Source organism: Pelophylax lessonae (genome assembly GCF_965119305.1).
Source record: "Pelophylax lessonae genome assembly, chromosome: 12".
NCBI classification, from domain to species: Eukaryota; Metazoa; Chordata; class Amphibia; order Anura; family Ranidae; genus Pelophylax; species Pelophylax lessonae.
Window position 1 is genome coordinate 213,965,223 of NC_138779.1, and position 60,948 is coordinate 214,026,170.

Below are 60,948 nucleotides of genomic sequence, written 5' to 3' on the forward strand. Positions count from 1 at the left end.
TATATATATATATATATATATATATATATAAACACACATATACATATAAATATATATGTTTTTAATGTCATGTTTTATGTTGGTCATACACTTGGAAGTTGTGTTATTGCACAACTGGAATGGCGTATAAACACATTTTCCATCATGTCCATAAACGCATTGGCGTATGGAGGGGCAACATTAGAACCCATAGCAGTCCCACTTAATTGTAGATAGTACTTTTCCTAAAATAGAAAGACATTTTCTTCCAAAACCACCAAGCATAGTTGTAATAAAAATGCGATTTGTGCAGAGCTGACATTTTTTGAGTGGATCAATAACCGATATATATATATATACACAATGTTTTAATGCCATGTTTTATGTTGGTCATACACTTGGTAGTTGTGTTATTGCAAAATAGGTTCACTGTCTGTGTTTTAAAATCATTTATCACAGAATAAAACATGATTATGTTTCCTATCAATATAGATTGTGATTGTGCTTTATAATGACTCTTGGGGGATTCCTAGGTGATGGGAGTGAGATTTATTTTGTGGGATTTATTTGCATCATACTGTGATCACTTTTGGTACATGTAGGGACCCCATTAGCTCTTCCTGAACACATTTCGGCACATACAAATCTGACCCATAATATCCCATAGTGATGAACTTACACATCCTGAGTTTCCATATGTACAGTATGTGCCAATACCATGGGAACATTGGTGGGGTGGGGGGTGATGTGGGGTTTGTATTATACAAAGCCTGGTTGTTATTGGATCCTCCTCACCTTCAATTCATAACACTTTCCATCACCCTGATAAACAACAATGTTCCCATTGCAGAATGCAAAGATATATTTTAGCAAATTCAATTGCTGCACCTAATCAATAGACCTATACAGTAAACCCCCCTCCATCGCAGGGGTTACGTTCCAGACCCACCCGTGATAAGTGAAAATCCACAAAATAGAAATTCCCTATTTAAATACACCCTAGGCATGCTTTTTTAACTTTTACGGTACTTTTAAAAGCATTTTAACCACTTAAGCCCAGGAAGATTTTACCCCCTTCCTGACCAGGGGGTATTTTGCGATTCGGCACTGCGTGACTTTAACGGACAATTGCGCGGTCGTGCGACGTTGTACCTAAACGAATTTGACTTCCTTTTTTTCCCACAAACAGAGCTTTCTTTTGGTGGTATTTGATCACCTGTGTGCGATTTTTTGATCATGCGCTATAAACAAAAAAAAACGTCAATTTTGCAAAAATAACAATATTTTTCACATTTTTTTATATGAAATTCCCCAAAAAAATGTAAAAATCTAAATTTTTTAACATTTTCGGCCAATTTGTTTTATGCTACATATGTTTGGTAAAAAAAATTGCAAAAAAGCGTATTTTGATTGGTTTGCGCAAAAGTTATCGCGTTTACTAATAAAGGGAAAGATTTTTGTCATTTTTGTTGTTTTTATTTTTTAACGCGTAATGGCGGCGATCTGCAATTTTTTTTTGTGGGACTGCGACATTGGGGCGGACAGATCGGATCCTTGACTGACATTTTTGACACTTTTGGGGTTACCAGTGACATTTCTACAGTAATCAGTGCTATACATATGCACTGTTACTATAAAATGACACTGGTAGTGAAGGGGTTAACTTTTTTTTGAGAGGGAGGGGTGGTGTGTGTCCCTAGGGGCGTGATTCTAACTGTGATTGGCTGTGGATTGAGCTGTAGGAACAGTGATCAACGGTCCTACATAGTAGAACCGTATGATCACTATTCCTGCACAGGGGAGAATGACAGGCGGCTTATTTACATTAGCCGCCTGCCTTTCTCCCGCTGTCACGGATGATCGTGAGTGCCCGGCGGACATCGGGTCCGCCAGGCACACGCGCGGGGGGGGGGGTCCGTGACCAAGCGGGAGCGCGCCTCCGGCGGCGCGCGCTCGCTTCCCGGAGCCTCACAGGCTAGTGACGTACCCATACGTCACTTTGCCTGTGAGGGGCTGACCGCCGCAGTATATGTACTTGCGGCGGTCGGCAAGTGGTTAAGGTCTTTAAACACACTTTTAAAACAATAGAAAGGCTCCTTTCACACGGGGCGGACCGTATTGCGATCCACTCCGGCACTTTTTTTTTTTTTTTACGGACATGGGTCACATTTGTGTCATCCGGTCCGTATGTCCGCATATCATCCTATCCGTTTGCTGATGATATACGGACATAATGCATGTCTATGGGATTGCGGAAGTCAGCGGATTATACCACTGACATCCAATTTTGTGTCCTTTCTGTTTTTTAAATGGAAGAAAAATGAGGTTCTGTTCCGTTCCAAAAAGCGGAACAGAACTGAAAGGACGCAAATCGGATGTCAGCGGATGGTCATCCGCTGACATCCGCAATCCCATTGACATGCGTTTTGTCCGTATATCACCCGCAAACAGATGGGATGATATATGGACATACGGAGCGCCCGTGTGAAAGGACCCAAACACATTTAAACACATAAAAGATATTGAGAGAGAGCAAGAGCAATGGAAAACACAAAAATATTATACAAACAGTATAAAAAATAGAGTATGTTCATACTCAGCAGCAAAGACTAAGACGACGACGATGATGATGATGAAGCTGTGCAGTACGATGACGATGATTAGTTGCACTGCACAGCAAATAAGAGCAGCTACTGTTCTTCTAAAGGCACCTCTTCGGCAGGCGCTTCTTCAGGTGTAGGTGGGTCATCTTCTTGTTGCTCCAGAACCTCCACTTCTACTACGTCAGTGGTCGTGGAGGTATTTGGAGTGGGTGTGGCCATCTTCTGTCTTGTGAAGAACATAGTTATGGGAAGTTGCTGGGCGTGTTTGTTCTTTTGGGCGAGAAGGGTCTTGTACCTGGATGGCTCCATCAATGCAGTTTTGGAACTGCAGTGAATGAACCATGTCAGGATCACACTCAGCTAACATCTGTTTCAGGTCATTGGCTGTACGCATGACCCTCCCAAGGCGCTCAATTGACAAGCCTTCATCTTCTTCCTCCTCCCGTTCCTCCACTTCCTCCTCACTCGCTGACTTGGTGAGTTCTGAGAGATCCTCATCGGTTAGTGGGGCTGAATGGGTTTCAATTAGGTAATCAACGTCGTCCTGGGTCATATCCTAAAAACCTTCACCTCCTAGCCGCTTTGCCAGCCTAATTGCCTTGTCCACGTCGGAATGATGAACTTCGTCAGGAGAGAACCCTTTATAATCATAAACAATTTCTGGCCAAAGCCTCTTCCAACAGGCATGCAGGGTCTCCTTCTTCATTTCCTTGAGGGCCTTTTGTGTGTTCTCCAGACAGGTTGCAATGGTGTAATTACGCCAGCAGTCCTTCAAATTAAAATTTTCATCATTGTTCATGGATTCGACAAGATTATTTAAGGAGTGGAGTGTACAGTGCCTTGAATGCTTTTGTCACACCCTGGTCCATGGGCTGAATTATAGAAGTGGTGTTGGGTGGAAGGACCTCAACTTGCACTCCTTCGTGCAATAGATCAATGGCGTGGCCTCCTGCATTATCCATCAGCAGAAGCACTTTAAACTCAAGGCCAGGTAAACCTTCACGGCTGGGATGAACCAATCATGGAACCATTCAGTTGGAGCCATTTAGTGATGCAAACCTTAGGGTTATGCATCCAATGTACTGGTAGTTGGTTCTTGATTTTATGCTTCAGTGATCTAGGGTTCTTGGCCTTATAGATCAAGGCTGGCTTGATCATAAACCCAGCAGCATTTCCACACATAACCAAGGTTACTCTGTCCTTACAAGCCTTGAATACCGGGGCTCGGGCATTCTCCTTCATGATGTAGGTCCGTTTCGGCATTCTCTTCCAAAACAAGCCGGTGTCATCCAGGGCTGACCTTAGGTGTTCAGGCACCCTGTGTGAGCTAATCTTGTGGCGCCCCCCCCATCCTCACCCCTCGCCCCTTGCCCCCTGGTCACCTAAACATACACAAAGCAGAAAAAACGATTTGAGAGCTGGAGAATCTTCTGTACCATGCCCGCAGCACTGCATCTCCTGAGGAGATGCAGGGGCTGTGGAGGGTTCTCACTTACCGTTTGGGGAGGCACCTTGCATTTAAAAATGGCTCCGCTCAGCGCCAACACGTCACCGTGCATGCACCGTCTGCCCGAGAATAGCCGAGCATGTACGGGCTTTCCTGAGCGGCGGTGGCGCATGCGCAGTGTACCTGTCGGGCCGGCCATGGACAATATTTTTTCAGGTGCCGGTGCCACGGTGCATTGATCTTCAGCCAGCCCCAGGGCAGGGGGACTTGCCCTGGCAGAGCCTGCTGTATCTGGTCCTGTGAGTAACTGATTGCGAGCTGTGATGGCCGCACGGCGCCCCTGTTGCCCATGGCGTCCTGTGCGGCCACACAGCTTGCACACCCCAAAGGCCGGCCCTGGTAAAGGAGATGTCAGAGGATGTGCGGACATGGTACAAGAGATATCAGAGGCTATGTGGGCATGGTACAAGAGATGTCAGAGGATGTGCGGAAATGGTACAGGAGACGTCAGAGGATGTGCGGAAATGGTACAGGAGATGTCAGAGGCTGTGCGGACATGGTACAGGAGATGTCAGAGGCTGTTGATAACGCTCTGTGCGAGGAGCGAAACGCGTCAAGCTATTCGTCCGAATATATACTACGCCTGACTGCATCCAGCTTCCGGATTACGGAGACACGGGGAGTGAGGACAGCCTTCTGAGTGGCGACCCGTGGGATGGTTTTCAGGCGTGTGAACCTCTGCTAAATTGTAAGTGTAACCTGTATTGTGTGCATCGAATAAAGTTTTTACATACTTCACGATGCCAGCATCTCTTTCTTTTTTGAGCATCACCTGGATGTTGTGATCTACAGTATACCTTCAAAGCTGTTGAATTGGTGGTCCAATAAGGCATTTATCTTCAAAGGATATTTTGAAAGCGTGTTATTATTTGGCTTCTGGTGAGTAGGGGACCAAGAGGGGAGCACCTACTCGTGTACAAAGAGCACCAGCACTTTTTATATATGAGCACGCAGCACTTTGGACTTATGTTTATGCACAAAGACTGTCACTGTTTTTAATCTTCTGAGCACAAGAAGAAGACAACCGTTCACATTTATTGTGTCATATTTATTTATTTATTCACGTTTGTTATACATATGGACTGGTAATTTTGATATAGGTATTACGCATATTGAGTTAAGCACTAGCACCTTAAGCACAATATTTATTTATACATATATATATATATATATATATACTTATTTGGTTCGGGGAGCAGCGCAGGTAGTTTTATATTTTACACTTTTTAAGGCACATCCCTTCCTTATACCGAGCAGCAGCTCACCCTATTTTATTCTTCTAATAATTTTAATCCTCAGCGCTAGCCTTTTACAACTTACATGGTACAGGAGATGTCAGAGGCTATGCAGACATGGTACAGGAGATGTCAGAGGATGTGTGGACATGGTACAGGAGATGTCAGAGGATGTGCGGACATGGTACAGGAGATGTCACAGGATGTGTGGACATGGTACAGGAGATATCAGAGGTTGTGCGGACATGGTACAGGAGATGTCAGAGGCTCTGCGGACATGGTACAGGAGATGTCAGAGGCTGTGCGGACATGGTACAGGAGATGTCAGGGGCTATGCAGACATGGTACAGGAAATGTCATAAGCTGTGCGGACATGATACAAGATATATCAGAGGCTGTGCGGACACGGTACAAGAGATGTCAGATGATGTGCGGACATGGTACAGGAGATGTCAGGGGCTGTGTGGACATGGTACAGGAGATGTCAGAGGCTGTGCGGACATGGTACAGGAGATGTCAGGGGCTGTGTGGACATGGTACAAGAGATGTCAGAGGCTGTGCGGACATGGTACAGGAGATGTCAGAGGCTGTGTGGACATGGTACAGGAGATGTCAGGGGCTGTGTGGACATGGTACAGGAGATGTCAGGGGCTGTGCAGACAGGGTATAGGAGATTTCAGGGACTGTGCGGACATGGTACATGAGATGTCAGGTGCTGTGCGGGCATGGTACAGGAGATGTCAGGCGCTGTGCGGGCATGGTACAGGATAGCAACACAGGACAGGTGGTCAGAAGCTTTGCATTGGATGGGACAGGAGAGCAAAACATGACAGGTGGTCAGAGGCTGAGCAATGAATGGTAGAGGACAGAAATAGGGCAGGGGATCACTGACCAGAGGCTGCAGAGGGTGGAGGGGTCCAGTCCTATTGCCCGGGCCGGCCGGCACGCACCACCATGGAGCGGAGTGGAGATACATTTAAAAATGGCGCCGCCCGGCACCATTATGTCACCCAAACTGCGCATGCGCTGTATGGCCCATGATGCCTTACGGGCTTTCCCGCATCCGCAGTTGTCATGTCAGCCGGGCCGGAAGACATTTTCTTTACGGGCGCCGCTGCCCTCAAAGCAGGCCTACCAGGAAATTTCCTGGTATCCCGGTAAGCCAGTCCGGCCCTGCCCTTGTGAGCTAATTTTTGCAGCATATACAGGCCGACACTTACTTCTGTATACTGTGTGAATGCCTAATGTACCTCTAGCCATTAAATAATAAGTTCTTTGCTGTCAGTTCAACCCTTGTGAGCTAATTTTTTTAGCCTATAAAGACCGACACTTACTTTTGTATACTGTGTGAATGCCTAATGTACCTCTAGCCATCAAATACTACGTTCTTTGCTGTCAGTTCCACCCATGTGAGCTAATTCTTGGAGCCTATACAGGCCGACACTTACTTCTGTATACTGTGAATGCCTACTGTACCTCCAGCCATCAAATACACAACGTACTTTGCTGTCAGTTAAACCCATGGGGGCTAATTTTTGGAGCCTATACAGGCCAACACTTCTGTATACTGTGAATGCCTGCTTTACCTCCAGCCATCAAATACACTACGTTCTTAGCTGTCAGTTAAACCCATGGGGGCTAATTTTTGGGGCCTATACTCGCCGATACTTACTTCTGTATCCTGTGAATGCCTAATGTACCTTCAGCCACAGAATACTACGTTCTTAGCTGTCAGGTAAACGCATGTGGGCTAATTTTTGGGGCCTTTTATGGCCAACACTTACTTCTGTATCATGTGAATGCCTAATGTACTTTCAGCCACAGAATACTATGTTCTTAGCTGTCAGGTAAACCCATGTGGGCTAATTTTTGGGGCCAATACTGGCCGACACTTACTTCTGTATCCTGTGACTGCCTAATGTACCTTCAGCCACAGAATACTACATTCTTAGCTGTCAGGTAAACGCATGTGGGCTAATTTTTGGGGCCTGGAATGGCCGACACTTACTTCTTTATCCTGTGAATGCCTAATTTTTCAGACTGGAAATGAAAATCAATGGGTCTGTAAAGGTTCTGCCAAATTGTGGAATGGATGCGGACCCATTTTACAGATGTGTGAATGGACCCTATATGTATTAGACAATGTATTTACCGGCTGCTGTCAGTTCTGGCTGATTTATGAAAAAAAAATAAAATAATTTAGGGCAACTTTTTCAATTGCAATACTTCTGTTGACATTGTCCATGTGCAGGGACTATTTGTGCACAGCTAGTACGTCTATTGTGGCTGCAAATATGACCTAAAGGTTTTTAAAGTTCGCCTCCCATTAAAGTCAATGGGGCCCGCCGCAAACTCGTGGTTTGCGGACTTTGGAGAAAATGTGCGGTTGAAGTTCGCGAACCGGCCGATGTTCGTCCATCACTACTCTACATTTGAAGCTGGCCCTCACAATGTACATGTGTGTGTGTGTATATATTTTAATATACAAACCCGATTCCAAAAAAGTTGGGACACTGTAAAAATTGGGAATAAAAACAGAATGCAATGATGTGAAAGTTTCAAATTTCAATATTTTATTCAGAATACAACATAGATGACATATCAAATGTTTAAACTGAGAAAATGTATCATTTTAAGGGAATAATAAGTTGATTTTAAATTTCATGGCATCAACACATCTCAAAAAAGTTGGGACAAGGCCATGTTTACCACTGTGTGGCATCCCCTCTTCTTTTTATAACAGTCTGCAAACATCTGGGGACTGAGGAGACAAGTTGCTCAAGTTTAGGAATAGGAATGTTGTCCCATTCTTGTCTAATACAGACTTCTAGTTGCTCAACTGTCTTAGGTCTTCTTTGTTGCATCTTCCTCTTTATGATGCACCAAATGTTTTCTATGGGTGAAAGATCTGGACTGCAGGCTGGCCATTTCAGTACCCGGAACCTTCTTCTACGCAGCCATGATGTTGTAATTGATGCAGTATGTGGTCTGGCATTGTCATGTTGGAAAATGCAAGGTCTTCCCTGAAAGAGACGACGTCTGGATGGGAGTGTATGTTGTTCAAGAACTTGGATATACCTTTCAGCATTGATGGTGCCTTTCCAGATGTGTAAGCTGCCCATGCCACACGCTCTCATGCAACCCCATACCATCAGAGATGCAGGCTTCTGAACTGAGCGCTGATAACAACTTGGGTTGTCCCTGTCCTCTTTAGTCCGGATGACATGGCGTCCCAGTTTTCCAAAAAGAACTTAAAATTTTGATTCGTCTGACCACAGAACAGTTTTCCACTTTGCCACAGACCATTTTAAATGAGCCTTGGCCCAGAGAAAACGCCTGCGCTTCTGGATCATATTTAGATTTGGCTTCTTTTTTGGCCTATAGAGTTTTAGCTGGCAACGGCGAATGGCACGGTGGATTGTGTTCACCGACAATGTTTTCTGGAAGTATTCCTGAGCCCATGTTGTGATTTCCATTACAGTAGCATTCCTGTATGTGAGGCAGTGCCATCTAAGGGCCCGAAGATCACGGGCATCCAGTATGGTTTTCCAGCCTTGACTCTTACACACAGAGATTGTTCCAGATTCTCTGAATCTTTGGATGATATTATGCACTGTAGATGATAACTTCAAACTCTTTGCAATTTTTCTCTGAGAAACTCCTTTCTGATATTGCTCCACTATTGTTCGCCGCAGCATTGGGGGAATTGGTGATCCTCTGCCCATCCTGACTTCTGAGAGACTCTTTTTTTACCCAATCATGTTGCCAATTGACTTAATAAGTTGCAAATTGGTTCTCCAGCTGTTCCTTATATGTACATTTAACTTTTCTGGCCTCTTATTGCTACCTGTCCCAACTTTTTTGGAATGTGAAGCTCTCATGAAATCCAAAATGAGCCAATATTTGGCATGACATTTCAAAATGTCTCACTTTCAACATTTGATATGTTGTCTATACTATATTGTGAATAAAATATAAGATTATGAGATTTGTAAATTAGTCCATTACTTTTTTACTCACAATTTGTACAGTGTCCCGACTTTTTTGGAATAGGATTTGTATATAGATATCTATACCAGTGATGGCAAACCTTGGCACCCCAGATGTTTCGGAACTACATTTCCCATGATATTTATGCACTCTGCAGTATAGTTGAGCATCATGGGAAATGCAGTTCTAAAACATCTGGGGTGCCAAGGTTCACCATCACTGATCTATACACTCACTGGCCACTTTAGTAGTTACACCTGTTCAATTGCTTGGTCACCCATATTGCTAATCAGCCAATAACATAGCAGTAACTCAATGCATTTAGGCATCTAGCCACTTTACGACTGCTCACTGTGCTGCTACTGCGGCACAGTGGCAGCCCTGGGTCCAGAGACGGAGGCTCGCTCCTGCTGTGTTTAGACACAGCGGGAGTCGGGCCGGAGGAGGAGAGGCGGCAATCACCGTCTCTCTTCCCCCGATCATCAGGGGAAAGTGTGAGAAGATCCGCCCGCTTGTGTAAACAAAGCAGGCGGATCTTCTCTGTGACAGACAGGGACAAATCACAGGATTCAGCATAGCTGAACCTGCAATCTCTGTGCCTTCCACAGAACCCCCTCCCCCCCCCACACAGGTCAGTAAGCATGAGGCACACATTTAACCCCTTGATCACCAACAGTGTTAACCCCCTTCCCTGCCATTGTCATTATTATAGTAACAGTGCATATTTTTAGCACTGATTACTGTAAGTAATGTCACTGGTCACCCCAAAAATGTCAGTTAGGGGTCTGATCTGCCTGCTGCAATGTCACAGTCCCGCAAAAAAATCGCAGATCACCGCCATTACTAGTAAAAAAAAAAATAAATAAAAATGACAAATCTTTCCCATAGTTAGTGAGCGCGATAACTTTTGCGCAAACCAATCAAAATATGCTTATTGCGATTTTTTTTTACCAAAAATATGTAGCAGAAAACAATTTGGCCTAAAATATTAAAAGTTTTTGATTTTTAATTTTTTTTTGGGAATGTTATACATCAGAATGTGAAAAATATAGTTTTTTTTGTTTCAAAATTGTCGCTCTTTTTTTCAAAAATTAAAAATCGCACAGATGATCAAATACCATGAAAAGAAAGCTCTGATTGTGGCAAAAAAAAGGACATAAATGTCATTTGGGTACAGCGTTGCACGACCGTGCAATTGTCTATTAAATTAACGCAGTGCCGAATCACAAAATATGGCCTGGTCAGGAAGGGAGTAAAATCTTCCGGTCTTAAAGTGTATAAAAATACGCACATTGACAATTTTTTTGTCAAAGACATGTAGATAAATACATTTTGGCCTAAATATATGTCAAAAATTGAATATATTGGATTTTTTATAACTGTCAAAGTAGAAAATGTCAATTTTTCGGAAATATTTTCGCTCATTTTTTATTAATATCGCATAAAAATAAAAAGCGCAGAGGTGATCAAATACCACCAAAAGAAAGCTCTGTTTGTGGAAAAAAGAGGACGTAAATTTTGTTTGGGTACAGCATTGCGTGACCGCGCAATTGTCAGTTAAATTCACTCAGTGCCAAGTTGAAAAAAGTGGCCTGGTCATTAAGCAGCAAAATCTTCCGATCTTAACCACTTGCCTTCTGCGCACTTAAACACCCTTCCCATCCAGACCAATTTTTAGCTTTCAGTGCTCGCACGCTTTGAATGACAATTGCGCGGTCATGCTACACTGTACCCATATAAAATTGTTATCATTTTTTTCACACAAATAGAGCTTTCTTTTGGTGGCATTTAATCATCTCTGGGTTTTTTATTTTTTATAAAAAAAAAGAAAAAAGACAGAAAATTTTGAAAAAAAAAAGTTTTTCTTATTTTTTTGCGAGTAAATTTTGAAAATAAATAAATTTTTCTCCTTCACTGATGTGCGCTGATGAGGCTGCACTGATGGGCACTGATGAGGTGGCACTGATGAGGAGGTACTAATATGCCGCACTGATGAGCACTGATAGGCGGCACTGATGAGCACTGAGAGGTGGCACTGCTGGGCACTGAGAGGTGGCACTGCTGGGCACTGAGAGGTGGCACTGACGGGCAGCACTGATGGGCACTGGCGGGCGGCACTGATGGGCACTGGCGGGCGGCACTGATGGGCACTGGCGGGCAGCACTGATGGGCACTGGCGGGTGGCACTGATGGGCACTGGCGGGTGGCACTGATGAGCACTGATGGGCAGCACTGATGAGCAGCACCATCAGTGCCCACACTCAGTGCCCATAGTGCTGCCAGTCAGTGCTCATCAGTGCCTAGATGAGCAGGCACTGATGGGCACTGACTGGCAGCACTATGGGCACTGATTGTGTGCACTGATGGGGGGCACTGATGGTGGGCACTGTGGGCATTGAAGGTGTGTTTGGTGTACCTCTGGTAATCAGGGCACTGGTGATCGGTGCCCTGATTACTTTTTTCTGTGTCCCCGGCGCTGTGCATCTCTCCCTCCTTCCTCACACGCAGGCTCTGTGTGAGGAAGGAGCGCCGGCAATGAGAGATGATCTCATATGTTTACATATGAGATCATCTCTCATTGGACGGCTTGATCACGTGGTGAATGGCCGCTGTGATTGGCCATTCACCACGATCTGTGATCGGCTGTGTCCAAGGGACACGGCTGACACAGATTCCCCCCGATGCGCGCTCGCGGGAGCGCGCGGGGGGCGTGTCACTGGGAGGCCATTTAAAAACGGCCTCCCGAAAATTCGAGTCCGCGCTGCAGCTGTATATAGGCTGTAGCGCGGACGGCAGGAGGTTAAAGTGGCTAGGCATGGTGAAGACTACTTGCTGAAGTTCAAACCGAACATCAGAATGGGAAAGAAAGGGCATTTAGGTGACTTTGAATGCGTTTTTTCACAGGCAATTTGTCCGGGAAAAAGCTAATGTTAGCACTTCAATCATCACGACATCATTGTTGATATAGTGTCAAGGATGATTGAAGCGCATTATTTCTGTTATTACATTGTTATATAAAATGAAATAGTTCAACTAAAGTGACCCGGAAGTGAGGAAGTGAGGGGAGAGAAGAGCTGGAGATGTGCATGGCGGTGGATCAAATGGGGGCTTAGACAAGTAAAAAGGGGGGGGGGGTGAGGGGGGATGCTGACTCCTAAACATTTTTTACCTTAACGCAAGGAATGCATTAGGCTTCTTTCACACGGTCCGCCTCCGTAGGCTGATCCGTGTTGCTCAGCGGGGATCGATCCGCGATCCCCGCTGAGCCGGGCGGATGACAGCTCTGTCTCCGCTCGCAGAGCGGAGAGGGAGGTGTCTCAGCACCCGCTGCCCTCTAGGGGGGATCGGATGAGAGCGGACCGCTTGTCCGCTCTCATCAGATCTGCTCCGCTCCGATTACTGAACGGATGGAAAAATAGGGTTTCCATCCGTCCAGATTTCAGCACAGGATCGGATGCGGATGGCAGCGGGTGTCAGCGGAGGTGTCTCCGCTGACACCCGCTGCCCCATAGAGCTGCATGGAGGATCCGATCAGATCCGCCTAAAAAACTGATAGGCGGATCTGATCGGACCGCCCGTGTGAAAGAGCCCTTAGGGTAAAAAATGTTGAGGCTTTACAACCACTTTACCACCGGAGGATTTTGCTGTCTTACGTCCAGGCCACTTTTTGCGATTTGGCGCTGTGCGAATTTAACTGACAATTGCGCGGTCGTGAGACGCAGTACCCAAACAAAATTTACGTCTTTTTTTTTCCCACAAACAGAGCTTTCTTTTGGTGGTATTTGATCACCTGTGCAATTTTTACTTTTTGCGCTATAAACAAAAAAAGAGCATTTATTTTGGAAAAATAACAATATTTTTAACATTTTTTATATGAAATTCCCCCCAAAAAATGTAAAAATCAAATTTTTTTTAAATTTTTGGTTAATTTATTTTCTGCTACCTATGTTTGGTAAAAAAAAAATCACAATAAGCGTATTTTGATTGGTTTGCGCAAAAGTTATTGCGTTTACTAACTAAGGGAAAAATTTCTATAATTTTTGGTGTTTTTTTTTTTAACGAGTAATGGCGGCGATCTGCGATTTTTTTTTGCAGGACTGCAACATTGCGGCGCACAGATCGGACCCTTGACTGACATTTTTGACACTTTTGGGGGTACCAGTGACATTACTGCAGTAATCAGAGCTATAAATATGCACTGTTACTGTAAAAATGACACTGGCAGGGAAGGGGTTAATTTTATTGGAGAGGGAGGGGTTAATGTATGCCTGGTGCTTACTGACGTGTGTGGGGGGAGGTGACTGAGTGACACAGGGACAGATCGCAGGTTCAGCTATGCTGAACCCTGCAATCTGTCACTGTTGGTCACATAGTCATCACTATTGTGATCACTTCTTTTTCATCACTAGCACCCGCACTTTACATAGCAGCTGCAATTTATTTATTTATTAATTTTATCAATTTAATTTAATTTATAAATCACTTTATTTATCCACACTTATATTTATTTATTTATATGAGATTCTGATATATCTCCCTGGCGCGCTAATATATACAAACTGTATATATTTATTTTCCACATAGGAGATCCGCCCGCTCTGTTTACACAAGCGGGCGGATCTCCAAACTCGATTCCCCGACGATCGGGGAAGAGCAGCGGCGATGACCGCCGCTCCTCCCCTGGCCCATCTCCAGCTGTGACTGAAAACATCGGGAGCGCCGCCTACAGGGGGAGGAGTCCAGCGACGTAGGTCTACGTCACTGAACGGAATTGATACACTTTGCCGCAGTACAGTCCCAGTGACTGGTCGGCAAGTGGTTTAAGCAGCACCACATCAACTTTATAATTTCCTATTAACAGACATGGTAAGAGACTATGGACATGATAAAAGAGACGGTCGGAGATTGCACAGAGGTGTCTGTAGGGCTGTACAAAAAGTGCCAGAGGGCCACATAAGACCCAGGGACTGCAGGATGGGCAGTATAGTTGATTGGATGATAATTTTATTAATAAAAGGTGGAGATTTTTTGGAGAAATTACCCTTTGTAGCATTTTGTTTCATGTCGGGAAATTTAATCCCGGAGACTTGTAAAGTTGGAATAGAATGGAGGATGAAATCAGAAGATCTGAACTCCCGAGGGCATACTTTGGATTAGTACAAGGATAAGGAGGAACAGCCAAATTAAATGACATTGAGACACCATGCCATCATGCCAACCTGCCTATTATAGAGCTAATTATTCGGTGCCCTGTGTTTCCTCCTTCCTTTTAAATCTGTAAATCTGATGACATAGTGATTTTATGTATGTGTCACAACAATGGAAATCTCGAATATACAAGAACTAGGAGCTAATTACTCTGCCGCACCTATCTCCTGTATGGTCACACCTCTACCCTCAGCCTATATAATCCTGAACCTGGTCCATACTTGCCACAGGACCCGCAGACTACTTCTACACCACACAGGTCAGTGTCGCATTCAGCTATATCAATATATTATTTCTGAGATAAATATTTATTTAAAGGTTTTTTTTACAGCATTGTTTGTATAATATTATGAGTTTTTAAGTTTTTATAAGTTACTTTGGTTGTGCAATGGCAAGGGTTGCTTTCAATTTCTTTAAATCTGCAGATTCTTTTTAAATATTCCCTGGTGATCCTGCCATAAAGGTCCTTGTCCAGGTACTTTTTGTATACAGGGTGATAGCGCTTTGACCCTGGCTCCCAATTGTACTCCTGCGTTGTCACCCTGTCACCTGTGCTTCTGATGAAAATGACAAGTGTGAATTCATTCTGTTCAATATAAATGTGTGAATGAGGAAAATAATGCATTATGGCCACAAGATGGCGCTGACTATGATAGGAAGTGAGTATGTTTCTTAGCTCCATCTAGTGACCATAATTAAGTATTTTCCCTAGTCACACATTTGAATTGCAGGCCACTAGATGGTGCTAACTATCAGAAGAAATAAATATGTTTCTTCGCACTGTCTAGTGACCATAATTAAGTTTTTTTCCTATTCACACATTTGAATTGCAGGCCACTAGATGGCGCTAACTATCATAAGAAATAAATATGTTTCTTCAAACCATCTAGTAGCCATATTGTAGTTACATTCAGACACTGGGTCATATTTCTAACTCCTAGAGATAGAAAGACTCGTTAATTTATTATTTCAACATTTTCCTTCGGGATTAAAAAAGTATTCTAAATCTGAGTCTGAATTTGAGAGATATACTTATTACAGCTTTGTACTTTGTTTTTTTTTTTTTTGTTTTTTTTTTTTAGTGTTAGCTTGTTAATGTCATTGGAAAAGCCAATTTAAATATTTTTTAAATCTGCAGATTTTTATTAAATGATCCTGCCATGAAAGTCCTTGTTCAGGCACTTGTATAGGGTGACAACACTCAGTCCCTGTCTCAACACTGGGCCCCTGTGTTGTCAAATGAGCGTCTGATATGGAGATGACAAATGGACATTTTTATCATACATTACACAGGCATAGTCCACTGTTGTCACCATCAGGAAACCCGTCCTAGCCATGCATCCATCACTGGAGCACATTTGAACAGGAAGTGGCTGTTAAGCAGCTGAAAGAGATCAACAGCACTGAGCTGTAAGAAAGGATGAAACAAGTCTTTGTTTTAATAAACAAAAATTGCAACTGCTAATAATGCATAGTGCTTTAGCCAATGTCAGCCAGTGACCAGAGCTTTGCCTTCGCTTCTGGAAACAAAACAGGGAGGGAGATTAAATCTATTTGTCCAGCGAATCTGCATGGAGATTGATCTGTGCAAAGTTGGCAAAATCAATTATTCTTTAGACTATTTTCTCTTCTGTTCTTTTATTATTGGCAGCAGTAAAATTCCACATTATGGCCAGTAAATGGAGCTGAGGACCATTGTAACAAGAGATACAATGTAACAATCCTAGAGAATGCCAGAGGGAATTAGAAAATAAATGTAACCAACAGTTACAATGTTTCCCTCTAGTGTTCTCTGGAGTTGTTACATTATATCTCATGTTAGGCATTGGCATTTCTGTTCTCCTCAGCTCCATCTAGTGGCCATCCAGTGGTAATTTACTACTGCTACTAATATACGAACATTTGTGTTTGACCAATTGCACAGAACCAAGGTACATGCAGATTGGCTGGATGAATAGTTCATTTTTGTTTTATAAACTGACCCCAGTGAGGGAGATTGTATTCTGAAGAAGCAGAGCTCAGTAATGACAGTCTGTTTGAAGAATGTGATCACAATCATGTTGTATTTTGTAATATACACTCACCGGCCACTTTATTACGTACACCTGTTCAATTGCTTGGTAACACAAATTGCCAATCAGCCAATCACATGGCAGCAACACAATGCATTTAGGCATCTAGATGTGGTGAAGACGACTTGCTGAAGTTTAAACCGAGCGTCAGAATGGGGAAGAAAAGGGATTTAAGTGGCTTTGAACGTGGCATGAGTGTTGGTGCCAGACGGCTGGTCTGGCACCAACAACCATGTTGGTTCCAACACGTTATTGCATCTATGCCATGAAGAATGAAGGCAGTTTTAAAGGGAAAATGGGGTCCAACCCGGTACTAGCAAAGTGTATCTAATAAAGTGGCCAGTGAGTGTAATTGTGTATATATTTCTGTGTCTCATCTGTAGTGTTTGTCCTTCCTTTGTTTCAGCAAACTGATAAACTCTCGTTAATCATGGGACCATCCTCTGCTTTTCTGCTGGCACTAATTGGTGAGTAAAAAAAAAAAAAGTATAATTGTCCGTTATCAGAGGGTATAAGTATAATAAAAGCCCCCTCCCCCAGCATTGGAGTCAGTTGATGTAATAACACCCCAGCATTGGGGTCAAGGGGTGTATTACCCCCCACCAGCATTGAGGCCAGTGGGTGTAATAACCCCCCCATCTCCTCTGGCATTGGGGGTCAGTGGGAGTAAAAACCTCCCCAAGGCTTGGCGTTACCAAGAGTAATAAAAAATACTCCTCCACCAGTATTGGGAACAATGGAGTAATAAAAGCCCTCTCCAGTATTTGGGTCAGTGAGAGCAATAATAGACCCTCTCCCCTGGCAATGGGGTCAGTAGGATTGATAAAGTCCACCCCCCCCCCCCCCTGCCAACATAGGAGTCAATGGGAGTAATAAATGGGGTATTAGGGTCAGTAAAAGTAATAATATTCTCCCCCCCTGGCAATGGGGTCAGGGGGTGTAATTAAAGGCCCCCCCTCCCCCTTTATTGGGATCAGCGTAAGGATAAAATCTCCTCCCCCATCCCCTGACATTGGAGTAAAATGGAGTAATTAAAGACCCACTCGTGTTGCCACCTGGGATCTCATGTAGACATCCATCTTCTCCGTGTCCAATCCAAACATTTACAGTTGTCACCAGAACAGGAACAGAGGGGAAATCGTTCTATGGGAACACCTGTTCTAGGGATAATGGACTTATTTTGGTCTTATTTTGGAGAGAATTGTAAATTTGGAGAATTTACAATTCCTGTTGTGTTTCCTTTATAGGAAGTGAAAGGAAAATAGAACCTTAAAGGGCTTTTAATCTTCCTTTACTCTATATAAAGTATAAAATCAATTACATTTTACTTAAAATGCGCTTTAAACTTTTTTCTTTCTTTTATTATTTACACTTACAAAAAAGGAATAAAAAAATTTATTAAATTAATAGTCACTTTTTGTTTTCCAGGTGTCTCCTTCGTATTAATATATGCTGGACCAGGTATGTATAGAAAAAAAATCTCTCTGTAGAGGGGTAGGATGGTGTAACCCAGTGGAAGGACATACCATGGGGCAGACTGTGCAGCTGTACAGGGGCCCTCTGTGACTTTGGGGGGTCATTTATACTAGATGTGGGTCAGGAGGGTGGGGGCTCACTTCTGTCTAGATGTCAACAGATGCACAGGGGATGAGTGTTCTTACTTGGCCATCAGTTAAATGGGGGTGGGGGACAAATTTTGCCTTGTACAGGGGGCCCCTTGATGTCTGCCACTGGGTGTAACATTAATGAGATACCCGCCAGGGCCACAAAACCTCACTCAGCACAGAGGCAGACCTGTGAATTCTGAGGTAGAGATCCAGCCACCAACATTTACCAAAATTCACTGGCTTAACCAAAATTTGAAATAGTAGTTTTGTGAAAGCTTGGTGCTTCAGACTGAATAATATTCACTATTAAAGAACAGAGTGAATCAGGAAAATACTGCATTATGTCCACTAGATGGAGCTGCCAATTGTAGGAAATAAATATGATCCTATGATCGCCAGCCCCATCTAGTGGCCATAATGCGATATTTTCCTGATTCGCTCAGCTCCATCTAGTGGCCATAATGCATTTTTCTTCCTGATCCACTTTTCTTCATGAATGGATAACATTTGACTAAGAGAATAATTAGCCTAATACCATTTGATTTTGCCCAGATTCACACAGAACAAATGTACATTTTTACAGGATTAGTAACTCTATAAAAAATGTTTTGATAAATTATTGCGAGTTTTTAAAAAATCTCCAGGGACAGGAATGTAGCTTTCTCTTGCAATTATATAATTCATTTTTTTGTTTGATATTTTACAAAGAATGCCCAGAAAATCAAGAATACAATTCCTGTGGAACTGCCTGCCCAGCAAACTGCAGCCATCCTGTCCCTCCTCCGTGTATTAAGATATGTAAGGAGGGATGTTTCTGCAAGGAGGGCTACCTGGCGGACGGATCAGGACGCTGTGTCAAAAAAGAGGAATGCAGACACTGAACTGGGAACAAAACATACACTGGCTGCGGGAGCGCCTGTCCTCATACATGCAGCAATTGGAATGAAATGCGTTTCTGCACCATGAAATGTGTCCGTGGCTGTTTCTGTAAGCCTGGATTTGTGTGCCTGAATGACGGTGAAAAGACCCACTGTGTCCTTCCTGGGGACTGCCCCCCAGTTAAAAAATCATTAAACTCATGCCTTGTGCAGGATTACAGGATGCTAATATATAAAAAAAAAAAAAAGCTGTGTGTGTGTGTATATATATATATATATATAAACACACATATATATAAAAATATATATGTTTTTAATGTCATGTTTTATGTTGGTCATACACTTGGAAGTTGTGTTATTGCACAACTGGAATGGCGTATAAACACATTTTCCATCATGTCCATAAAAGCATTGGCATATTGAGGGGCAACATTAGAACCCATAGCAGCCCCACTTAATTGTAGATAGTACTTTTCCTAAAATAGAAAGACATTTTCTTCCAAAACCACCAACCATAGTTGTAATAAAAATGCGATTTGTGCAGAGCTGACATTTTTTGAGTGGATCAATAACCAATATATATATACAGTATATATACACACAATGTTTTAATGCCATGTTTTATGTTGGTCATACACTTGGTAGTTGTGTTATTGCAAAATAGGTTCACTGTCTGTGTTTTAAAATCATTTATCACCGAATAAAACATGATTATGTTTCCTATCAATATAGATTGTGATTGTGCTTTATAATGACTCTTGGGGGATTCCTAGGTGATGGGAGTGAGATTTATTTTGTTTGATTTATTTGCATCATACTGTGATCACTTTTGGTACATATAGGGACCCCATTTCCTCTTCCTGAGCACATTTTTGCACATACAAATCTGACCCATAATATCCCACAGTGATGAACTTACACATCCTGAGTTTCCATATGTACAGTATGTGCCAATATCATGGGAACATTGGTGGTGGGAGAGGGGGTTGTATTATACAAAGTCTGGTTGTTATTGGATCCTCCTCACCGTCACTTTCCATCACCCTGATAAACAACAATGTTCCCATTGCAGAATGCAAAGATATATTTTAGCAAATTCAATTGCTGCACCTAATCAATAGACCTATACAGTAAACCCCCCTCCATCGCAGGGGTTACGTTCCAGACCCACCAGTGATAAGTGAAAATCCGCGAAATAGAAATACCCTATTTAAATACACTCTAGGCATGTTTTTATAACTTTTATGGTACTTTTAAAAGCATTTTAAGGTTTTTAAACACACTTAAAACAATAGAAACGCATTTAAACACATAAAAGATATTGAGAGAGAGAGCAAGAGCAATGGAAAACACAAAAATATTATACAAACAGTATAAAAAATAGAGTATGTACATACTCAGCAGCAAAGAAGATGACGATGATGATGAAGCTGTGCAGTACGATGGCGATGATTAGTTGCACTGCACAGCAAATAAGAACAGCTACTGTTCTTCTGAAGGCGCTTCTTCAAGTGTAGGTGGGTTGTCTTCTTGCTGCTCCAGAACCTCCACTTCTATGTCAGTGGTCGTGGAGGTATTTAGGATGGGGCTGTCTTTTGAAGAACATAGTTATGGGCAGATTCTGGACGTTTTTGTTCTTTTAGTAGGTTCTCGTACACCTGGATGACTCCATCAATGCTGTTTTGGAACTGCAGGGAAGGAACCATGTCAGGATCCCACTCAGCTAACATCTGTTTCAGGTCATTGACCCTCCCAAGGCGCTCAATTGACAAGCCTTCATCTTCTTCCTCCTCCCGTTCCTCAACTTCCTCCTCACTCGCTGACTTGGTGAGTTATGACAGATCCTCATCGGTTAGTGGAGCTGAATGGGTTTCAATTAGGTCATTGATGTCGTCCTGGGACATATCCTGAAAACCTTCACCTCCTAGCAACTTCGCCAGCCTAATTGCCTTGTCCACGGCCGAATGATGAACTTCGTCAGGAGAGAACCCTTTATAATCATAAAAATTTCTGGCCAAAGCCTCTTCCAACAGGCATGCAGGGTCTCCTTCTTCATTTCCTTGAGGGCCTTTTGTTTATTCTCCAGACAGTTTGCAATGGTGTAATTACGCCAGCAGTCCTTCAAATTGAAATTTTCCTCATTGTTCATGGATTCGACAAGATGATTCAAGGAGTTGCTAGTGTACAGCGCTTTGAATGCTCATATCACACCCTGGTCTATGGGCTGAATTATAGAAGTGGTGTTGGGTGGAAGGAACTCAACTTGCATTCCTTCGTACAATAGATCACTGGTGTGGTCTTCTGCATTATCCATCAGCAGAAGCACCTTAAACTCAAGGCCAGGTAAACCTTCACGGCTGGGATGAACCAATCATGGAACCATTCAGTTGTGAGGCGTTTAGTGATCCAAACCTTACGGTTATGCATCCAATGGACTGGTAGCTGGTTCTTGATTTTATACTTCGGTGCTCTGTGGATCAATAACCCAGCAGCATTTCCACACATAACCAAGGATACTCTGTCCTTACAAACCTTGAATCCAGGGGCTCGGGCTTCCTCCTCCATGATGTAGGTCCATTTCGGCATTCTCTTCCAAAACAAGCTGGTCTCATCCAGGGCTGGCCTTAGGTGTTCAGGCGCCCTGTGCGAGCTAATCTTGTGGCGGGCCCCCCCCATCCTCACCCCTCGCCCCTTGCCCCCTGGTCACCTAAACATACACAAAGAAGATAAAACTATTTGTAATAAATAAGAAAGAGTTGCAAGGGCTGTGGGCATGGTACAGGAGATGCAGGGGTTGCGGACATGGTGCAGGAGATGCAGAGGCTGCGGGCATGATGCAGGAGCTGCGGGCATGGTGCAGGAGATGCAGATACGGCAGGCATGATGCAGGAGATGCAGAGGTTGTGGACATGGTACAGAAGATGCAGGGGCTGCGGGCATGGTGCAGGAGATGCAGAGGCTGCGGGCATGATGCAGGGGCTGCAGGCATGGTGCAGGAGATGCAGGAGCTGCGGGCATGGTGCAGGAGATGCAGGGGCTGTGGGCATAGTACAGGAGATGCAGGGGCTGCGGGAATGGTGCAGGAGATACAGAGGCTGCGGGCATGATGCAGGGGCTGTGGGCATGGTGCAGGAAATGCAGGGCTGCGGGCATGGTACAGGAGATGCAGAGCTGCGGAAATGGTACATGCAGGGCTGTGGGACTGGTACAGGAGAGGCAGTGCTGTGGGCATAATACAGAAGATGCAGAGGCTGCGTGCATGGTGCAGGAGATGAAGGGGCTGCGGGCATGGTACAGGAGATGCAGGGGCTGTGGGCATGGTGCAGGAGAGGCAGAGGCTGTGGGCATGATGCAGGGGCTGCAGGAATGGTGCAGGAGATGCAGAGGCTGCGGGCATGATGCAGGGGCTGCAGGCATGATGCAGGAAATGCAGGGGCTGCAGGCATGGTGTAGGAGATGCAGGGCTGCGGGCATGGTGCATGCAGGGCTGCGGGCATGGTGCATGCAGGGCTGTGGGACTGGTACAGGAGAGGCAGTGTTGTAAGAATAATACAGAAGATGCAGAGGCTGCGGGCATGGTGCAGTAGATGAATGGGCTGCAGGCATGGTACAGGAGAGGCAGGGGCTGCAGCCATGGTGTAGGAGAGGCAGAGGCTGTGGGCATGATGCAGGGGCTGCGGGCATGATGCAGGAGATGCAGGGGCTGCAGGCAAGGTGCAGGAGAGGCAGTGCCACGAGTATAGTACAGAAGATGCCAAGGCTTCGGGCATGGCTCAGGAGATGCAGGGGCTGCGGGCATGGTACAGGAGATGCAGGGGCTGCGGGCATGGTGCTGAACTGTGGGCATGGTGCAGGAGATGCAGGGGCTGCGGGCATGGTGTAGGAGATGCAGGGCTGTGGGTATGATGCAGGGCTGTGGGTATGATGCAGGGCTGTGGGCATGGTACATGCAGAGCAAGGTGCAGGAGAGGCAGTGCCACGGGCATAGTACAGAAGATGCAGAGGCTGCGGGCATGGCTCAGGAGATGCAGGGGCTGCGGGCATGGTACAGGAGATGCAGGGGCTGTGGGCATGGTGCAAGAGATGGAGAGTCTGCAGGCATGGTGCAGGGGCTGCGGGCATGGAGCAGGAGATGAAGGGCTGCAGGCATGGTACTGGAGATGCAGGGGCTGTGGGCATGGTGCTGGAGATGCAGGGGCTGCGGGCATGGTGTAGGAGATGCAGGGCTGCGGGTATGATGCAGGGCTGTGGGCATGGTACATGCAGAGCTTCGGGCATGGTACAGGAGAGGCAGTGCTGCGGGCATAGTACAGGAGATGCAGTGCTGCAGGCATGGTACAGGAGATTCTCCTGAGAAGATGCAGGGGCTGTGGAGGGGTCTCACTTACCGTGGCGCCTAGCATTTAAAAATGGCTCTGTCCAGCGCCAACACGTCACCGCGCTCAGTAGATCAGCAGAGGGGACTTTTTACTTCTCTTCACCAGGTCTCCTTTAGGCATGTCTGTGGCAGAGACGGTGCAGCCTTTGTACCCCCTGACCCAGTCCTCCCCTGATGTGGAACACCGTACTGTACATTGTAGGGACACACATGGAACTGAGACAGAGCAAGGCGAGCAGCGAGATGCTTCTAGAACACAACAGCGGCCGAAAAAACAATACCAACGCTCTTATTGGCTGAATCGGTACGTATGACTACTGTATTCTATCGTGACGCTTGAGATTTTAAACTCATAAACAATGCTGTGGAATGCCGCGAAATGGCGAGATATACGCAATATCAAAATTAATAGGTCTAACGGAAAAAGAAAACGCGAAACAACGGGACCGTGAAACCTGAACTGCAATATAATGGGGGTTTACTGTAATCAGACATATGAAAAAATTCTTGACACGTTGCAATAGACAGCAACAATATTATTTTTCAGAAACACTCCCCCTTTGATGATTAAAAAACCATTCTTAAACTCCATACAGTAACTTTGCCTAGGCTGTGATGATGTCATCAGTCTGCCGCAGGCAGCAAGAAGAATTTACTCTCTTGCAGTGATCAGACTGTACATTGTAATTTTGTAGCAAGTCACAAGGTGAGTGCCTACGGCAGGAGCTGATCTGTGTCAGGCATTTATAAACACAGCCAAGAACTGCGCAGGCACCAGGATTACATGGCTGTGTTATCTCTGAGTCGTAATTTCAGCCCAGGAAGTAGATAGTGATCCTGGATGATGCCTCAATAAAGATGGCACCGTCCTTCTGAAGAACAAAAAAAACAAAAAAATCAGCTAAAGGCATTATAAGGGAGAGTACTGTGATCTATTGGTACATATAGACCCCGTTCCCCATTCACCCTTCTGAGAACCTTCCTCCCAGAACCACGCCCCCTGCGCCTCTGCTGCAGAATGAATCCGGTGCACTCAGTGATTGCTGTGTCTTTCGGACACAGCTGGTCACAGATTGGGGTAAATGGCAAACCACAGTGGCCCTTTACCACATGATCAATTATGTCCAATCACAGCTGATCACAATGTTAACACGCTTGCCGATTATCGGCATTCCTTTCCTCACTCTGTCACAGCGTGAGGAGAGCGGAGAGCCAGTAACTGGCAATCCTAACAGGAGACATCTACACTGATCAGTGGTGTCCTGATTATCAGTGCAGCCCCAACAGTGCTGATCAGTGCCTCCAATCAGTGCCCATCAGTGCCTCCAATCAGTGTCTATCAGTGCTGCCAATCATTGACCCCAATCAGTGCCTCCAATCAGTGCCCATCAGTGCCTTCAATCAGTGTCCATCAGTGCCTCCAATCAGTGTCTATTGGTGCCTCTGATCAGTGCCTATCAGTGCGTCCAATCAGTGTCTATCAGTGATGCCAATCAGTGCCCCCAATCAGTGCCTCCAATCAGTGCCCATCAGTGCCTTCAATCAGTGTCTATCAGTGATGCCAATCAGTGCCCCCAATCAGTGCCTCCAATCAGTGCAAACCAGTGCCCCTAATCAGTACCCATCAGTGCCTCCAATCAGTGTCTATCAGTGCTGTTAATCAGTGCATATAAGTGCCCCAATCAGTGCCCATCAGTGCTGCCAATCAGTGCCCATCAGTGCTGCCAATCAGTGCCCATCAGCACCTCAAATCAGTGCCAATCAATGTCCATCAGTGCTGCCAGTGTCCATAAGTGCTGCCAATCAGTGACCATCAGCACCTCCAATTAGTGCAAATCAATACCCATCAGTGCTGCCAGTCAGTGTCCATCAGCACTTCTAATCAGGTCCAATCAATGACCATCAGTGGTGCCAATTAGTGCCCATCAGTGCTGCCAATCAGTTGAGTTATTCACTTTAAGGTTAACACAGAGGACAAGGGAGCACTCTTTACGTCTGGAGGAAAACAGATTTCATCTCCAAATACGGAAAGGTTTCTTCACCGTAAGAGCTGTGAAAATGTGGAATAGACTCCCTCCAGAGGTGGTTCTGGCCAGCTCACTAGATTGCTTTAAAAAAAAGACCTGGATTCTTTCCTGGGTGTACATAATATAATGGGCACTAATATTTATAGGTAAAGTTGATCCAGGGAATATCAGATTGCCTCTCGGGGGATCAGGAAGATATTTTTTCCCCTGCTGTAGGAAATTGGATCATGCTTTGCTGGGGTTTTACGCCTTCCTCTGGATCAACTGCGGGTATAGGATTGTGTATATGGGATTGTATGGTTCAGTGGCAGCTGGTGCTCCATGGGCCTAGGGGGGAGGGGGGGGGGCGGGGCTTCAGACGGACCACACCATACCCCCCCCCCCGGTCGCTGGCTCACTCACCGTGAACATGTGGAGGGCAGGCAGCGGCGGCTTCTCCTAAGTCTCCTGCGTTTCCTCTCTCCTCCTCCTCCTCGGCCAATGGCATGGCTTCTCCTTTCGGCCAATCAGGAAATGGGTCTCAGGACCCGCTTCCTGATTTTCCAGAAGGAGGATTCCTGTGACAATAGCGAATATTCATTCACTATTGTCACACAACTGGGTGGGCTCAAGTTGCAGTGCTCTGCGTCCCGAGCCCATCCTTTTCTGAAGCCTATTAGAGCCTCTGGCTCTAATCATGTGCTTCCAAAAAAAAAAAACCCATTGGAATCCATGCGTCTGGCGCCCTGCATGTACAGTAGATTAGGGGGCCGGAAGCATGGATGGGGGGGCAGCGCCCCTGAACCCCCAATGGACGGGCCGCCACTGGTATGGTTGGGTTTCCTTTACTGTTTTTTGTTTTTTATTGGTTGAGTCTTTTTTCAACCTAACTATGCAAGTGCCGCCTACCAGTGCAGCCTCATCAGTGCTTATCAGTGAAGGAGAAAAATTACTTATTTGCAAAATTTTATCATAGACACTAAGAAAAACTTTTTTTTTCTTCAAAACTTTCTGTCTTTTTCATTTGTTTAGCAAAAAATAAAAACCCCAGTGGTGATTAACCACTTCAAGACCAGAGGAATTGGCTGACCAGGCCCTATTTTGCGATTCGGCACTGCGTTACTTAAACGGACAATTGCGCGGTCGTGCGACGCTGCACCCAAACAAAATTGACGTCCTTTTTTTCCCACAAACAGAGCTTTCTTTTGGTGGTATTTCATCACCTGTGCGATTTTTATTTTTTGCGCTATAAACAAAAAAATAGTGACAGTTTTGAAAAAATAACAATAGTTTTCACATTCTTTTATATGAAATTCTCAAAAAAAAAAAAATATATATATAAAAATCAAAATTTTTTAACATTTTAGGCCAATTTGTTTTCTGCTACATATCGCAATAAGCGTATTTTGATTGGTTTGCGCAAAAGTTATTGCGCTTACTAACTATGGGAAAGATTTGTCATTTTTATTGATTATTTTTTTACTAGTAATAGCGGCGATCTGTGATTTTTAGCGGGACTGCGACATTGCGGCGGACAGATCGGACCCCTAACTGACATTTTTGACACTTTTGGGGGGACCAGTGACATTACTACAGTAATCAGTGCTAAAAATATGCACTGTTACTGTAAAAATGACACCATCAGGGAAGGGGTTAACTGTACTGGTGATCAAGATACAAAAAGGGTACCCCATTGGGGGTACCCTTTTTGTATCTATCTACCGGGATGATGGCCACTAACACTGGGTACTAAGTGATAGGATCTAACAATTTACTGGTGATCAAGGGGTTAAATGTGTCCCTAGGGGCGTGATTCTAACTGTCAGGGGGCGTGGTTTGTGAAGTAACCACAGAGACATGCGATCCTATGTAGCAGGATCAGATAGCCTCTGTGATCACTTCAGGGAGAATGACAGACGGCTGTGTTTATATCAGCTGTCTGTCCTTTTCTCTCGGTCACACGCACTGGTTCCCCATCTAACAAGCAGGGGCGGGGGCGGCCGGCGGCGGCACGCGCTCGCCCCCTAGAGTCTCCTGAGCGAGTGACGTAGTATAAGGTCACTTTGCCCAGGAGCTGCTGCCTGCAGCAGTAAAACTGTGGTGGGCGGTCGTTAAGTGGTTAAATACAATCAAAAGAAAGCTCAACTGTGCGTGAAAAAAATTATAAAAAGGTCATATGGGTACAGTGTCATATGACTGGGCAATTGTCATTCAAAGTGCGACAGCGCTGAAAGCTGAAAATTGGACTGGGCGGGAAGGGGGTAGGCAAGTGATTAAACTCCCTGAATTTCCAGATGTATGTGCCAGTACCATGTGAACATTGTGCTGTACTGAGTGCTACATTATTATATAACATGGGGAGTTCACAGATTTCTTCACTTCTAAATACATCACGCCATAAAAATGTAACAATGGTATTACGCAATCCATTATAATCAGGTCATTCTATTTTAATGTACTGTAAGCGTCAGTAATGTCAGGTGACAGTAGGTTGGATCATGTAGGTGTCTCTGTAAGGAACACAATGATATCCCGAGTCTATATCCTTCACTCACATAACACTGAGTGGTCTATGTATAAAACGTTCGTTGTGCGGATGTGAAAAGCATTTGCACTATCAGGGCGAATGTTGCCGTACTTCCTGCATTATATGTCATTTCTGTATCATCAGCGCCATCTAGTGGCCACAGTACTTTCATTTCCTGATTAACATATTTCTGGGAGAAAGGAAACGAATGCAGCTGCCACATCTGAGGACTTGCAAGCTTCAATAATTTAAATTTTCGTTCTAGAGCTCAGATATATTTTAACTCTAAACTCCAGCCAGACAGCTAATAATTAGGCAGGTGAAAAAACAATTAAGAATGTCACTTCTCTGACCCCCCCCAAACCTTTGATTGGATGAGGAAGCAACAGCACATTTGTAAGTAAACTACTCTGCCCTTTCCTCCTGTAAGCACATCCCCTGTGAGCACTTATGCATGCAGCACAGCCTGATTGGCTCCTTTCCTCTCCAAATTTGCCTTAAATGAATGTGGGGAGGCTGATAAGGCCCTTTTAAGCCATGCAGCAGGGTGTTCTTCCTCCAGTCATAGCTCAGCTCTCTTGGGTCTACTACTCTGCCCTTTCCTGCTGTCAGCACGTACCCTGTGAGCACTTATGCATGCAGCACAGCCTGATTGGCTCCATGTGCTTACCTTTCCTCTCCAAGTCTGCCTTGAATGAATGTGGGGAGGCTGATAAGGCCCTCTAAGCCACTCAGCAGGGTGTTCTTCCTCCAGCCATAGCTCAGCTCTCTTGAGTCTACTACTCTGCCCTTTCCTCCTGTCAGCACGTTCCCTGTGAGCATTTGTGCATGCAGCACAGACTGATTGGCTCCATGTGCTTTCCTTTCCTCTCCAAGTCTGCCTTGAATGAATGTGGGGAGGCTGATAAAGCCCTTTTACGCCATTCAGCAGGGTGTTCTTTCTCCAGCCATATCTCAGCTCTCTTGGGTCTGGTCCATTGGCTGCAGACCCAAGGGGCTAGGCTTTTCTGGAGCTGCAGCCAAGGGGCCTGGCAACAGGGTAAGATAGACCTTTTTATTGGTCAATGAGGCAGAAACAAATTGGTTGGTAAGGCCTGAGTAAGTAATTCTGACCCACCACCCAATCAAAAGAGTGCTTTGCCCAGGATTGCTAAGTCCTTATATGGGAATCTGGAATTCGGAGTCTCAGAGAGTCTTTGGGTGGGAAAAATCCTCCATCCCCGAGTGCAGGGACTTTGGTACAGAAAAAGGTTAACCTGCCTGCAGGGAAGGCGTGCAAAGGGGCAGGAAGGAGTCGAAACCTGTCGGTGAGGTGGAGTAGTTTAAAGCTGTGAGATAGTGTGGACTGTCTAGTGACTGAGACATTGCTTGCGGACCTCCCCCAGCCTTTGCAGTGCACTGAAGCAGACGGGAACCCTGAACCCTGGTGTGGGACTTGTGTACTGGTGATGAGCCATTGTGTGTTTTCAATATATCAGAATTTTTTGGACTGTGTGTGGCTACCTTGCTGAAGAAAGCTGTTTTAGTTTGCTGGATTTTAAGAGAACAAATACGAGGGTTTACTTTTACAAGTGGCTGTCTGGTGATCCTAGGCTGTCCGTATTAAACTGTGTTTGTTCTGCTGTTATAGATCTGTCTAATCCACCTTTAATTTGATTGCAGACAGGATATAAGAGATGAAAAGAGACTGCAGTTGTGATACAAGAGGTGGTCAGAGACTGAAGACATGATACAAGAGATGGACAGAGATTGAGGACATGATACAAGAGATAGTCAGAGACTGCGGACATGATACAAGAGATGGACAGAGATTGAGGACTTGATACAAGAGATGGTCAGAGACTGTGGACATGATACAAGAGATGGAAAGAGATTGAGAACATGATACAAGAGATGGGCAGAGACTATGCACATGATACAAGAGATGAACAGAGATAGAGGACATGATACAATGATGGTCAGAGACTGCAGACATGATGCAAGAGATGGTCAGAGATTGAGGACATGATACAAGAAATGGTCAGAGACTGCAGACATGATACAAGAGATGGACAGAGAGTGAGGACATAATACAAGAGATGGGCAGAGACTGCGGACATGATAAAAGAGATGGACAGAGATTGAGGACATAATACAAGAGATGACCAGAGACTGCGGACATGATACAAGAGATGGCCTGAGACTGCGGACATAATACAAGAGATGGGCAGAGACTGCGGACATGATACAAGTGATAGACAGAGATTGAGGACATGATACAAGAGACGGACGAAGACTGAGGACATGATACAAGAGATGGACAGAGACTGCAGATATGATTCAAGAGATGGTCAGAGACTATGGACATAATACAAGAGATAATCATAAAAGAGATGGTGAGAGATTGCAGATATGATACAAGAGGTGGTCAGAGATTGAGGACATGATACAAGAGATGACCAGAGTCTGCAGACATGATACAAGAGATGAACAGAGATTGAAGACATGATACAAGAGATGGACAGAGATTGAGGTCATGATACAAGAGATGACCAGAGACTGCGGACATGATACAAGAGATGACCAGAGACTGCGGACATGATACAAGAGATGGACAGAGACTGTGGACATGACACAAGTGATAGACAGTGATTGAAGACATGATACAAGAGATGGACAGAGACTGCGGATATGATTTAAGAGATGGTCAGAGATTGCAGATACGATACAAGAGGTGGTCAGAGATTGAGGACATGATTCAAGAGATGGTCAGAGACTATGGACATAATGCAAGAGATAATCATAAAAGAGATGGTCAGAGATTGCAGATATGATACAAGAGGTGGTCAGAGATTGCGGGCATGATACAAGAGATGGTCACAGGCTATAGATGGGATACAAGAGATGGTCAGAGACTGCAGACATGATACAAGAGATTGTCAGAGATTACAGACATGATACACAGGAGATTTTCAGAGACTGCAGACATGATACAAGAGATGGTCACAGACTATGGACATAATACAAGAGATGGTCTGAGATTGTGGCCGCATGAGACTCCCAGGCTGCAGGATGGGCACCAGGAGCCTAGGCAAAGTCATTGATTGGAGCTCAGGGCAGCTTTTAATGATAAAAGGTGGAATTTTTTTAAAATGTAATCCTGCTGCAGCACATTTATTCCCGGAGATTTATAAAGCTGGGATAGAATGGAGGATGACGGCAGAAGATCAGCTGAATTCCCGAGGGCACACTTTGGATTAGTAAAAGGACAAGGAAGAGCCCAATTAAATGGCACTGTGACGCCATAGCGTGCCAACCTACTAATTATAAAGCTGAGTGTTCGGTGTCCTGGGCATCCTCGTCAGCATTGTATATCTATAGCTCTGATGACAATGTAATATTATGTATGAGTTACAATAATAGGAATCCCAAATATACAAGAACTGGGAGCTAATTACTGTGCTGCACCCATCTCCTGTGTGGTCACATCTCCACCCCTCATCCTATATAAACCTGAACCCGGCCATACCTGCTACAGGACCCGCCGACTACTTCTACACCACACAGGTCAGTATCACATGCAGATATTCTGGCATTTTTTCTAACTCCTTACCAAAGACTTCACTCATTAACTTATTATTCATGATATATATTCATTTAATTCAATGTGATTTTACAGATTTTTTTGTACCTTAATATGAGTTTTTTAAGCTTTAACAAGTCGTGCATGTTTTGCATTGGCAAAAGTTGCTTTCAATATTTATAAATGTGCAGATTTTTTTTTTTACATATTATTATTATTATTATACAGGATTTATATAGCGCCAACAGTTTGCACAGCACATATCCCCTGGTGATCCTGCCATAGGGTCCTTCTCCAGGTATTTCTTGCTATAGGGTGACGATGCTTAGTCCCAGGCTTCCAGTTGTGCTGCTGCTTTGTACCCCTGTCACTTGGGCTTCTGATGGAGACTACAAGTGCAAATTCATTTTGTTTAATTCAACTGTGTGAATGAAGAAAATATTGCATTATGGCCACTAGATGGCGATGACTATGATAAGAAGTAAGAATGTTTCTTAGCCCCATCTGAAGACTATTATTCCGTATTTTCCATATTCACATATTTGAATTGCAGGGCCACTAGAAATAAGGTGATAAAAATATTTAAGTGCCATCTAGTGGCCATAATGGAATTACATTCAGATATTGGGTAATTTTTCTAACTCCTACAGATAGAATGATTCATTCATTTATCAATTTATTAATAATTCTTCTATTAATAAAGTATTCTAAATCTGAGTCTAGATTTCAGAGATATATTACAGCTTTGTGCTATGTACCCTGTGCCTAAAGTGATTATCACAATATTTTTTTATTTTTTGTTTTAACACATTAATGTCATTGCAAAAGCAATTTTAAATTATTTTCTAAATCTGCAATTTTTTTATTAAAATAATCCCCCCAGGGATCCTGTAAAGAAGGTCCTTGTTCAGACACCTGTATACAGTGACAACACTCTGTATATACTTGTCGCTTCACTGAGCCCCTGTGTTGTCACTCTGTCACATAAACCTCTGATGGAGATGACAAGTGGACATTTTTATCATACATTATGCTGGCAGGGTTCACTGCTGTCACCATCAGAAAATCCATCCTAGCCATGCAGCCATCACCGGAGTGCATGTGAACAGGAAGTGGCTGTAAAGCTACTGAAGGGGGATCAGCAGTACTGAGCTGTAACTAAGGATGAAAAAAAGCTTTGTTTTATTTAAAACAAAAATTTGATCTTTGTTTCAGGAAACTGATAAAGTCTTGGTAATCATGGGGCCATCCTCTGCATTCCTGCTGGCGCTTATTGGTGAGTAGAAATCATGTACTGTATAATGTCTACATTGATTTACATTGGAGTCAGAAGGGAAGTTTCAGTATATCCTCACCCTGAGATCCAAGATGGCGGCAGTCATCCATGGTTAATCATGTAATGGCACAATATTCCTCATTGTATGATCAAGGTTATCTATGATGTTGTAGTCTTTGGACCAGGGGCCCCAAACTTAATCAAAGGGCAACTTCACTGTTTGGGGGCTGGACTGTGGTCAGTTGGAGTAAAAGGAAAGTAGGAGAAAAAATTACCATGTGCCAGAATGGTGGCCCCCAGCATTGGATGAAACAACCTGCCAGCATTGGGGTCAGTGGGTATAGTAACCTCCCCAGCATTGCGGTCAGTGGGTTTGATAACCACTCAGCATTGGGATCAGTGGGTGTAAATACCTTCCCCAACATTGGGGTCAGTGGGTGTAAATACCCTCCCCAACATTGCGGTCAGTGGGTGTAAATACCCTCCCCAACATTGGGGTCAGTAAGTATAATAATCCCACATCACTGAGGTCAGTGGGTGTAAATACCCTCCCCAACATTGGGGTCAGTGGGTGTAAATACCTTCCCCAACATTGCGTTCAGGGGGTGTAAATACCCTCCCCAACATTGGGGTCAGTGAGTATAATAACCCCAAATCACTGAGGTCAATGGGAGTAAATACTTTCCACAACATTGGGGTCAGTGGGTGTAAAAACCCTCCCCAAAATTGAGGTCAGTGGGTGTATTAACCGCACAGCACTGAGCTCAGTGGAAGTAATAACCTTTCCCACCACTAGGGTCAGTGGGAGTATTAACCCTCCCCAACATTCGGGTCAGTGAAAGTAAAAAAGGACCCCTTCCCCCAATATTGAGACTAATGGAGTACTAAGAGACCCTCTCTGAAATTTGGATCAGTAAGAGCAATATTAGACCACTACCCTGGCAAAGGGTCAGTGGGAGTAAAAAAGCCCCCATCCCCTTCCCCCGACATTGAAGTCAGGGGGAGTGATAAAAGTTCCCCTCCCCTGGCATTGTGGTCAGTGGGTGTAATAATCCCCCAGTATTGGGGTCAGTGGTGTGATAATCCCCCAGCATTGGGGTCAGTGGGTGTGATAATCCCCCAGTATTGGGGTCAGTGGTGTGATAATCCCCCAGCATTGGGGTCAGTGGGTGTGATAATCCCCCAGAATTGGGGTCAGTGGGTGTAATAATCCCCCAGTATTGGGGTCAGTGGGTGTAATAATCCCCCAGCATTGGGGTCAGTGGGTGTAATATTCCCCCAGCATTGGGGTCAGTGGGTGTAATATTCCCCCAGCATTGAGGTCAGTGGGTGTAATAATCCCCCAGCATTGGGGTCAGTGGGTGTAATATTCCCCCAGCATTGAGGTCAGTGGGTGTAATAATCCCCCAGCATTGGGGGTCAGTGGGTGTAATAATCCCCCAGCATTGAGGTCAGTGGGTGTAATAATCCCCCAGCATTGGGGTCAGTGGGTGTAATAATCCCCCAGCATTGGGGGTCAGTGGGTGTAATAATCCCCCAGCATTGGGGTCAGTGGGTGTAATAATCCCCCAGCATTGGGGGTCAGTGGGTGTAATAATCCCCCAGCATTGAGGTCAGTGGGTGTAATAATCCACCAGCATTGGGGTCAGTGGGTGTAATAATCCCCCAGCATTTGGGTCAGTGCAAGGAATAATAGAACCCCTCCTAAAATTGAAGTCAACGGGAGTGCTAAAAGACCCCTTTCCCCTGGCATTGGGGTCAGGGGGTGTAATTAAATACCTCCCTCCCCCTTCATTGGGGTCAGGGGGAGCAGATAATCTCCTCCCCATCCCCTGACATTGGAGTACATAAAAGATGACCCCTATGTTGCCACCTAGGATCTTAATGGAACAAAAATTGAACCTTAGAGGGGTTTAATCTTCCCTTTCTCCATATAAAATAATAATAATAAAAAGTGTGTTTTAGCTTTAGATTTACTTGAAGTTGTTTTAAATTTATTTTCTTTTAACATTTTACAGTTAAAAAAATGTATTAAAATATTCATTTATTAATAATCACTTTTTAATTCCAGGTGCCTCCTTCATACTAATCCATGCTGGACCAGGTATGTAAAAAAAATGAAATCCCTCTACAGGAGGGGGTGAGGGTGTAACCCGGGGGGGGGGGGGTGATCATACCATGGGGCAGACTGGGCAGCTGTACAAGGGCCCTCTGTGACCCGCAGTTAAATGAGGGGGCCCACATACTGGCCTGGTACAGGGGCCCCTTGATGTCTGCCACTGTGTTTAACGTTAATGAAATACCAGCCAGGGCCACATAAGCTCACAAAGAAGAAAGGGAATGTCGTGGTAGAGGTCCAGCCACTGACATTTACCAAAATTCACCTGTTTTTACCAAAATTTGAAATATTATTTTGTGAAAGCTTGGTGCTCTAGGTCAAATAATATACATTCATACAGAGTGAATTAGGAAAATACCACATTTTGGGCCATTAGATGGAGCTACCAATCAACGAAAATAAATATTTCCCCCCATCTAGTGACCATAATGTGGTATTTTCCTGGTTCACTTAGCCCCATCTAGTGATGATAATGTGGTATTTTCCTGGTTCACTCAGCCCCATCTAGTGATCATAATGCAGTGTTTTCCTGGTTCACTTAGCCCCATCTAGTGGCCATAATGCAGTGTTTTCCTGGTTCACTCAGCCCCATCTAGTGACCATAATGTGGTATTTTCCTGGTTCACTCAGCCCCATCTAGTTACCATAATGTGGTATTTTCCTGGTTCACTTAGCCCCATCTAGTGGCCATAATGCAGTGTTTTCCTGGTTCACTCAGCCCCATCTAGTAACCATAATGCAGTGTTTTCCTGGTTCACTCAGCCCCATCTAGTGACCTTAATGTGGTATTTTCCTGGTTCACTCAGCCCCATCTAGTGGCCATAATGTGGTATTTTCCTGGTTCACTCAGCCCCATCTAGTGACCATAATGTGGTATTTTCCTGGTTCACTCAGCCCCATCTAGTGGCTATAATGTGCTATTTTCCTGGTTCACTCAGCCCCATCTAGTGACCATATTGTGGTATTTTCACTCAGCCCCATCTAGTGGCCATAATGTGGCATTTTTATTCCTGATTCACTCTTCTTTATGAATGGATAACATTTAACCTAGAGAATAAATAGCCTAATACCATTTAATTTTGGTTAGTGAAAAAGTGGTGTGGGGTCCCCCCAAAATCCATACCAGACATAAAAGGGCCTGGTTTGGAACCTGGGGGGGGGGGGACCCCCATGTTGTTTTTTTTCCCATTTTGGCGTGGAGTTCCCCTTCAAGATCCTTAGAGCGCAAGTCGCCCCACAAGTTGGATCCATCCTGATCCGACTTGTGATGTGACTTCCATTCAAATCAATGGGCTCCCATAGGGAACCATTGATTTTCACATAAAAAAAAAAACATATAACGTGGCTTAACGCTGTATAAGCAACGTTAAGCAACGTTATTCAGCCTTTAGCAGCGTCAGACGTTTTCACAGCTCTGATGCTGGTCCTCAGAACGCTACTTTTACGGAAGTTGTACACTTTTCTTTGTATAACGTTTTACTTAAACCAACAAAGAAATATTGAAAGTAAAATAAATAAACTAGTCTATATACAATTTATGGGTAAAACAATCTCCCTGACTGGTTCATCCCTAACCGGGTTACTGCCATCTAGAGGAATTTCCTGGGTAGGGCGGCCTGGGGAGCCAAAGCAAAATGAATGAGTTTTGAAAAAAATCCCAATGGACAGGAATGCTGTTCTGTTTGGAGGTGTATGTTGTATTGCCAAATGCAGCTTTCTCTTGCAAGTATATAACAACATTTTCTTTGCTTGCTTTGCAGTTTCAGACACTTACTCAAAATGCCCAGAAAATCAAGAATACAGATCCTGTGGGACTGCCTGCCCAGCAAACTGCAGCAATCCTGTCCCCCCTCGGTTATGTACTAAGCAGTGTGTGAAGGGATGTTTCTGCAAGAAGGGCTACCTGGCTGATGGAATGGGAGGCTGCGTCAAAGAAGAGGAATGTAGAGCCTGTACAGGGAACAAAGCGTACACTGGCTGCGGGAGCGCCTGTCCTGATACCTGCAGCAACTATAAAAAAGAACGCGCGTGCACCATGCAATGTATCAGAGGTTGTTTCTGTAAACCCGGATTTGTGTTACTGGGTGACGATGATAAGACCCGCTGCGTCCTTCCCAGGGACTGCCCCCCTGTTAAAAAACCATGAAGCTTAAGCCTTATCCAGGATTACAGGGTGCTAATATAAAGACGCTGGTACTTATACTGTGTGTGTATATATATATATACACAGTATATACAGTGTCATTATTTGTAACAAAAATATGCAAATAAAAACATTTATTCAATTAAAAATGTGTGTGTGTGTATATGTGTGTATATATACTAGTGATCCACCAATATCGTTTTTTTAATGCCGATACCAAAACCGATATTTTGGTCATCGGATATCGATATCGGCCGATATTTTCGGACATGCAAAAAAAAAATGTTTTTTTATTTTACTTTTTTCCCAAGGTACTCCTTGTGGAGGGTTCTGGGGGTCTAAAAGACCCCAAACCCCTCCTTGGCACTGAAAAGCATTCAACGGCGAGTTTGACTGTTTTGAATGCTGTCAGTTTTTTTAATATGGCGATCACATCACTTCCGGGATTTTTACATGGAGACCCTATCAGAGCCGAAAGTGGCTTTGATCGGGTCTTCTCTTTGGCGGCGGTGGAGGTAGGATGCCCGGGACTTCCGGTTGGATGGGAGACCCGGGCGAGCCACAAAAGGCAGTGGGAGGGGGGGGACGTCCCCTCCCGCTCCTTGTAATGACAGCTGAGTGGCTTCTCAGCCGCATCGGTTGTCATTACAAGACAGCCGACCGTCGGCTATGGACGCCGGTACCGGGGTGATGCCTCTAGCTGCAGGGATCACTTCGGTACAAGAACTTTCCCGAAATATCGACAATATCGGTAACCTCAGGGGCCAATTCCAATATATCGGGGAAAGTGCAGATCACTGGAAGTTCAACATGGCACCTCATGGCAAAGAACTCTCTGAGGATCTGAAAAAAAGAATTGTTGCTCTACATAAAGATGGCCTAGGCTATAACAAGATTACGTGGCGGTAGCTCTCTCCCTTCTCCCCTCATTGTTTAAGGACTCCTTTACGTTAAGGGTGGTGGGGGTATCCCTAACTCCTTTCATCAACAGCTTCAGGACAATGGGATGATTAGACCGTGCCCCTTGGCAACTAAATAATAGAACTGCAGCCAAAAGACCGGAAAAACCAATCAACGTTAATTGGGTAAGTGAAAGGCTGCTAACCATGAGAGCTAATTGCAACATGGGCTTCTGGCAAGAATCTTTTTTCACACATGGAAGAAAGAAGAGTGAACCCCACATGAAAAAGAGAAAGAAAAGCAGAAACAAACAAACAAAAAAAAAAACCAGTAAAATAATAAAAAACAATCCAAAAAGAATTTCTTTCTCTTTATTTCTTGTCTTTTTCTTTCTTCTTTTTGGATTGTTTTTTTATTATTTTACTGTTTTTTTTTTGTTTCTGCTTTTCTTTCTCTTTTTCATGTGGGGTTCACTCTTCTTTCTTCCATGTGTGAAAAAAGATTCTTGCCAGAAGCCCATGTTGCAATTAGCTCTCATGGTTAGCAGCCTTTCACTTACCCAATTAACGTTGATTGGTTTTTCCGGTCTTTTGGCTGCAGTTTAATTATTTAGTTGGCATCTCCACATGTATCCACACGGTTATGACTAAGCGAACATAGTTTTGTGAAACGCGTCAACTGTTTTTTACCTTCCTGTCACTGGTTTGTCGTTTTGGATTTTATGGATTTTCAATAAATGGTTTTTATCATCTACTATCACTCTCAAGTTGGTGTGCGGTTGCCTTCTTCTTAACCGGTTGCCGACCGCCGCAAGTATATATACTGCGGCGGTCAGCCCCAGCCAGGCAAAGTGACGTACCCGTACGTCACTAGCCTGTCACTGGCTTGTGAGCCAATAACGGGCAAGCGCGCGCCCGCCCCGGCTCGTTCCCTAACAAGTCAGTGCGTGTGACCGGGGGACCCGATGTCCGCTGGTCACTCGCGATCGTTCGCCGGGAAGGGAGAAAGGCAGGCGGCTAATGTAAACAAGCCGCCTGTCATTCTCCCCTGTGTAAAAATGGAGATCAGACGGTTCTACTATGTAGGACCGTTGATCTCTGTTTTTACACTAGTAGCCATGTCCAATCACAGTTAGAAACACGCCCCTAGGACACACTTAACCCCTCCCTCTCCAATACAGTTAACCCCTTCCCTGCCAGTGTCATTTTTGCAGTAACAGTGCATATGTATAGCACTGATTACTGTAGTAATGTCACTGGTACCCCCAAAAGTGTCAAAAATGTCAGTCAAGGGTCCGATCTGTGCTTCGCAATGTCGCAGTCCCGCAAAAAAAAAAATCGCAGATCGCCGCCATTACTTGTTAAAAAAAAAAACACCAAAAATGACAAAAATCTTTCCCTTTGATAGTAAACGCAATAACTTTTGCGCAAACATATCAAAATACGCTTTTTGCGTTTTATTTTTACCAAACATATGTAGCATAAAACAAATAGGCCGAAAATGTTAAAAAATTCAGATTTTTAAATTTTTTGGGGGAATTTCATTTAAAAAAATGTGAAAAATATTGTTATTTTTGCAAAATTGACGCTCTTTTTTTGTTTATAGCGCATGATCAAAAAATCACACAGGTGATCAAATACCACCAAAAGAAAGCTCTGTTTGTGGGAAAAAAAGGACGCCAAATTCGTTTAGGTACAGCGTCACACGACCGCGCAATTGTCTGTTATAATCACGCAGTAAAAAATCGCAAAAAAAACCCTGGTCAGGAAGGGGGTAAAATCTTCCGGGGCTTAAGTAGTTAATTACACCACTCCAGCAGTGTCCTGCTCTCCTCAGCGACACTCACAGCCTCTCAGGGCGTCTCTCCGCTCGGCCGACCACCGAGATCCTCACACACACCGCTCACGCTGACTCCGGTGTCTGTCCGCTAGGCCTCTGGCCTATCCTTCTGCATTCTGCAGCAGCTCTATTCCTCCTCACAGCCCGCTGTCCTCGAGGCAAGAGAGCGAGAGTTGGTCCCGCCCCCTTTATAAAGACACTCCCAACAGGCTCCGCGAGTCCCACTGCTCCCTGGGAGAAGAGTCCAATCACACAGGCAATCCATAGTCCTTGCTCCTCCCAGAACTACATCTCCCATAGTTCAACAAGTCAGTACTTTGTAGAAACTTTAGCAACAGAACAGTCTGAACAACACTAGCCTTGCAACCAGGCTACATCAACATTACTAGTAATTACTAAAAATAAATAAATAAAAATGACATAAATCTTTCCCCTAGTTTGTAGACGCGATAACTTTTGATGCAAACCAATCAATATAAGCCTATTGCGATTTTTTTTCTTACCAAAAATATGTAGCAGAATCATAGGCGTGCGCAGGGGGTGTGCCAGGTGTGCCTGGGCACACCCTAATAACCCTTTGCGGCGCAGATTCCCCCTGCTGATATTTCACCAAAGCCCCCCAATGGGGCTCCTATTAAAAAATAAAAAACTACTAACACTGTCCACTGCCCTGCTGATACCAGCCTCTGCCCTACTGACAAGTCCACTGCCCTACTGACACCAACCTCTGCCCTACTGACAAGTCCACTGCCCTACTGACACCAACCTCTGCCCTACTGACAAGTCCACTGCCCTACTAACACCATCCATGTTTTAATACATTTGGAGTGCACACCTATGAGCAGAATACAAATTGGCCTAAAAGGATGAACATTTTTGATTTTTAATTTTGTTGGTGGTGGAATGTTATATAGCAGAATGTGAAAAAATATATATATATATATATTTTTTTTTCAGAATTGTCGCTCTTTTTTTGTTTATAGCGCAAAAAATAAAAATTACACAGGTGATCAAATACCACCAAAAGAAAGCTCTGTTTGTGGGAAAAAAAGGACATCAATTTTATTTGGGTACAGCATCGCACGACCGTGCAAATTTCCGTAAAAGTAACGCAGTGCCGAATTGCAAAAAATGGCCTGGTCATTAGGGGGTAAATCCTTCCGGTCCAGAACTGGTTAATACAAGCACAAAGAGGAGCCCAAATAAATGACATTGAGACATCATAGCCTGCAACCTACTAATTATAGAGCTGAGTGTTCGGTGCTCTGGGCTTCTCATTGGCACTTCATGCAAATCCCACAAGCAGAGAGCTGGGAACTAATTAATGTGACGCACCCATCTCCTATATAATCACACCTCCACCCCTCATCCTATAGAATCCTCCTGAACCCGGCCATACCTGATACAGGACTTGCTGACTGCTACTACACCACACAGGTTAGTGGTGTGTCTATAGACAGGCCCTCATTTTTTTTTAACTCCTTATCAAAGACTTCACTCATCAATTTATTATTCCTGAGATCTAATAATCTAAATGTTTTTTGCAGCTTTCTTTATATCATAATTTTTTTTTTTTTTTGTTAAAAGTATGTTTTGCAATGGCAAAAGTCCCTTTTACCATCTCTAAATCTGCAGAATTTATTACAATTATCCCTGTTGTTGGCCTTGTTCCCCTGTTATGGGGGTGACAACACTCTGCCCCTGTCTCCCAGTTGTGCTCCTGTGTTGTCATATGGACTTCTGATAGAGTAGAAGTGGCTGTTACTACAAACCTTACACGGGCAAGGTCCACTGCTGTCCTCATCAGGAAACTGGCCCTGTGAAATACCATGTGGCCATTGTTGGGGTGCATGTAGGCAGGAAGTGGTTGCAAAGGGGCTGCTGGGGATGAGTGACACTGTAATGTAGCACAGGGTGAAAAAGAGGTAAAGGTGGGTGCGTATGAAGTATATCTAAGGCAAAAAAAAAAAAAAAAAATATATATATATATATAATATAAAAAAAAACACAAATTACATGTCATTTATGTGTATTTTATTATTAATTATATATTAGTTTTTTTTTTATATTTTATTTTTTGAGGAAATTTTTTTTATATATATAGCTGCCTACTGGGAAGAAAATAAATAAAAAAAAAAATAAAACACAAAAATATATATATATTTTTGTGTTTTATTTTTTTTTTATTTATTTTCTTCCCAGTAGGCAGCTATTATAGCCCCAGTTTGTTTTGCAGAGCATAATTACAATCCTGTTGTATACTATTTGCATGTCTGGGTCTCATCTGTGCTCATCCTTTCTCTTTTTGTTTCAGGAAATTGATAGTTTTGGTAATCATGGGGCCATCCTCTGGATTCCTGCTGGTACTAATTGGTGAGTAGAAGTGATTTATAAAGTCTGATTTTATAGTGAAGTCGGCTCAGTATATCCTCTGCCTGAGATCCAAGGTGTCATCAATCACCCATCATTAATAATCATGATCTATTGCACAATGCTCCACTGTGTGATCAGGATTATCTGTCATGGTGAAGTCTCTGCTTTAGACCAGGGACCCCCAAACTTAAACAAAGGGCTATTTCACTGTCTAGCAAACCCTATGGGGGGTTTGGATTGTGGTCGGGTGGGGGGGAGATGCCAGAGCATAAGAAGTTAGTTGCAGTAAAAATGATCACCTCCGAGGTCCATATGGTGCCCCAGCATTGCTGTCAGTGGAAAAGATGAGTTTACCCCCCCCCCCCCTATCATTGTCAGTGAGAGTGATATAACTTCCCCCAAGCTTTGGTAGTCGGTTTAGATTGTATAAAATAACCCCCCCCCCATTTTACAAAAAAAAAAAATTGGGCTAACTTTACTGTCTAGAGGTGTGGGGTTTTTCTTTTGCAAATACTGTGTGACATTGCAATGACCGCCATTTTATTCCCTATCCATCTCCTGGATGGGGTTTCCATCCGTCTGGATTTCACAGACCGGATCAGATGCGGGTGTCAGCGGACATGTTTCCGCTGCCCCATAGGGATGCATGGAGGATCTGGTTTTTCGTGTGGAAGGACCCTAAGGGCTCTTTCACACGGTCCGCCTCCGTAGGCGGATCCGTGCTGCTCAGCGGGGATCAATCCGCCGATCCCCACTGAGCCGGCGGATGACCGCTCCGTCTCCGCTTGCAGTGCGGAGAGGGAGGTGTCACAGCCCCCGCTGCTCTCTATGGGGAATCGGATGAGAGCGGACCGCCTGTCCGCTCTACTCCGATTCCCCAGGACGGATGTAAAATAGGGTTTCCGTCCGTCCGGATTTCACGGACAGGATCGGATGCGGGTGTCAGCGGACATGTCTCCGCTGCCCCATAGGGATGAATGGGGCATCTGATCAGATCCGCCAAAAAAACTGACAGGTGGATCTGATCGGAACACCCGTGTGAAAGAGCCCTTAGGCTCCATCCACACCAGGGTGGTTTTTTTTTTTTTTTTTTGGGCAGGCATTGACATCTAACAAATGCTTGTAATCTGTCAAAAAAAAAAAAGAAGCTTGTGAATTTTTTTTTTGCGCCTCAGGTGTTTTGCTTCGGGTGAAAAAACGCTTAGATATGAACAGGGGCCATTGAAATGAATGGGATTTTGCTTGTTGGGCGTTTTGAGACTTCAGAGATGAGCGTTTCTATGATCAGAAAAATTCTGAGATGTGAACTGGGACTTTGTCTTGAAGTGGTTAAACAGCCCTTATTTACAGGCCAAAGTTAATTCCTTTTGATCTAAAAATGATCTAATACATTATAAAATGTGTTTCGTTATCTCCCAGCGCCTAGCAATGTTGATCAATTTGGCAGGGGCATTTTTTTTTTTTTTCTTTTTTTTAGTTCTACTTTATGGCAACCCTTTGTGTCGGAAATAATTGGGGGCATAATATTTTTTTTTCCTGTTAATGATTTTTGATATGATCTAAATAAAATGGGGGGGGGGGGGGGGTTTAACCACTTCAGCCCCGAGGGTTTTGCCCTCCTATATGACCAGGCCATTTTTTGCAATCCGGCACTGCGTTTATTTAACTTGCAGTTGTGCGATGCTGTACCCAAATAAAATTGATGCCTCCCCCCCCCCCCCCACAAATAGAGCTTTCTTTGTGCGCTATAAACAAACTATTTTCACTTTCTGTTATAAAACCCATCCTATAGAAACATGTAAAAAAAAATCAAATGCATCAATTTAGGCCAATAAGTATTTTGCTACATGGTTATTTTGCTACATGGTTTTTGGTGTATGTATAATATATAAAAAAAAATAAATCCCAATAGGTGTATATTGATTGGTTTGCACAAGTTATCACGTCTACAAAATGTGATTTTTTTTTTTTTTTTTTTTTTTTTTTTGGGACTGATATTGCGGTAGACAACTCTTGACACTTTATAGCAAGCCGTAACGCCAATACAGTGACCAGTGCTAAACAAAAAAATGCACTGTACTAATGACCCTGGCAAAGAGGTTAACTCCAGGGGCAATCAAAGGGTTAAATGTGTTCCCTGGGAGTGATTACTAACTGTGTGGGGGATGGTTGCACTGTAGGAAGACAGATCTGTGTTACTGCTTAGCAGACACACAAGATCTCCATCTTCCATACTTGCAGACCGCTGTTCTGCCTCTCTCCAACGATCGCTGGGTTTCTGGCAGACATCGGTTCCACCAGACCTGCTGATTGGCTCCTGCTGTGATTGGACAGCCGGCGGCGCTTGCCCCAGAGCCCTTGTAAGTAAATGATTTAGCAAATAAGCGCTGCGCTGCCCTGCTGCAGTAAATATACGTGGGGCGGTCCATAAATGGTTAAAATAGAGCTTTGAAAAACCCCCTTAAAAAAAACTATACATTTTTATTTATGTATGTCTCAATATATTTGAATATTGATTTTATTTAATATTGGTTAATTACCTTTTTTCTTTTCCAGGCATTTCCTTCATACTAACACATGCTGTACCAGGTGTGTATAAAAATGATATCCCTTGTAGAAGGGGACGATGGTGTAACCCAAGGGGGAGGTTGGTAGGGCATACCATGGGGCATAACATTTATGCAGCTGTACAAGGGGTCCCCTGTGACTTTGGGAGGCCCCTTCATAGTAGATGTGCAACAAAAGAACCTCCTGGCTGAACTATTCAGTTGATAAGGACAACTCCCTCTTGGCCTCACCAGGTTATTTGTGGAAGCTGACCTACTGCCACTTGTATGGAAGAATTGAAGTCCCCTTGCTCTCTAGCAGCAGACTTGATGCAAACTACTTTAACTTCAGGACACTCTCTAGCATCACCTTGACTGACACCCTTCCACTGAAGGGATGGCCCTCACAAAACGGGCACCATGACAAAGATCTGTACTCACTGTAGGCACAATCTGCTCATTTCCAGTGTCTCCCTTCCCGTCCGCTCTGCAGGACATCTGGGTTCAGCTTCTCTACTAGTCGACCACCCAAGGCCACAAGGCAGCTTCTACAGAGGGGCAGCCCCCCTCCCTCTGGGACCCTGCTCTCCAGCTAAAGACCCTGAGCACATGTGGCCTTGGCATTTATACAGTCACCCAGAATGCACTAAAGCATTTTTCTCTGCCAATCATCAGGGCTGTAACAATGCCTGTGCCTTCACTTGTCAGGTCTCCTCCCAATGTCCAATATGCCTCTTTTGGACCAGTGTGAAACATTCAAACAAGCTGAGCTGCACCATCAGCAGACCCTACCAATGGATCCTACTCTCTGGTAGGCAGAGAACAATATAAATTTACCTGGCATTCTCTCTGGTAAGCCGAATGACCCAAAAAACTATACTCTCCAAGCAGCTACCTAGGAAAGTGCTACGTGTGTTTATTATTTTGCATTTCACATGCATGTCTTCCGCGTTCCAACAACTTTAACGGTGCCATGTAGATGAGTTCTGAGTCTGCCTTTGTCCGTTTCTTTTCCTTGGATGCAGCAGGTCGTACTGAGATCGAATCACATTGTAGGAAAAGCAAGTCATTTGCAATATCTGCTGTTTGGTGGCCAAATGCATGTTTCATTGAGCTAAAACTCATTCTTTCGTAAGACGCAATACTTGTGCAGAGGACTGTGATTACTACACACAGTACAAAGAACTCTCTCCTATGTATACTGACGGCTACGGGAATTTCCTAGGGAAGGCATATATATATATATATATATATATATATATATTACCAAAAGTATTGGGACGCCTGCCTTTACACGCAAATTTTAACGTTTTATGGCATCCCAGTCTTAGTCTGTAGGGTTCAATATTGAATTGGCCCACCCTTTGCACCTATAACAGCTTCAACTCTTCTGGAAGGCTGTCCGCCAGGTTTAGGAGTGTATATGGGAGTATTTGACCATTCTTCCAGAAGTGCAATTGTGAGGCGAGGCACTGATGGATGAGAAGGCCTTGCTCACAGTCTGCACTCTAATTCATCCAAAAAAGTGTTCTATTGGGTTGAGGTCAGCACTCTCTGCAGGCCAGTCAAGTTCCTTCACACCAACTCGCTCATCCGTGTCTTTATGGACTTTAATTTGTGAACTGGTCCAAATCATTTGGTGGAGGGACGATTATGGTGTGGGTTTGGCTTGACCCCTTTGGTTCAAGTGAAGGGAACTCTTAAGGTGTCAGCATACCAAGACCATTTCATGGTCCCAACTTTGTGGGAACAGTTTAGGGATGGTCCCCTCCTGTTCCAACATGACTGCACGCCAGTGCACAAAGCAAGCTCCTTAAAGACATAGATTAGTGAGTTTGGGGTGGAGGAACTCGACTGTCCTGCACAGTCCTGACCTCAGCCCAATAGAACATCTTTGGGATGAATTCAAGAGCAGACTGTGAGCCAGGCCTTTTCGTCCCAACATCAATTTCTCTGACCTCACAAATTCGCTTCAGGAAGAATGGTCAAACCTTCCCATAGACACTCTTAAACCTTGTGGACAGCCTTCCCAGAAGAGTTGAAGCTGGTATAGCTGCAAAAGGGTGGGCCAACTCAATATTGAACCCTACGGACTAAGACAGGTGTGCCATTAAATGTTCATGTGTGTAAAGGCAGGCGTCCCAATAACTTTTGGTAATATAGTGTATGCCTATTTGCAAAGTTTATCTTGCTGGTCAAAAATCTCATGATTAATACTTGTTTGACATTTTCAGTTCCTAACAGTGAGTGCCCACCAGATCAAGTATATAAGGAGTGTGGAAGTGCCTGTGACTCTCCATGTGGCGAAAGGGACCCAGATGTTATGTGCACCGACCAGTGTATCCCTGGCTGTTTCTGTAAACCTGGATTCATGTTTCTGGAAGGGAGTAATGAGACCAAATGTGTCCCCTGCTACCCAATTCTTACAGGTTAAAGTGCTCCTCTATATGTATGTCTATTTGCAAGTTTATCTTGCTGGTCTTAAAATATAATTTTAATACTTATGACATTTTCAGTTCCTGACACCGAGTGCCCACCAGATCAAGTATATAGTGAGTGTGGAAGTGCCTGTGACTCTCCATGTGGCGAAAGGAACCCAGACATTATGTGCACCCAGCAGTGTATCCCTGGCTGTTTCTGTAAACCTGGATTCGCGTTTCTGGAAGGGAGTAATGAGACCAAATGTGTCCCCTGCAACCCAACCCTTACAGGTTAAAGTGCTATCTTCTCTATCTCGTCTATCTACTACCTGCTTGTATAACAGTGAAATGGTAAATTTGCTGTCCTCTCAAAATAACACAGCCATTTTATGGCTAAACCACTGGCAATAAGTGAGTACACCCCTAATTGGGAAAAGTCCAAATTTGGGCCCAAGTGTCAAAATTTTGTGTGGCCACCATTATTTTTTCAGCACTGCCTTAACCCTCTTGGGCATGGGAGTTCACCAGAGCTTCACAGGTTGCCACTGGAGTCCTCTTCCACTCCTCCATGACGACATCACAGAGCTGTTGGATGTTAGAGACCTTGCGTTCCTCCACCTTCTATTTGAGGATGTCCCACAGATGCTCAATAGGGTTTAGGTCTGGAGATTTGCTTGGTTAGTCCATCACCTTTGCCTTTAGCTTATTTAGCAAGGCAGTGGTCATCTTGGAGGTGTGTTCTGGTGTCGTTATGTTGGAATACTGCCCTACAGCCCAGGGGATCATGTTCTGCTTCAGTATGTCACAGTACATGTTGGCATTTATGGTTGCCTCAATGAACTGTAGCTCCACAGTCAGTGGCGGAGCTAGAGGGTTAGCTGGGGTGGCAATTGACACCCCAGAAAAAGTCCCTGCCACCCCGATCCTGGACAGGTGCATGGCTGGCAGCGGAGGAATCACAGGCAGTGGTGGGATCAGCCGGTTCGCAGAACCAGCTGATCCCTCTAAGCTGGCGGCCAGGGTCAGGGAGCAGCAGAGCAGTGCGTCCCGAGGCCGAGCCCGCCCATTCTGTGACAATAGCGAATGAAACTTCGCTATTGTCACATGGATCCTCCTCCGGCCAATCAGGGAGCTGGTCCTCCCGCTTCCTGATTGGCCGAATGGCAAACGCCGTGCCATTGGTCGAGGAGGCGCCGGCGGGAGGACTGAGAAGATGCAGGGAGCCGTGGACCGATGAGAAGCTGCTGTGATGACTGTCCATCCGTGAGGTAAGTAAGCCGGTCTCACGGGGGGGGGGGGGGGGGACGCTGGCAATCTGCAATGATTGCGGGCAAATGCTGTGGCACTCTGCAATAATCATTGGGGGCATTGCTGTCTCACTCTGCAATAATCATTGGGGGCATTGCTGTCTCACTCTGCAATAATAATTGGGGGCATTGCTGTGTCACTCTGCAATAATAATTGGGGGCATTGCTGTGTCACTCTGCAATAATAATTGGGGGCATTGCTGTGTCACTCTGCAATAATAATTGGGGGCATTGCTGTGTCACTCTGCAATAATAATTGGGGGCATTGCTGTGGCACTCTGCAATAATAATTGGGGGCATTACTGTGGCACTCTGCAATAATAATTGGGGGCATTGCTGTGTCACTCTGCAATAATCATTGGGGGCATTGCTGTCTCACTCTGCAATAATAATTGGGGGCATTACTGTGGCACTCTGCAATAATCATTGGGGGCAAGGTTGTGGCACTCTGCAATAATCATTGGGGGCATTGCTGTGGCACTCTGCAATAATCATTGGGGGCATTACTGTGGCACTCTGCAATAATAATTGGGGGCATTGCTGTGTCACTCTGCAATAATAATTGGGGGCATTACTGTGGCACTCTGCAATAATCATTGGGGACATTGCTGTCTCACTCTGCAATAATCATTGGGGGCATTACTGTGGCACTCTGCAATAATCATTGGGGGCAAGGCTGTGGCACTCTGCAATAATCATTGGGGGCATTGCTGTGGCACTCTGCAATAATCATTGGGGGCAAACCTGTATCCTGTCTGTATCCTCTGATCACCACCACCTGTATCCTGTCTTTACTAGTAATGGCAGCGATTATTAGAGGGACTGCGACATTGCGGTGGACGAATCTGACAATAAATTACACTTTGTATATTGACCCCCAAAATAATACCTAGCCACCCCTGTTTTAAAAGTCTAGCTCCGCCACTGTCCACAGTGCTGGCAGCACTCATGCAGCCCCAGACCATGACACTCCCACCACCATGCTTGACTGTGTAGGCAAGACACACTTGTCTTTGTACTCCTCACCTGGTTGCCGCACCACATGCTTCAAATACATTTTATCTTGGTCTCACCAGACCCCAGGACATGGTTCCAGTAATCCATGTCCTTAGTCTGCTTGTCTTCAGCAAACTGTTTGTGGGTTTTCTTGTGCATCTTTAGAAGAAGCTTCCTTCTGGAATGACAGCCATGCAGACCAAATTGATGTAGCGTATGGTTGGAGCACTGACAGGCTGACCCCCCCCCCCCCCCCAAATCTCTTAGACATCTGCAGCAATGATGGCAGCTCTCATGCGTCTGTCCCAAAGGTAACCTGGATATGATGAGCACGTGCACTTAACTCCTTTAGTCGACCATGGTGAGTCCTGTTCTTAGTGGAACCTGTCCTGTTAAACCGCTGTATGGCCTTGGCCACCATGCTGCAGCTCAGTTTCAGGGGCTTGGCAATCTTCTTATAGCCTAGGCCAGTGATGGCAAACCTTGGCACCCCAGATGTTTTAGATCAACATTTCTCATGATTCTCATAAGCTCTGCAGAGTAGTTGAGCATCATGGGAAATGTAGTTCAAAAACATCTGGGGTGCCAAGGTTTGCCATCACTGGACTAGGCTATCTTTATGTAGAGCAACCCTTTTTTTTTTTTTTTTTTTTTTAATAGTTCTTTGCTATGAGGTGCCATGTTGAACTTCCAGTGACCAGTGTGAGAGCGATAACCCTGAGACCCTGTGACACGAAGTCCCATGATACTGAGGGGGAAAAGGTTAATTGGGCCCAATTTGGACATGTTTACTTTGGGGTTTTCTCGCTTTTGTTGCCAGCGGTTTAGACATTAATGGCTGTGAGTTATTTTGAGGGGACAGCAAATTTACACTGTTATAAAAGTTGTACACTCACTACTTTACATTGTAGCAAAGTGTCCCTCCTTCAGTGTTGTCACATGAAAAGATAGATTATATTAACACAAATGTGAGGGGTGTACTCACTTTTGTGAGATACTGTATGTCTATTTGCAAAGTTATCTTTCTGGTCCAATATATCATACACAATATATATAATTTTTGTTTTTTGAAATTTTATAGTTCCTGAGTGCCCACCAGATCAAGTATATAAGGAGTGTGGAAGTGCCTGTGACTCTCCATGTGGCGGAAGGGACCCAGATGTGATTTGCACCCAGCAGTGTATCACTGGCTGTTTCTGTAAGCCTGGATTCAAGTTTCTGGAAGGGAGTAATGAGACCCAATGTGTCCCCTGCAACCCAACCCTTACAGGTTAAAGTGCTCCTCCTATATGTATGTCTATTTGCAAAGTTTATCTTGCTGGTCCACAATATCATCAATTTTTTGTTTTGTTTCAATTGTTCAGTTCCTGACACTGAGTGCCCACCAGATCAAGTATACAAGGAGTGTGGAAGTGCCTGTGACTCTCCATGTGGCGAAAGGAACCCAGACCTGGAGTGCACCCAGCAGTGTATCCCTGGCTGTTTCTGTAAACCTGGATCCATGTTTCTGGAAGGGAGTAATAAGACCCAATGTGTCCCCTGCAACCCAACCCTTACAGGTTAAAGTGCTCTTCTATATCTATATATATATATATATATATAATATATATATATATATATATATATATATATATATATATATATATATATATATATATATATATATATATATATATATATATTATCTCACAAAAGTAAGTACACATTTTTGTAAAATATCTTCTTTTCATGTGATGTGACAACACTGAAGAACTGACTTTTGCTACAATGTAAAGTAGTGATTGTACACTACAGCTTGTATAACCGTGAAATAGTAAATTTGCTGTCCCCTCAAAATAACTCCACACAGCCATTTTATGGCTAAACCGCTGGCAATAAGGGAGTACACCCCTAATTGGAAATGTCCAAATTTGGGCACAAGTGTCAAAATTTTGTGTGGCCACAATTTTGTCAGCACTGCCTTAACCCTCTTGGGAATGGAGTTCACCAGAGCTTCCCAGGTTGCCACTGCAGTCCTTTTTCCACACCTCCATGACATCATGGAGCTGGTGGATGTTAGACCTTGCACTCCACCACCTTTGTTTGAGGATGCTCAATAGGGTTCAGGTCTGGAGACATGCTTGGTTAGTCCATCACCTTTTGCCTTTGGCTTATTTAGCAAGGCAGTGGTCATCTTGGAGGTGTGTTCTGGTGTCATATTGGAATACTGCCCTGCAGCCCAGTCTCTGAAGGGAGGGGATCATGCTCTGCTTCAGTATGTCACAGTACATGTTGGCATTTATGGTTCCCTCTATGAACTGTAGCTCCCCAGTGCCGGCAGCCCCAGACCATGACACTCCCACCACCATGCTTGACTGTGTAGGCAAGACACGCTTGTCTTTGTACTTCTCACCTGGTTGCTGCCACACACTCTTGACACCATCTGAACCAAATAAGTTTATCTTGGTCTCATCAGACCACAGGAGATGGTTCCAGTAATCCATGTCCTTAGTCTGCTTGTCTTCAGCAAACTGTTTGCAGGCTTTCTTGTGCATCATCTTTAGAAGAGGCTTCCCTCTGGGACAACAGGCATGCAGACCAATTTGATGTGGCGTATGGTCTGAGCACTGACAGGCTGACCCCCCCCCCCCCCCCCCATCTCTTGAACCTCTGCAGCAATGCTGGCAGCACTCGTGCGTCTATGTCCCAAAGGCAACCTCTAGATATGACGATGTGCACTCAACTCCTTTAGTCGACCATGGTGAGCCCTGTTCTTAGTGGAACCTGTCCTGTTAACCGCTGTATGGCCTTGGCCACCGTGCTGCAGCTCAATTTCAGGGGCTTGGCAATCTTATAGCCTAGGCCAGTGATGGCAAACCTTGGCACCCCAGATGTTTTAGAACTACATTTCTCATACACTCTGCAGAGTAGTTGAGCATCATGGGGAAATGTAGTTCCAAAACATCTTGGGTGCCAAGGTTCGCCATCACTGGCCTAGGCTATCTTTTATGTAGAGCAACTTTTTTTTTTTTTTTTTCTTCTTCAAAAGAGTTCTTTGCCATGAGGTGCCATGTTGAACTTCCAGTGACCAGTGTGAGAGCGATAACACTAAAGAGTCCCATGATACTGAGGGAAAATGGCTAATTGGGCCCAATTTGGACATGTTTACTTAGGGGTGTTTATCACTTTTGTTGCCAGCGGTTTAGACATTAATGGCTGTGTGAGTTACTTTGAGGGGACAGCAAATTTACACTGTTATACAATCTGTACACTCACTCCTTTACATTGTAGCAAAGTGTCATTTTTTCAGTGTTGTCACATGAAAAGAGATTATATTAACAAAAATGTTGACAGGTGTACTCCCTTTTGTGGGATACTGTATGTCTATTTGCAAAGTTTATCTTTCTGGTCCAATAGCATACACAAAATATAACTTATTTTTTGAAATGTATAGTTCCTGAGTGCCCACCAGATCAAGTGTATAAGGAGTGTGGAAGTGCCTGTGACTCTCCATGTGGTGAAAGGGACCCAGACCTGGAGTGCACCCAGCAGTGTATCACTGGCTGTTTCTGTAAGCCTGGATTCAAGTTTCTGGAAGGGAGTAATAAGACCCAATGTGTCCCCTGCAACCCAACCCTTACAGGTTAAAGTGCTCCTCTATATGTATGTCTATTTGCAAAGTTTATCTTGCTGGTCCAAAATATCATCAATATCATCAATAATATTTCTTTTTTGTTTAAATTGTTCAGTTCCTGAGTGCCCACCAGATCAAGTATATGAGTGTAGAAGTACCTGTGACTCTCCATGTGGCGAAAGGAATCCAGGCATTCTGTGCACCGACAAGTGTATCCCTGGCTGTTTCTGTAAACATGGATCCACGTTTCTGGAAGGTAGCAATGAGACCAAATATGTCCCCTGCAACCCAACCCTTACAGGTTAAAGTGCTCATCTATCTACTACAGCTTGTATAACAGTGAAATGGTAAATTTGCTGTCCCCTCAAAATAACTCCACACAGCCATTTTATGGCTAAACCACTGGCAATAAGTGAGTACACCCCTAATTGGAAATGTCCAAATTGGGCCCAAAGTGTCAAATTTGTGTGGCCACCATTATTTTTTCGGCACTGCCTTAACCCTCTAGGGTATGGAGTTCACCAGAGCTTCACAGGTTGCCACTGCAGTCCTCTTCCACTCCTCCATGATGACATCACAGAGCTGGTGAATGTTAGACCTTGCACTCCTCCACCTTTCGTTTGAGGATGCCCCACAGATGCTCAATAGGGTTCAAATCTGGAGACTTGCTTGGTTAGTCCATCACCTTTTACCTACAGCTTTAGCAAGGCAGTGGTTATCTTGGAGGCATGTTCTGGTGTCGTTATGTTTGAATACTGCCCAGTCTCCGAAGGGAGGGGATCATGCTCTGCTTCAGTATGTCACAGTACATGTTGGCATTCATGGTTCTCTATGAACTGTAGCTCCCCAGTGCCGGCAGCCCCAGACCATGACACTCCCACCACCATGCTTGACTGTAGGCAACACCCTTGTCTTTGTACTCCTCACCTGGTTGCTGCCACACACGCCTGACACCATCTGACACCAAATAAGTTTATCTTGGTCTCATCAGAGCACAGGACATGGTTCCAGTAATCCATGTCCTTAGTCTGCTTGTCTTCAGCAAACTGTTTGCAGGCTTTCTTGTGCATCTTTTAGAAGAGGCTTCCCTCTTGGACGACAGCCATGCAGACCAATTTGATGTAGCGTATGGTCTGAGCACTGACAGGCTGACCCCCCCCCCCCATCTCTTGAACCTCTGCCGCAATGCTGGCAGAACTCATGCCTCTATGTCCCAAAGGCAACCTCTGGATATGATGATGAGCATGTGCACTTGACTCCTTTAGTCGACCATGGTGAGTCCTGTTCTTAGTGGAACCTGTCCTGTTAAACGCTGTATGGCCTTGGCCACCATGCTGCAGCTCAGTTTCAGGGGCTTGGCAATCTTGTAGCCTTGGCACCCCAGATGTTTTGGAACTACATTTCCCATGATGCTCAACTACTCAACAAAACATCTGGGGGTGCCAAGGTTTGCCATCACTGGCCTAGGCTCCTAGGCTATCTTTAACCACTTGCCGACCGCCGCAAGTACATATACTGCGGCGGTCAGCCCCTCACAGGCAAAGTGACGTGTATATATATACGTCACTAGCCTGTGAGGCTCTGGGGAGCGAGCGCGTGCCGCCGGAGGCGCGGTCCCGCCCGTGTGACCAGCGGACCCGATGTCCGCCGGTCCCTCGGCAATCGTCGGAGAGGGAGAAAGGCAGGCGGCTAGTGTAAACAAGCCGCCTGTCATTCTCCCCTGTGTAGAAACAGTGATCATACGGTTCTACTATGTAGGACCGTTGATCACTGTTCTACACCTCAAGCCACCGCCAATCAGTTAGAATCACGCCCCTAGGGACACGCACCACTCCTCCCTCTCAAATAAAGTTAACCCCTTCCCTGCCAGTGTAATCTTACAGTAACAGTGCATATGTATAGCACTGATTACTGTAGAAATGTCACTGGTAACCCCAAAAGTGTCAAATGTCAGTCAAGGGTCCGATCTGTCCGCCGCAATGTCGCAGTACCACAAAAAAATCGCAGATCGCCATTACGCGTTAAAAAAAACAACAAATGACAAATCTTTCCCTTTGTTAGTAAACTCAATAACTTTTGCGCAAACCAATCAAAGTACGCTTTTTGAGATTTTTCAAACATATGTAGCATAAAACAAATTGCCCGAAAATGTTAAATTTTGATTTTCACTTTTTTTTGGGGGGGGGGGAAATTTCATATAAATAAAAAAAAAAAATGTGAAAAATATTATTTTTTGCAAAATTGACGCTTTCTTGTTTATAGCGCATGATCAAAAAATCGCACAGGTGATCAAATACCACCAAAAGAAAGCTCTGTTTGTGGGAAAAAAGGACGTCAAATTAGTTTAGTTTAGGTACAGCGTTGCATGACCGCGCAATTGTCCATTAAAGTCACGCAGTGTCGAATCGCAAAATGCCCCCTGGACAGGAAGGGGGTAAAATCTTCCGGGGCTTAAGTGGTTAAGTAGAGCAACCTTTTTTTGAAGAAGAAAAGAGTTCTTTGCCATGAGGTGCCATGTTGAACTTCCAGCGACCAGTGCGAGTGATAACACTGAGACCTTGTAACACTAAAGCCCCGTACACACGTACCGATCGTCGGCGAACGATCGGCCGTCTTTTGTCCAGGGCTGTCGGTGTCTGTTGAAAAGTGCAAAAGACAGCACAAGAATTTTGTCCGCCGACTGCAGAAGTGATGTCATGTAATGTTTAACTTTCCCTGTATTTTTTCTTTTCTGAGCATGCCCAGTATTGCAAATCTGCGGTCTGTCGGCCGAAATCTGTACTGACTGGCGAACAATCGGCCGCTCTGGTGTCGGCATACAAAAATTTTAATGCTTGCATGGCTTGCATGACAGATTCTTGTCGGCAGAATGTGCGCTGACTGCTGTCGGAGGCATCATACTAACAAGCCTACAATCGGCAGATCAGTTGTCGGCCGACGCTTTTCGGCCGACGATCGGTACGTGTGTACGGGCCTTAGGAGTCCCATGATACTGAGGGGAAAATGGCTAATTAGCCCAATTTGGACATTGCCACTTAGGGGTGTACTCACTTTTGTTGCCAGCGGTTTACACATTAATGGCTGTGTTGAGTTATTTTGAGGGGACAGCAAATTTACACTGTTATACAAGCTGTACACTCACTACTTTACATTGTAGCAAAGTGTCATTTCTTCAGTGTTGTCACATGAAAAGATAGATTATATTAACACAAATGTGAGGGGTGTACTCACTTTTGTCTAGTTGCAAGTTTTTTTTTTTTTATCTTTCTGGTCCAAAATATCATACACAAAATATATAATTTTTATTTTTTAAAATTTTATAGTTCTTGAGTGCCCACCACCAGATCACGTATATGAGGAGTGTGGAAGTGCCTGTGACTCTCCATGTGGTGAAAGTGACCCAGACCCGGAGTGCACCGACCAGTGTATCACTGGCTGTTTCTGTAAGCGAGGATTCACGTTTCTGGAAGGGAGTAATGAGACCCAATGTGTCCCCTGCAACCCAACCCTTACAGGTTAAAGTGCTCTCCTGTATGCATGTCTCTTTTGCTCCTCTATATGTATGTCTTTATTTGCAAAAGTTTTTTATCTTGCTGGTCCACAATATCATCAATTTTATTTTTTTGTTTTAAAATGTTCAGTTCCTGACACTGAGTGCCCACCAGATCAAGTATATGTGGCGTGTGGAAGTGCCTGTGACTCTCCATGTGGCGAAAGGGACCCACACCTGTTCTGCTCCGACCAGTGTATCACTGGCTGTTTCTGTAAGCCTGGATTTACGTTTCGGGAAACGTTTCTGGAAGGGAGTAATGAGACCCAATGTGTCCCCTGCAACCCAACCCTTACAGGTTAAAGTGCTCTCCTATATGTATGTCTATTTGAAAAGTTATCTTGCTGGTCCACAATATCATCAATAATTTGTTTTGTTTAAATTGTTCAGTTCCTGACGCTGAGTGCCCACCAGATCAAGTATATAATGAGTGTGGAAGTGCCTGTGACTCTCCATGTGGTGAAAGGGACCCAGACCGGATTTGCACCCAGCAGTGTATCACTGGCTGTTTCTGTAAACCTGGATTCACATTTCTGGAAGGGAGTGATAAGACCCAATGTGTCCCCTGCAACCCAATCCTTACAGGCTAAAGTGCTCCTCTATATGTATGTCTATTTGCAAAGTTTATCTTGCTGGTCCAAAATATCATCATTAAATACTTTATCTAGAATTGTTTGCAATTTTCAGTTTCTGACAGTGACTGAGTGAATATATTATAAATGTGGAAGTCCTGTTCCATGATATGTGCCATAAGGGCACCACACCAGGCGTGCATCGATATGTGTATGATTGGCTGTTTCTGTAAAGCCTGGATTAGTGTTTCTAGAGGGGAGTAACAAAACCAAATGTGTCCCCTGCAAATAAAGCCTTCCAGTGCTGACCCTCCCTCTGGGAACCTGCTATGGAGAAGATTATAGGAAGCTAAAATAAAGACAAACTTGTAGTAGTTGCAATAATGTGTGTGGGGGTTCTTTATTATTGGGTGTTTTCTTTATTATTGGGTGTTTTCTTTATTATTGGGTGTTTTCTTTATTATTGGGTGTTTTCTTTATTATTGGGTGTTTTCTTTATTATTGGGTGTTTTTTATATTGGGTGTTTTCTTTTTATTATTGGGTGTTTTTTTTATTATTGATTTTTTTTTATATTGGGTGTTTCTTTATTATTGGGTTTTTTTTTATATTGGGTGTTTCTTTATTATTGGGTTTTTTTTTTTTATATTGGGTGTTTCTTTATTATTGGGTGTTTTCTTTATTATTGGGTGTTTTCTTTATTATTGGGTGTTTTTTTTTATTGGGGTTTTTTTATTATTGGGTTTTTTTATTATTTATTGGGGTTTTTATTTTTATTTTTGGGTGTACCAATTTGGCCTCATGGACGTGAAAAGTGTCGTAAACAGTCTACAGTATTTTATGGACCTGAATGCAGCCGTATTCTATATATTAGGTTCATGCAAATGCATTAATCTCAGCATTCCTGCACTGCATTCAGCTGCATGAAACTAAAGTAGAAAATTCTGCACCCCTAGACAGTCCCTTATGTGTAAATGTCATTCTGGGATAGAGGAATGCAAGATGTATTTCATGGATGTGGACATTTAGGGCCGCTAATAAGGCAGCAGTGGCTTGACACCCCCCCCCCCCCCCCAGTTACTGAGCGAGGGACGTAGTACTACGTTGGAATGCCCAGGAGCGGCTGCCTGCTGCAGTAAATCTCCAATTTCGTCAAACTCACCTACCCTGGGATTCTCCAATGCTGCAAAGCGGACCACTTTCGTGTAATTTTTATGATATTTTCCCAAATGTCTGCCAATCGGTGTGGATAACTTTATTTTTATCATAGCCTATATCGGTGATGGCGAGCCTTGGCACCCCGGATGTTTTGGAACATTTCCCATGATGCTCATCTACACTGCAGAGTGCATGAGCATCATGGGAAATGTAGTTCCAAAACATCTGGGGTGCCAAGGTTTGCCATCACTGGCCTATATGGTCCTTGATCCTCCATGACTAAATATCCAATTTCATCTGTTAGATCTGTGGGCATCAGAAATGAATGGAACTTGACATATTACTCAGAAGTCTAGTCCATGTGTATGAAGGTCTGAGACATTATGGATTCAAACACTAAAGTGATCTCCCTTTAAACAGTCTGCAACATTTAAAATGACCAGTTTTAGTTTAAGGGCGATCTGCTTCAGTTTTTAAATCCATAATTGCTGTCTTGTTTAGGTGTATGAAGTTCTGAGAAGTTATGGATGAAACGGATCTCCTTAACTACTTGCCGACCGCCGCAAGTAAATTTACTGCGGCGGTCATCCCCGGCCAGGCAGAGTGACGTTAATTAACGTCACTAGCCTGTCACTCCTTTTAGAGCCAATAGCGGGCAAACGCGCGCCCGCCTCGGCTCGTTCACGGAGGAGTGCGGGAGTGTGACTGGCGGACCCGATGTCCGCCGGTCACACTACGATCGCCGGTACAGCGGGAGAAAGACAGAGCGGCTTATGTAAACAAGCCGCCTGTCATTCTCCCCTGTGTAAAAATGAAGATCAGACGGTACTACTATGTAGAACCGTTGATCTTTGTTTTTACACTAGGAGACCTGTCCCTGCACAGTTAGAAACACGCCCCTAGGACACACTTAACCCCTCCCTCTCCAATACAGTTAACCCCTTCCCTGCCAGTGTCATTTTTGCAGTAACAGTGCATATATATATATATATATATATATATATATATATATATATATATATATATATATATATATATATATATATATATATAGCACTGATTACTGCAGTAATGTCACTGGTACCCCCAAAAGTGTCAGTCTAGGGTCCGATCTGTCCGTCGCTGTACCGCAAAAAAAATCGCAGATCGCCGCCATTACTTTTTAAAAAAAAAAAACACCAAAATTGACAAATCTTTCCCTTTGTTAGTAAACGCGATAACTTTTGCGCAAACCAATCAAAATACGCTTTTTGCGATTCTTTTTTTTTTTTAAAACATATGTAGCCAAAAATGTTAAAAAAATTTGATTTTTACATTTTTTTTGGGGGGAATTTCATATAAAAAAAAAAGTGAAAAATATTGTTATTTTTGCAAAAATTACGCTTTTTTTGTTTATAGCGACTGATCAAAAAATCGCACAGGTGATCAAATGCCACCAAAAGAAAGCTCTGTTTGTGGGGAAAAAAGGACGTGAAATTCGTTTAGGTACAGCGTCGCACAACCGTGCAATTGTCCGTTAAAATCAAGCAGTAAAAAATCGCAAAAAACCCCTGGTCAGGAAGGGGTAAAATCTTCCGGGGCTTAAGTGGTTAAAACTGGTCTGTTTTTTTTTTTTTTAATTTTGCAGACGGATCAGTTTCAGTGTTTAAATCCATATTTTTCCTCAGACCTTTATATATACATATGGTCCAAGACATTCTGAGTAAATAAGTTAAGATTCATGCATCTCTGATGTTTAGGGAGCTGACAAAGATGAAGACCATAATACTAATATTGTCCACTAGAGGGAACCAAACAACAAATCATTTAAAAACAATAACATTAAGGCCCCATGCACACGGGACGTTTTTAACGCCGCTGTAAGCAGCGTCAGGCGTTTTCTTTTTGCAGCCTAAAAACGCCCCTCCATGTTATTCTATGGCCTCATGCACACTCAGACGTTTTTGAGCTGTAAGTGGCTTAGACGTTTTTAGGCTGCAACAAGAACCCACCACCTGCGCGTTCTGAGGACCAGCGTTAAAAACGCCTGACGCTGCTAAAAGCTGAATAACTTTGCTATAACATTGCTTAACGTGCGTTAAGCCACGTTATACGTTTTTTTTTCTTCCATTCAAAATCAATGGTTCCCTATGGGATCCTATTGATTTGAATGGAGGTCGCACCGCAACACCGCAAGTCGGATCCGACTTGCGGGGTGACTTGCGCTGTTGGAATCTTGAGGGGGAACGCCACGCCAAAATGGGAAAAAAACGGCGTGGGGTCCCCCCCAGGGTTCCAAACCAGGCCCTTCGGGTCCGTTATGGAATTTGAGGGTAGCCCCATGCCGAAAAAACGGCATGGGGTCCCCCCCAAAATCCATACCAGACCCTTAACCGAGCATGCAGCCCGGCAGGCCAGGAAAGGGGAGGGGACGAGCGAGCGGCCCCACCCCCCCTGGACCACACCAGGCCACATGCCCTCAACATGGGGGGGTGTTGGTGCTTTGGGGCAGGGGGAGCTCTGCACCCCCCACCTCAAAGCACCTTGCCCCCATGTTGATGAGGACAAGGGCCTCATCCCCACAACCCTGGCCGGTGGTTGTGGGGG

At 44.3% G+C, this 60,948-nt stretch overlaps 1 protein-coding gene across 1 annotated transcript; it reads left to right on the plus strand.

Annotated features, from left to right (window-relative positions):
• Nucleotides 1-30,747: 30,747 nt before the first annotated feature.
• Nucleotides 30,748-57,283, plus strand: LOC309569024 (SCO-spondin-like; the record flags this gene model as incomplete). The annotated part of the gene is made up of 13 exons (XM_082274785.1): nucleotides 30,748-30,783; nucleotides 31,393-31,536; nucleotides 32,768-32,828; nucleotides 34,900-34,932; nucleotides 36,708-36,915; nucleotides 42,144-42,202; nucleotides 44,759-44,791; nucleotides 46,983-47,177; nucleotides 47,265-47,459; nucleotides 50,836-51,030; nucleotides 52,905-53,093; nucleotides 56,726-56,932; nucleotides 57,025-57,283. 13 exons carry the CDS (start codon nucleotides 30,748-30,750, stop codon nucleotides 57,222-57,224), a joined length of 1,755 nt encoding a protein of 584 aa, XP_082130911.1. The 3' UTR covers nucleotides 57,225-57,283.
• Nucleotides 57,284-60,948: the final 3,665 nt, after the last annotated feature.